Source organism: Jaculus jaculus, chromosome 6 (assembly GCF_020740685.1).
Source record: "Jaculus jaculus isolate mJacJac1 chromosome 6, mJacJac1.mat.Y.cur, whole genome shotgun sequence".
Taxonomy (NCBI): domain Eukaryota; kingdom Metazoa; phylum Chordata; class Mammalia; order Rodentia; family Dipodidae; genus Jaculus; species Jaculus jaculus.
The window spans coordinates 78,313,396-78,372,541 of record NC_059107.1 but is presented as its reverse complement, the minus strand read 5'-3'; the positions used below and the strand labels follow the sequence as shown (position 1 = coordinate 78,372,541).

At 41.5% G+C, this 59,146-nt stretch overlaps 1 protein-coding gene and 1 pseudogene across 2 annotated transcripts; one reads left to right on the top strand and one right to left on the bottom strand.

Annotated features, from left to right (window-relative positions):
* Positions 1-3,677: 3,677 nt before the first annotated feature.
* Nfu1 (NFU1 iron-sulfur cluster scaffold) lies at positions 3,678-47,942 on the top strand. 2 transcript variants are annotated; one of them, XM_045152640.1, is made up of 8 exons: positions 3,678-3,766; positions 17,131-17,231; positions 22,310-22,445; positions 25,701-25,767; positions 28,427-28,541; positions 34,851-34,911; positions 40,152-40,326; positions 47,774-47,942. In XM_045152640.1, the coding sequence occupies exons 1-8, from the start codon at positions 3,693-3,695 to the stop codon at positions 47,816-47,818; spliced, it is 774 nt and encodes a 257-aa protein (XP_045008575.1). In that variant the 5' UTR covers positions 3,678-3,692; the 3' UTR covers positions 47,819-47,942. The 2 variants fall into 2 exon arrangements, with proteins under 2 accessions (XP_045008575.1, XP_045008574.1); XM_045152639.1 differs by having other exon boundaries at positions 3,690-3,766; positions 28,427-28,556.
* LOC105944298 lies at positions 29,127-29,686 on the bottom strand (annotated as a pseudogene).
* Positions 47,943-59,146: the final 11,204 nt, after the last annotated feature.

Genomic DNA, 59,146 nt, shown 5'->3' with positions numbered 1-59,146 from the left:
CCTCTTTCACTCGTTCTCTTTCTCTCTCTCTCTCTCAAATAACTAAAATATAAATATTTTTAAAGCCTAACTGGGCTGGAGGGATGGCTTAGTGGTTAAGGCATTTGCCTGCAAAGCCAAAGGACCCAGCTTCGATTCCTCAGGACCCATGTTAGCCAGATGCACAAAGGGACACATGTGTCTGGAGTTCATTTGCAGTGGCTAGAGGCCCTGGCATGCCCATTCTCACTCTCTCATTCTCTCTTCTTTCTCTGTCAAATAAATAAATAAATAGATAAATAAGTAAATAAATAAAAAATAATAAAATAAAAAGCCTAACTGAGACTCAGTAGCAGAGGCCAGTAAGCTAGAAAGGGGTTGTAAGGGAGGTAGGAGATAGAACTTAAGGGGATGGTGTTGTATATATGTAAGTAGAAGAACAGATCACTGAGGGTGTAAAGGCCTAAATGAGGTCAGGGGAAGGGTGGGGGAGGGTTAATCAAAATCTGAGAGGGTATGAATAAGTCATAGGGAAACCTACTTTTTTGGACAATGGTGTACCCAGAAGCCATAGACTGTTACTAGAAAATTCTCAGTGCCAGGAATGGGATACCTTCCAGTGAGTTGTTGGCCAGCAAGGTCCCCGATGCCCCCAAAACATTACAGGCCAAGGTTATTAGTTTCCCACCAGGAATAGATGGTATTGCTGAAGACTTCACATGCTTGGGCTGCAGGATCACTGAGAAATCTTATTGGAGCTGAGCTGGAAACCTCCTTCCTGTAGCCCAGCTGACAGAAAGCTGGAAAAAGCTATGCTGCATACAGCTTCATGAGAGAGAGAGAGAAATCACCAGTAGAGATAAGCAACAGTGAACACTGCAAGCCTTAAATTTGGTCAGCCAGGCCAAATAAGCCAATGAGTGCAATAGTGGCATGTCTGTTATGGGGGAAACAAACCTCTCCAATTTGATTGCAGGCCCGCTCCACAGAAGGGAATACATGCCTGATACTAAAAACCTATGATGGGGAAGTCATGAACCCTATGGTTGTAATGTCTGCTGGTGTCTGGCTGACTATGTTATGCTCACCAAACTGCCCAGTAAGCACTTCTCTTTATGTTCATAACCACATATTAATCACACTTTTGGTTAGAGAAGCTTCTTTTTGCAGATGGGAGTGACCTTGGGATGACTCAAAAGGCACCATAGTGCTTAGAAATGACAGGAGTGCTCAGCATTGAAATATCTCTGTCACACCTTCCAAGGCTCAGAGTCCATTGCAGAAGAGGTAGTGGAAAGAATGTAAGAGTAAAAGGAAGAACTCCTTACAAGGCACTCTTCCAGTGCTGGAGGGGTGGCTTAGCGGTTAAGGCGTTTGCCTGCAAAGCCAAAGGACCTAGGTTTGATTTCCCAGGACCCACATAAGCTAGATGTACAAGAGGGGGCTTACGCATCTACGTCTAGAGTTTGTTTACAGTGGCTGAAGGCCCTGGTGTGCCCAATCTCATTATCTGCTTCTCTCTCTCTTGCTCAAATAAATACATTAAAAAATAAAAATAATACAATGCACTGTTCCAGGCACAAAATGGCCTGGATATCCATGACCTCGCAGTGCCTGACACTACTTACACAAGACCACCATAATAGGAGGAAAAGATGATGGCATCAAAATACAAGAGACTGATTGAGAGGGGGAGGGGATATGATGGAGAGTGGGGTTGCAAAAAGTGAGGTGATCCAGGCATGGTGGCACACACCTTTAATCCCAGCACTTGGGAGGTGGAGGTAGGAGGGTTGCTGTGAGTTTGAGGCCACCCTGAGACTACATAGTTAATTCCAGGTCAGCCTGGGCCAAGTGAGACCCCACCTCAAAAAAAAAAATGAGGGGGGAAGGAATTACCATGGTTTATTGTCTGTAATTATGAAAAATTATGGACAAAACATAAAATTTTAAAAAAGCCTGAAAGGGGCTGGAGAGATGGTTTAGCCATTAAGCGCTTGCCTGTGAAGCCTAAGGACCTCGGTTTGAGGCTCAGTTCCCCAGGACCCACGTTAGCCAGATGCACAAGGAGGCGCACACGTCTGGAGCTCGTTTGCAGTGGCTGAAAGCCCTGGCGCACCCATTCTCTCTCTCTATCTGCCTCTTTCTCTCTGTCTGTCACTCTCAAATAAATAAATAAATGAAAAAAAATTAAAAAAAAAGAGAGCCTGACAAGTGGAAAGCTAGACTCTGAAATACCAAAGCTAGTCCACCAAATCATAACCTCCAACAAGGCTCTACCTCCCAAATGACAACCAGCTAGAGACTAAGCACTCACAACACAAGAGTTTATGGGAGACATCTGATTCAAACCAGCACATGTATGAAAATATCATAAATCAGTCTGGAGAGATTTCTCAGTGGTGTTAAAGGCTCTTGCTTGCAAAGCCTGACAGCCTGGGTTTGATTCCCCAGTACCCACATAAAGCCAGATGCACAAAGTGGCACATGTGTCTCGAGGTCCTGTGCAGAAGCAGGAGGCCTTGGCAAGCACTTTCTTTCTCCCTCAGCCTCTCTCTCTCTCTCTCTCTCTGTTTCTGTCTCTTTCTCTCCAATAAATAAACACCAATAAATATTTAAAAATAAAATATAAGTCCATTATTATATGTATGTACAATTAACAAATGCTAATAAAAATACTGAATAGGGACGAAAGGACAAATTTCACACAGGGTTTGTTGGTTTGTTTGGGCTTTTCGAGGTAGGGCCTCATTCTGGTCCAGGCTGACCTGGAATTCATTATGTTCTCCCAGGGTGGCCTCGAGCTCATGGCAAATTTCTTACCTCTGCCTATCGAGTGCTGGGATTAAAGGCATGCACCACCACATCTGGCTGCTCTTTTTTTTTTTTTTTTCTACCACTAAACTATGACCCCAGAACTCTTTAAAAATGTTAAACTAAGATAGGGTCTCCCTTAGTTGCTCAGGCTGACCTTGAACTCATAATTATGGCCTCGAACTCATGGTGATCCTCCTACCTGTGCCTCCTGAGTGCTGGAATTAAAGTTGTGCACCACCACACAGGTTTTCAACTAGTTTATTTATATAGAGTTACACACGTTGAATTGGGCTGTGCTTCCTAAGAGTTGTAAATGGAAGAGGATATGGAGTAACTTCACAGTGGCATATACAGCTGCAGCTATGATCAAGAGCAACATTAGCAGTGACAGAGCATGAAATGCTGTAATAAAGGCACTTCACCTCTGTAGACTTCCCCAACCTTCTATCTCATTCCTTAACCAAGAGAATAATATAAATCCCTACTAAGAGACTGTCATCAAAACCTCCACAACATAGTGAGTTGAGTCTAGCCTAGACTATGAAACCCTGGATCAATCCTGACTGTTCCCCCGCCCCCCCCCCCAACAAAAAATGAAAGTCTAGGAATTGTCACAGGTCAGCAGAGATTGGGGGCAGTCACTGTGCCAGTCTTCGAGAGCGAGCAGCGTCCCACAAAGGGAATGGGGCAGGTTTTGCGGAGGGAATGGCTTTCTAATAGCAGGACCCAAAGCAGCCAAATGTTCAGATTTCTCCAGGCAGGGTGCGGGGTGGGGGGTGAGGGGGCAGGCTCACCGCAATACCGACTTCTGCCTGTAGGCTGCGCCCTTCTGTTGTTTGCCTCCCTCCCAGAGGTCTGCGCTTGCGCGGGGCCTGCGCACTGTGACTTAAAAAACGATGGCTGTGGCGGCGGCGGCGGCGGCGGCGGCGGCCGGGCGGGGTTGGGGAGCTGCGGTCGGGCTGTGCAGGCGGTAGGTGACGGCGCTGCAGCTGCGGGCAGGGTGCCGCGGGCGTTGACTGCGGAGCGGGCGCCGCCCTCGGAGGGAGGGGGCTGCGTGCGTGTCGGGGCTGGAGCAGACTCCGTCCGGAGCGGGACGGCGGCGGGGCTCAAAAGCCAGCGCTTGGCCCCTCTCCACGTGCGGCCCCAAAGTCAATTCGTAATGTCACTTCTTCACTTTCCCCATGAGGATCGTGGTGAAGACCTGGCAAGTCCAAGGTCATACCGCTCCCAAGAGAAGGGACGCCTAGGGAAAACCACCCCTAGGCCCAGGCAGTCCCCCTTCTTGTCTCTCCCAGAGCCCTGCCCCCGAGTTCCGCTTCCCAGTGACGTCGGCCGGCCCTGCTGACAAGACTTTAGTGTCAGATCCTCGTTTCACTTCTGGAGTAAAAGGCCTAATAGGATGCGACCTTTTGAGTGTTAAAGAGTTAACGATGCTTTTGAAGGTCTAAATGAATTTGCAGAACTGGGCGTAGTGGCAGACTCCTGTAATCCCAGCACTTGGGAGGTCGCAAGCAGGAGGTGTCAGGAGTTCAAGGCCAGTCTGGGTTACAGAGTAGTTAGTAAGTTAGAAGCCAGCTCACCCAATATGAGGCCTTGTTCCAAAACAAACAGGCCAAATGCATTTCCTGAAAATAGCAACTTTATAGAATTGTATTGGTTGAGTCCCTATTTGCATCTGGCTTTATTGGAGTACTGAGGAATCGAATCTGGGCAGTCTCCCGTATTTTTTAGATGTCTTCCTTGAATAATTTACCCCAGGCTTTCTTTATATTTTTTACTTTAAACCTGCTAACCAGGCTTGGTGGTGCATGCCTTTTAATCCCAGCACTTGAGAGGCAGAAGTAGAAGGATTGCTGTGACTTTGAGTCCGCCTGGGCCTACAGAATGAGACCCTACCTCAGAAAAAATGAAAAAAAAAAAAAAAAACAACTGTCAAGCTATGCTTTTGATTTATCAACTCTGCTGTCATTTCCCTGGGAACAGCAATACTAGTACTCCAATGTTTGCAAGTTCTACAGTATTTCCTCCATTCATTCAGTCAGTAGCTATTGGTCACTACTTAAAGATAATGATAGTAGCTGCAAATTAAGTTGCGCCTCCTGGGTTGCTTGGCACTTCTCATGGATTGTGTGTCAGTACCTTCCTAGACTTTATGCAATAACTATAACTATTGACTTCAATTAAGAAATAAGGATCTGAGAGCTGGAGAGAGGGCTTAGCAGTTAAGGCACTTGAAAGCAAAGCCTAACAATCCAGGTTTGACTCCCTAGAACCCACGTAAAAGCCAGATGCACAAAGTGGCACACCTATCTAGAGTTTGTTTGCAGTGCATGGAAGCCCTTGTGTGCCTGTTCTCATTCTCTCTCTCCCACCTTGGAAATAAATAAAATATTTAAAAAAGAAAAAGAAGAAGAAATGAGGATCTGAGCCCATAGTACTAAGCATTTGGGGACAGAAATGGCAGTCTCTCCCCTTAGGTTTTCAGTCTAATGGAAAGAATGTATTAGTAAATAATAAAGTCTTTATTGCTACCATAGAGTAATTATCTTAATCTGTGCACATGCGCCATATATATATATGTTTATGTTTGTGAGGCACAGTGTGCCATGGTGTGTTGAGGACAGAAGACAACACTAGATGCTTGCTGGAAGCGGGGTCTTGTTTGCCATTGCATAGGTCAGGATAGCTGGCTAACCCATGAGCTTCTGGGAATTCTTCCTCTCCACATCCATCGTGCTGTAGTGGCAGTGGTAGAGTGCTACTGCATTTAATTTTTTTTTTTTTTTTTTTTTTTGGTTTTTTTGAGGTAGGGTCTCACTCTGGCTCAGGCTGACCTGGAATTCACTATGTAGTCTCAGGGTGGCCTCGAACTCTCAGCGATCCTCCTACCTCTGCCTCCCGAGTGCTGGGATTAAAGGCGTGCGCCACCATGCCCGGCTTGCATTTAATTTTATGTAGGTTCTGAATTCTGGTCCTCATGTTTGCACTGCAAGCATTTGATTCACTGAACCATCTCCTTAGCCCATACTTTAAAGTGCTAATGCTTTTTTTAAAAAATTTATTTATTTGAGAGAGAGAGGGGCAGATAGAGAAAGAGAGAATGGGTATGCAAGGGCCTTCAGCCACTACAAATGAACTCCAGAAGCATGCAGCACCTTGTGCATCTGGCTTACGTGGGTCCTGGGTAATCGAACCTGGGTCCTTTGACTTTGCAGACAAGTGCCTTAACTGCTAAGCCATCCCTCCAGTCCAGTAGCTTTTTTTGTAAACAACATTTACAGACTCCTGAGGATAGAAAAGGACTGAGTAATGTGTATTTCATTTACTTGATATTCACTCTTTCTTTTATTAACTTTGACAACTTCCATAAATATAGACAACATACCATGATCATATTCCTCTTCCAATGCTTTTGTGCCTTCCAAACCCCCTCTCCATTGAATCTCTTATTTCCAACTAGTATTTTCTATATTTTTAATAATTTATTCTTTTTGATTCTTTAATGTATAATTTTATTATTGACAACTTATGCTTACAGACAATAAGCCATAATAATTCCCTTCCCTACTATCCCCTTCAAAACTGCACACTCCATCATATCCCCTCCCTCTCTCCATTAGTCTTTTGTTTAACTTTTTTTTTTTTTTTTTTTTTTTTTTTTGGTTTTTTGAGGTAGGGTCTCACTCTAGCCCAGGCTGACCTGGACCTCACTATGTAGTCTCAGGGTAGCCTCAAACTCATGGTGATCCTCCTACCTCTGCCTCCGGAGTGCTGGGATTAAAGGTGTGCGCCACCACGCACAGCTTTTTTTAAGCTTTTTTATTGCAACTATTTATATTTATAAACAAAAAAAAAATATGTCTCTCCCCTCCTCCACTTTCCCCTTCACAACTCTATTCTCCACCATATCCCCTCCCATTCTCTGTTAGTTACTCTTTTATTTTGATGTCATAGTCTTTTCCTCCTATTATGAGGGCTTTGTGAAGGTATTGCTAAGCACTGCAGGGTCATGGATATGGAGGCCAATTTCTGTCCGGACAGTTGCATTATAGAGTGGTACCCTTCCTTTGGCTCTTACATTCTTTCCACCACCTCTTCTGCAATGGACCCTGCACCTTGGGGGTTGTGATGGAGATGTTTCAGTGCTAAAGAATCCTCCCTCACATCCGCACTATGTTGCCTTTTGGGTCATCCCGGTGGTCATTGCCAACTGAAAAGAGAAGCTTCTCTAACCAAAAGTGAAAGTAGCAGTAATATATTAATATGAACACTAACTGTAGTGTTACTGGGCAGTTTGGTGAGCATAATATATGCATTTAACCAGACAAGAGCAGGCTTTACACCCCTGACTCATGACCTGCCATAGACTTTTGATTAGGTTTTCAGTACCAGGCGTGAATTCCCTCCCATACAGCGGGCCTCTCGTCCAGTTAGAAGCAGTTGGTTTCCCCCAGAGCAGACATGCCACTGTTGTACCTGTTCAATCATTTGGCTTGGCTGGCCAAAATTGAGGCTTCCAGTGTCCATTGTTTTCACCACTGATGACTTCGGTCTTCCATAGGGCTGTATGCAGTGCTGTTTTTTCTAGCTTTCAGTAAGCTGGTCTACAGGAAGGAGCTTTGTGGCTCAGCCCTAGCTTGTTTTCTCAGTGACCTTGCCGACCAGGCACAAGAAGTCTTCAACAGTAGGGTGTTACCATGTTTCTCATGGGAAACCAAGGGCCTTAGCAATGTCCTGTAATGTATTGGAGGCAACAGGAACCTCTCTGGCCAACAACTCACTGGCAGGTATCCCATCCCTTGCACTGAAAATTTTCTAGTAACAATCTATGGCTTCTGGATGTACCATTATCCAAAGTAGTATGTTTTCATATGTCTTACTCAGAATATCTTGAATTTTAATTGTCCCCTCCCCCCCACCCTTCTTTTACTGAATTTCTTACCCCAGCCTCTCTTAGGCAATTCCACTCCCTCTCATCTACTTACATATATATAATATCATCCCCTAAAGTCCTTCCTTCTCCTCCCTCCCTTATAACCTTTTTCTAGCTTATGGGCCTCTGCTACTGATTTTTGGTTCCAGCTCACACACAAGCTTACACATTTGTAGCTAGGATCCACATATAGAGAGAACATAATGATGTTTGGCTTTCTGGGCCTGGGTTACCTCATTTAGTATAATCCTTTCCAGATCCATCCATTTCTGTGCAAATTTCATCTCATTTTTCTTTATCGCTGAATAGAACTCCATTGTGTAGATATTCCACATCTTTATTATCCATTTATCTGTTGAGGGGCATCTAGGCTGGTTCCATTTCCTAGCTATTGTGAGTAGAGCAGCAAGAAACATGGTTGTGTAAGTATATCTAAGGTAGTGAGAAGAGTCACTAGGATATATGCCTAGGAGTGCTATAGCAGGGTCATATAGTAAATCTATTTTTAGCTATCTCAAGAGCTTCCACAGTGATTTATACAATGGCTGTACCAAAGTACATTCCCACCAACAATGTAGAAGGCTTCCCCGTTTTCTGCATTCTTGCCAACATTTATTGTCATTTGTTTTCTTGATAGTAGCCATTCTGACAGGAGTGAGATGAAATCTCAAAGTAGTTTTAATTTACATTTCCCTGATGGCTAAGGATGTAGAACACTTTTTTAGATGCTTATGAGCCATCTGTATTTCTTCTTTGAGAACTCTAGTTCCATAGCCTACTTGTTACTTTGGTTGTTTGATTTCTTATTGTTTTGTTTTTTGAGTTCTTTGTATATTCTGGATATTAGTCTTTTTTTTTATTAAGCTTATGTCAGATGTATAACTGGCAAAGATTTTCTCCCATTCTGTAGGTTGTCTCTTTGTTCTATTCAGTGTTCTTTGCTGTAAAAAGCTTTGTAATTTCATGAAATCCCAGTGTTTGAATTGTGGTTCAATTTCCTGAGCAATTGGGTTTATATTCAGGAAGTCATTTCCTATGCCAGTATGTTGACGGATTTCCCCTACCCTTTCCTCTAGCAGTTTGAGAGTTTCAGGTCTGATACTAAGGTCCCTGGTCCATTTGGACTTGATTCTTGTGCATGGAGAAAGGCAGGGTCTATTTTCATCCTTCTGCATATAGATATCTAGTTTTCCCCAGCACCACTTACTGAAGAGGCTGTCATTTCTCCAGTGAATATTTTTTGCATTTTTCTCAAAAATCAGATGGCTGGAGCTGCCTGGATTAACATCTGGCTCTTCTATTCTGTTCCCTTCTTCTGCATGTCAGTCTTTGTGCCAATACCATGCTGTTTTTGTTAATGTATATAATGTTTATATAGCTTAAAATCTGGTATGATGATACTACCAGCCTTACTTTTGTTGCTCAAAATTGTTTTGGCTACTTGAGGTGTTTTTTTTGTGCTTCCAAATGAATTTTAGGATTGTTTTTTCTATTTCTGTGAAGAATGTCATTGGAATTTTAATGAGAATTATATTAAATGTGTAGATTGCTTTTGGTAAGATTGACATTATCACAATATTAATTCTTCCAATCCAAGAACATGGGATGTCTCCATTTCCTAGTGTTGTCTGCAATTTCTTGCTTGGGTGTTTTAAAGTTCTCATTGTAGAGATCCTTCACTTCCTTGGTTAGGTTTATTCCAAGGTACTTATTTATTTATTTATCTTTTTTTTTTTCTGAGGCAACTGTGAATGGGAGAGATTTCCTGATTTCATCCTCCACATGTTTGATGTTAGTATGTAGGAAAGCTAATGTTTTCTGTGTGCTTATTTTGTATCCTGCTATGTTGCTAAAAGTGTTTATCAGCTCTAACAGTTTATTGGTAGAGTCCTTAGGGTCTTTTATGAATAGCATCATACATCTGCAAATAATGATAATGTGATTTCTTCCTTTCCAATTTGTATCCCTTTTATAAGTGTCTCTTGCCTTATTGCTATCACTAAGCCTTCCAGTACTATATTAAATAAAAGTGGGGACAGTGGACACCCTTGTCTTGTTCCTGAATTTAGTGGAAAAGCTTCAAGTTTTTTTTCCAATCTAGTACTATGTTGGCTGTAAGTTTGTCAAAAGTAACTTTTATTATGTTGAGATATGTTCCTTCTATTCCCAGTTTCTGTAGGACTTTTACCATGAAGGAATGTTGGATTTTGTCAAATGCCTTTTTTGCATCTATTGGGATGATTATGTGATTTTTATTTTTATTTATTTATTTTGGTTTTTCAAAGTAGGGTCATTTTTTTTTTTTTTTCAAAGTAGGGTCTTGATGTAGCTCAGGCTGATCTGGAATTCATTATGTAGCAGTCTCAGAGTGACCTCGAACTCAAGGTGATCATCCTACCTCTGCTTCCCAAGTGCTGGGATTAAAGGTGTGTGCCACCATGCCTGGCTCATCATGTGATTTTGTCCTTCAGTCCATTTAAATAATGTCTTACAAATATCAGTTTGCATATGTTGAACCATCCCTGCATCTCTGGGATAAAGCCTACTTGGTTGCAGTGAATAATCTTTCTGATATATTCTTGTATTCTGTTTGCTAATATTTTGTTCAGAATCTTTACATCTATGTTCATGAGGGAGACTGGTGTATAATTTTCTTTTTTTGTTCTGTCTTTGTCTGGTTTTGGTATCAGGGTGATGCTGGCTTCATAGAAGGAGTTCAATAGAATTTCTTCTTTTTCTATTTTATGGAAAAGTGTGAGAAGGAGTGTTGTTAGTTCTTCCATGATGGTCTGGTAAAATTCACCAGTGAATCCATCCAAGCCTGGACTTTTTTTGGTTGGGAGCCTTCTTGTTTTGTTTTGTTTTTCGAGGTAGTGTCTCACTCTAGTCCTGGCTGACCTGGAATTCACTATGTCTCAGGATGGGCTTGAACTCATGGGGATTCTCCTACCTCTGCCTCCCCATGTGCTGGGACTAAAGGTGTGCGCCACCATGCCTGGTTTGTAAGACTTTTTATAACTGGTTGGATCTCTGTACTTGTTTCCGTACTTATGATTTATCTCATCTTGATTTAATTTTGGTAGGTCATATGAATCAAGGCAATCATCCATTTCTTTCAAATTTTCAACTTAGAGGCATATATATGCTTTAACTATGTCCTTATGATTTTCTGAATTTCTTTGGTATCTGTTGTAATGGTGCCTTTTTCATTTCTAATTTTATTAATTTTTATCTCTTCTCTCTTATTTCTGGTCAGATTTTCTAAGGGTTTATCAATCTTGTTTATTCTTTCAAAGAACCAACTCTTTGTTTCATTGATTCTTTGGAATGCTTTTTGTTGTTTCTATTTCATTAATTTCTGCCCTAATCTTTATTATCTCTTATCATCTACTGATCTTTGGTTTGCCTTCTTCTTTTTCCAAGGCTTTAAGTTGAAGTATTAAATTATTTACTGTCTGATTTCTTTATATAGGCACTTAGAGCTATAAATTTCCCTCTTAGGACCGCCTTCATTGTGTCCCAAAGGTTTTGGTGTTGTAGTCTCATCATCATTTGATTCTATGAATTTGTTGATTTCATTTTTGATTTCTTCAACAAGCCATTCATCATTCAATAGTGTACTGTTTAGTCTCCATGAATTTCTTTTTTTTAATATTTTTTATTCATTTTTATTTATTTATTTGAGAGTGACAGAGAGAGAGGGAGAGAGAGAGAGAGACAGATAGAGAGAGAATGGGTGCACCAGGGCTTCCAGCCACTGCAAACGAACTCCTCCATACGCATGCACCCCCTTGTGCATCTGGCTAAGTTGGGTCCTGGGGAATCAAGCCTCGAACCGGGCGGGGTCCTTAGGCTTCACAGGCAAGCGCTTAACCACTAAGCCATCTCTCCAGCCCTCCATGAATTTCTTTATGCTTTGTAGTGTTTCCTGTTGCTGATTTGTAGTTTAATCCCATTGTGGTCAGATAGAGTACAAGGGATTATTTCAATCATCTTGTGTTTGATAATGTTTGCTTTGTGTCCTAATATATGGTCATTTTAGAGGATATTCCATGTGCTGCTGAGAAAAATGTATATTCTGCAGCATTTGGATGGAAAGTTCTGGAAATATCTTTTAGGTCCATTTGTTCTATGACATCATTTAATCCAGATGTCTCTGTTTATTTTTTGCTGGGATGACATGTCAGTTGACGAGAAGCTTCTCTAACCAAAGTGAGAGGCAGTTGGTGGGTATAATATATCTTTGTTGTTGTTGTTGTTTGTTTGCTTTTCAAGGTAGGGTCACACTCTATCCCAGGCTGACCTGGAATTCACTATGTAGTCCCAGGGTGGCCTTGAACTCATGGCGATCCTCCTACTTCTGCCTCCAGAGTGCTGGGATTAAAGATGTGCGCCGCCACGCCCAGCTCTATAAGGTTTTTTTAAGAAAAAAATATTTTATTTATTTATTTGAGCGAGAGAATGGGTGTGCCAGGGCCTCTAGCCATTGCAAAGGAACTCCAGATACATGTGTCATCTTGTGCATCTGGCTTATGTAGGTACTGGGGAATTAAACCTGGGTACTTGGGCTTCATAGGCAAGTGCCTTAACAGCTAAGCCATCTCTCTAGCCCTAGCCATAGGCTTTTGAGTAGGTTTTCTGAACTAGCCAGACATGAATTACCTCCCATGGAGTGACCTTATATCCAATCAGAGAGCAGTTGGTTTCCCCCAAAACAGACATGTGACCATTGCACCATGCTGCATATCTCTTTCCAGAGTCCTGACAGCGAGTTAATGGGAAGGAGGCTTCCAACTCAGCTCCAACTTGATTTCTCAGTGACTTTGATGTCCCTTGATTGTTACTTCATGCTTATTATAGGTGAAAAATAACAGAAAGATTAGAAAGAAGATGATGTGTGTGATTACAAAAGTGATTTTTGTGCTTGAAATTTCCCATTGACTCTTAATACAATGACAGTTGAATGTCTAGCAGTAATTTTAGTCTTTTTTTTTTTTTTTTTTTTTGAGGTAGGGTCTCACTCTAGCCCAGACTGACCTGAAACTCACTGTGTAGCTCCAGGCTGGTCTTAAACTAATGGTGATCCTCCTACCTCTGCCCAGCTTCTAGGATTAAATTTCATTTTATTTAAGAGAGACAAAAAGAGGCAGAGAGAGATATAGGTGTTCCAGAGCCTTCAGCTACTGCTAACAATCTCCAGATGTATGTACCACTTGTGCATCTGGCTTATATGTGTCCTGGGGAATTGAACCTGGATACTTTGGCTTTGCAGGCAAATGCCCTAGCCCATAGTAATAAATTTTTTATCACCACTGCCAGTTAGTACTGTAAAGATTTTCTTAATTACTAAAGTTGTTTCCTTTTTTAGTGATAGTTATTTTTGCTTTCTCTCTTCATTTTTATTTTGTATTTTTAATTTTAAGTTAAAAAAAAAAAAAAACAACTCATGGCTCTCCTACGTCAGCCTCCCTAGTCCTGAGATTAAAGGCCTGTGCCAAAAATAGCCCATTAAGGGCTGGAGAGATGGCTTAGCGGTTTTAACCGCTTGCCTGTGAAGCCTAAGGACCCCAGTTCGAGGCTCAGTTCCCCAGGTCCCACATTAGCCAGATGCACAAGGGGGCGCACGCGTCTGGAGTTCGTTTGCACAGGCTGGAAGCCCTGGCGCGCCCATTCTCTCTCTCTCCCTCTGTCTTTCTCTCTGTGTCTGTCACTCTCAAATAAAGAAATAAAAAATTTAAAAAATAATAGCCCATTAATACTTCCGTACCACAGTGGAATAATTAACCACACTGGGTTATGTGTTTCCAGGCAAGAAGTATATAGATTGTTGATTGCTTTAGCACTTTGCAGGGTGATAGTTCACATTCTGTTAGACTTTTTGACACATTGAAATGCAAGTTGATAATCCCTTTTTCCAAACAGTAGAGGCAGCAAGGGTTTTCGATTTTAGATTGTGGAACATAATGAGATCTTGTGGTTAGGACTCAAGTCTAAACAAAATTCATGTTTTGTTTCCTATGTACCTTATCTATAACCTAAAGGAAACTGGATGTAATATTTTAATTTTTAAAATATTTTTATTTAATTGCAAGTAGAGAGACAGAGAAAAAAATGGGCACACCAGGGCCTCTTACCACTGCAAATGAACCCCAAATGCATGTGCTACTTTGTGCATCTGGCTTTACATGGGTACTGGGAAATCAAACCCTGGCTAGTAGGCCTTGCAAGCAAGTGCCTTTAACTGCTAGACCATCTCCCCAGCCCTGATACAGTATTTTTCGTGTGCCTCATTTTGACTTGGGCCTATCAGGTCAATATGGCATTTCCCACTTGTGGCATTAGGTTGATGATCAGGAAGCTTTCTGCTTAGGAATGCTTCTCCTGCATTTCTTGTTTCTTTCAGGAGCTAGGAATCAAACCAAGGGCTTTCTAGTGCTGGGCAGGCACTGTCCCACTAAGCTACACACCCAGCCTGCTGTACTTTTTATTTTATTGTTTTAATTTTGGTTTTTTGAGGTAAAGTTTCACTGTAGCCCAGACTGACCTAGAATTCACTATGTAGTCTCAGGGTGGCCTCAAACTCACGGAGATCCTCCCACGTCTGCCTCCTGACAGTTGGGATTAAAGGTATGTGCCACCACACCTGGGTTTGTTTTTTTTTTGGTTTTTCGAGGTAGGGTCTCACCCTGGTCCAGGCTGACCTGGAATTAACTATGTAGTCTCAGGGTGGCCTCGAACTCATGGTGATCCTCCTACCTCTGCCTCCCGAGTGCTGGGATTAAAGACGTGCGCCACCACGCCCAGCCTGGGTTTGTTTTAATTTTCAAACTTGCGTACAAAGTGGTAGGTTTCGGGCTGGAGAGATGGATTAGTGGTTAAGCCCTCGCCTGTGAAGCCTAAGGACTCCGGTTCAAGGCTCGATTCCCCAGGACCCACGTTAGCCAGATGCACAAGGGGGCGCACGTGTCTGGAGTTCGTTTGCAGTGGCTGGAAGCCTTGGTGCACCCATTCTCTCTCTCTCACACTCTTTCTCTCTCTGTCACTCTCAAATAAATAAAAATAAAAAAAAAATAAAAAAAAAAACAAAGTGGTAGGTTTCATTATGGCACTTCAATACAATTTTGCTTTTGTTGATTTGTCTCCACATTCACCTGCCTCCCCCATGTTCTTCTCTATCTCCCCAGCCTCCTTTCCATTTTCATGTTGCATGTGTCCAGTTGTCCTCCCCCTCCTTAACACCCATTCCCCCATAATCACAACCACTTATATAAATACATAAAACTTTAGAAGCTAGGAACTATGTATGCAAACATGTGGTTTTTGTCTTTCTGAGTGAGGGTCACCTTGCTCAATATAAATGCTTTCAGACTCACCATACTGTTTACAAATTTCATTTTTTTTACATCTGAATAAGATTTCAATGAGTGAAAAAAAAAGATTTCAGTGAGTGTATATACTACATTTTCATTGTCCATCTGTTGATGGACATCTATCTAGGTTGGTTCCATTTCCTTGCTATTGTGAAAAAAGCAGCAGTAAACATGTTTTTTGAATTGCTTAAATCATTAGCCTAACTAAAAATAGTGCTGTCGATTTTTTTAAATGAAGTTATCTTTATAATGTTATTGCTGGTTATGTCTAAATTTTACACTTTTTTTTTCTTTTGAGGCAGGATCTCACTATATTCCAGGCTGACCTTGAACTCACTGTGATTTTCCTACCTCAGTCTCTCACCTCAGCTTCCCAAGTCCTGTAGTCAAAGGCATGAGCTACCACACTTAGCAAACAAGTCTTTTTCTTTTTCTTTGTTTTCTTTTGTTGTTTTTCAACGTAAGGTCTCTCTAGCCCTAGGCTGACCTGGAATTCACTATGTAATCTTAGGGTGGCCTTCAACTCACAGAGATCCTCCTACCTCTGCTTCATGAGTGCTGGGATTAAAGGCGTGCGCCACCACGCCCAGTGACATATCCTTTTTTATACAATAGTAGAACCTAACTTTAAAAGATTAGTACTGTAAACCGGGCGTGGTGGTGCACGCCTTTAATCCCAGCATTCGGGAGGCAGAGGTAGGAGGATTGCCATGAGTTCGAGGCCACCCTGAGACTCTGTAGTGAATTCCAGGTCAGCCTGAGCTAGAGTGAGACCCTACCTTGAAAAAAAAAAAAAAATTAGGGCTGGACGGTGGCTTAGCGGTTAAGCGCTTGCCTGTGAAGCCTAAGGACCCCGGTTCGAGGCTCGGTTCCCCAGGTCCCACGTTAGCCAGATGCACAAGGGGGCACACGCGTCTGGAGTTCGTTTGCAGAGGCTGGAAGCCCTGGCGCGCCCATTCTCTCTCTCTCCCTCTATCTGTCTTTCTCTCTGTGTCTGTTGCTCTCAAATAAATAAATAAAAATTTAAAAAAAAAATTAGTACTGTAAACCCACTACTAAGGAGGTAGAGACAGGAAGATCACTGCAGGTTTGAAGCCAATGTAGGCTATATGCTGAATTCCAAGCTAACCTGGCCTATGTTATAAGACTCTGTCTCCAAAAAAAGCAAACAAAAAATAGGGACTGTAGAGATGGTTTAGCAGTTAAGGCACTTGCCTGCAAAGCCTAAGGACCCAATTTCAATTCCCTAGTTCCCACATAAGCCAGATGCACAAGGTGGTATATGTGTCTGGAGTTCATTTGCAGTGGCTAGGGGCCCTGATGCACCCACGCTCTCCCTCCTCCCCCAAATAAATGAATAAAATACTTTTTGTTAAAAAAAAAAAAAAAAAAAAGCAAAACAGTCCTCTCTTGTGCAGGGCATTTCTTTTTATTTTCTTTTTTCTTTTTGGTTTTTTTCCGAGGTAGGATCTCGCTCTAAGACAGGTTGACCTGGAATTCACTCTGTAGTCTAAGGGTGGCCTCTAACTCACGGTGATCCTCCTACCTCTGCCTCCCGAGAGCTGGGATTAAAGGCGTGCGCCACCACACCAGTGAGACATTTCTTTTCAGTATCTATCTTCAGCTGAGAATTCAGTATGTACTGTTATCTCCAGTCCCACAGAATGTAGCTCACTTTTTCTATGTAACCAAATCCCATTCTAATAAAACAAATGATTCAGAAAAAAAAAAAAGCAAAACAAAAACCAGATTTTATCTATTAAGATGTCATTGTTGGCCTGAAGAGTTGGCTTAGTAGTTAAGGTGCTTGCCTGCTAAGCTTGAGGACCCAGGTTTGGTTCCCCAGTACCCACGTAAGCCAGATGCATAAGGTGGCACATATATCTGGAGTTCATTTGCAATGGCTAGATACCCTGACATGCCTATTCTCTCTTTCTCTTTCTCTCTCTCTGCCTCTTTCTCCTCTTTCAAATAAATTAATTAATTAAATATTTTGAAAGATATATTAAAAATAAATTTTTTTTTATGTAGATTCTGTCATGTGATGAATCCATACAACAGTAAGAAACCACCTCTACACCTATTTATAGGAAGGCCACTTTCCCCACCACATGCAGCCCTGGGTAACACAGGTAAGATTTTAACTCTTCTAGAGCAAATTATGTTTCAGAAACTCCTGCTAAATTTTATGAGTCATAAAAGATAAGAATTTAAAGCCAGGCATGGTGGTACACACCTTTAATCCCAGCACTCCGGAGGCAGAGGTAGAAGGATCACCATGAGTTCAAGGACACCCTGAGACTCCATAGTGAATTCCAGGTCAGCCTGGACTAAAGTGAGACCCTACTTCAAAAAAAAAAAAGGAAGAACTGAGACTCCATAGTGAATTCCAGGTCAGCCTGGACTAAAGTGAGACCCTACTTCAAAAAAAAAAGGAAGAAGAAGAAGAATTTATAAATTCTCCATCCAGCAGCTTATAAAAAGAATGTAGTGGGGTTTTTCCCTTGTAACACCATACTTCATAGTTTACTATAATTATTTGTAGAACATTATTCAGTAGACCTGTGAAATCTCAGGACCTTGTGAACATATCCCCTGGATTATGAGTTACTCAATAAATGCTGTCTAGCCAGGTGTGGTAGTGCACATCTTTTATCCCAGCACTTGGGAAGCAGAGGAGGATCGCCATGAATTCAAAAGGCCACCCTGAGAATACAGAGTGAATTCCAGGTCAGCCTGGGCTAGAATGAGACCCTACCTCGAAAAAAGAAAAAAAAAAAAGAAGGTTTCTGAAAGGAAAATACTTTAAAAAATTATAAACAGATTTGTGTTTCAAAAGAATCATCTTGAGCTGGAGAGATGACTTAGCTGTTATGACTCTCTTGCCTACAAAGCCAAAGGACCAGGTTTGATTCCCCAATACCCACATAAACTCCATGCTCAAGGTGGCACATGCATTTAGAGTTCCTTTGTAGTGGCTGGAGGTCCTGGCATGCTCATTCTCTTCCTTCTCTTTATCTATCTATCTGTCTGCCTTTCTCTCTTTCCTTCTTTCTTTCTCTTAAACAAGTAAGGAAAAATAAAGTATTAAAAAAAAAGAATCATCTTTATTATTTTCTTGATTTTGATAGGAATGCCTCTGCAATCAGCACAGTTATAGTGGTGGGTTTTTTTTTGGGGGGGGTTGGCTTTGTTTGTTGGATTGTTTCAAAGCAGAGTCTCACTATAGCCCACAATGACCTGGAACTCACTCTGCAGTCCCAGGCTGGCTTCAAACTCAGCATCCAGTGCTAGGATTAAAGGCATGCATCATCACACCTGGTACCCTCTTCTATTTTGGTGGGGGTTTTTGTTGTTCTTTTCCTTCCTCCATCATCCTTGACAACATGTCTGTGGGCCCAATATTATACAAGTCTTGTACAGTTAGGATAGCTACTATGATGTCAGGATTTCAACAACCACTTTGTATCCAGAAGATAGTGTTCCAAATCATTTCTTTCCTTCTTTTAGCTCTTATATTCTTTTTGCTACTTCTTTTACAATGGTACCTAAGCCTTGCTGGGTGTGATAGAGATCTCATTTAGTGCTGAACAGTAAACTGTCACTTCTCAGCACATGGACAGGTCTTGAGTCTCCCCAGCCACTACCATTTAAAAAGAGAAGCTTCTCTAATCAAAAGTGGGAACAGGGGGCTGGAGAGATGGCTTAGCAGTTAAGGCGTTTGCCTGCAAAGCCAAAGGATCCCAGTTCAATTCTCCAGGACCCACGTAAGCCAGACGCACAAGGGGGTGCATGCATCTGGAGTTTGTTTGCAGTGGCTGGATGCCCTGGCATGCCCATTCTTTCTGTCTCTCATGCGTGCTCTTTCTCTCTCTCTCTCAAAAAAAAAAAAAATATATATATATATATATGAAATATATATATATATATGAAAAAATATATATAATATATTATATATATATATATGAGAACAGGGCTGAAGAGATGGCTTAGTGTTTAAGGCACTTTCCTGCAAAGCCAAAGGAACCAGATTCAGTTCCCCAGGATCCATATATGCCAGATGGACAAGGTGATGCATGCGTCTGGACTTTGTTTGTAATGGCTAGAGTCCCTAATGCACCCATTCTCTCTTTCTATCTTCTCTCTTTCTCTCTATATATACCTCTCTCAAGCAAATAAATATTTTTGTAAAGTGAGAGCTGCACTAATACATGGGCATAAACATTACTATTGGAGGCTGTTGCAGTCAGGTTCACATTGCTGGTAGAAATCACCCAACCAAGAGCAGCTTGTGGAAAAAAAAAAAAAAAAGAGGTTTATTTTGGCTAGTAGGCTCAAGGGGATGCTCCATGATGGCAGGGAAAGTGATGGGATGAGCAGAGGGTGGACATCACCTCCTGGCAAACATAAGGTGGACCATAGCAACAGGAGAGTGTGCCAAACACTGGCTAACTGGCTATAACATTCATAAGCCTGCCACCAACAGTACACTCCCTCCAGGAGGCATTAATTCCCAAATCTCCATTAGCTGGGAACCTAGCATTCAGAATACCTAAGTTTATAGGGGACACCTGAAACAAACCACCACATTCCACCCCTGACCCCCATAAACTGATATTCATACATGATATATAATGCATTTAGTCCAACTTTAAAAGTCCCCATAGTTTTTATCAGTTCCAATGATGTTCATACATCCCCATAGTCCAAGGTCTTTTAACTAAGCCATAATTCCAAAACATCCCCCAAAACCCATAATGGCACAGAATAAACATTCACACTGCAAAAGATGGCATTGGGCATAGCAAAGAAATACTTAAGCAATACATGATTTAAACAGGGCAAATACCAAACTCAGTAGCTCCAACTCCAACAACTCTACTTAGTGACAGATCTCCCAGTCTGATAACTCTAACCAGCAACAAGTCTGTGGACTTCTAATTCTGCCCCTCCAGCTAGGCTACTTACAGTCCTGAAAAACTTCATCGGGTCCGGCAGTTTTCCTTAGCAGCCATCTCGTGGTCCTGGCATTTCCACTGGATCTCCACTGCAATCCATGGTTCATCTTCATGACTCCATGGGGTCTCCATGCAGGCAACCAACAAACCTGCTTCACACTGCCCATGGCCATTTCCAAAACATAAGACCATGTTGCAAACTCAATGACTTTCTCTATCCTGCATTTCTCATACTCCACAATACCAGGTAGGGTGCCAATTTGTTAACCCAGGGGAGAATAAAGCAGACTTTGAAGAACAGGACACTTCTTGAGCACTCAGGCCCCTTCAAAAAAGTCTACATTTTTCCTGTTGCACCAGTACCCATCAGCTAGCCCAGTCTCAAAGGTTAAAAGTCTCAATTGCAGCTCAACAGGCAACAGTTTACCCAAAGATTTTTCTTTCTCTACCATATCCCTCTGCTCACATCAGTTTATTTCTACATAAAGCAACCCTGCACAACTTCTCAGGACATGGGCATAAGAACAAGCTTCTCACACAAACTGCAAGCCCAGTCCAAGCAAAGCTCTTTCTTACCCTCATAAGCCAAATCTCACAGTCCATAGTTCTTACTGCATTCAGGTCTTGCAGCTCTGACCAGGATAGACCATCAAGCTGTACTTACAGCACTGCAAGGCATCTCTTAGGCCAAGGTTTCAAATCCTTCTACATTCCTCTTGAAAATCAGCCCCAAAAGGCCAAAGCCACACAGTCAGGTGTTTAGCAGCAATCCCACTTCTCGGTACCACTTTTCTGTTGCAGTCAGGTTCACACTGCTGGTAGAAATCACCCAACCAAGAGCAACTTGTGGGGAAAAGAGGTTTATTTTGGCTTATAGGCTCAAGGGGAAGCTCCACGATGGCAGGAGCAAAGGGTGGACATCACCCCCTGGCCAACATCAGGTGGACCATAGCAACAGGAGAGTATGCCAAACACTGGTTTGGGGAAACAGGCTATAATACCCATAATCCCACCCCCAACAATACACTCCCTCCAGGACGTGTTAATTCCCAAATCTCCATCAGCTGGGAACCTAGCATGTAGAACACCTAAATTTATGGGGGACACCTGAAGCAAACCACCACAGAAGTCATTTTTTTAATTTTAAAAATATTATACTTTTACTTATTTATTTGGGAGACAGAGAGAAAGAAAATGGGCCCGCCAGGTTCTCCAGCCACTGCAATTGAACTCCAGATACATGCACCACTTTGTGCCTCCTTACATGGGTCCTGAGGAATTGAACCTAGGTCCTTTGGCTTTGCAGGCAAGTGCCTTAATCACTAAGCCATTTCTCTAGCTCTTGGAGGTCATTTTGGTGGAAATAATACATCCATTTAGTCAAAGAACAGTAGTAACTTATGACCTTCCCAGCCATAGGCTTTAACTAGGTTTTCAGTATTAGAGAAAAACTTTGAATCCTCTGTTTCTACCTCCCAAGTGCTGAGATTAGGATAGGCAAGTGCCACTGTGACAGTTTTACATGGTGCTTGGGATCAAATCAAGGGCTTTATGAATATTAAGTAAGGATTCTACCAAATGAGCTATAGCCCCAGGCAATATTGCTATATTTCTTTCTCGTCTATATAAATTCTTATTTTGTCATCTTATGAATTAAAAGCTGTGTGGTATCTTTTATTTTTCTTCAGTTTCACTAAAACTGAGCACTTAATAGACCAAAAGCTTATTTAAATTCTTTTTTTTATCAATTAATTTTTTTTTGTTTTTTTGTTTTGTTTTGTTTTTTCGAGGTAGGGTCTCATTTTTGTCTAGCCCAGGCTGACCTGGAATTCACTGTGTAGTCTCAGGGTGGCCGCAACTCTCAGCAGTCCTCCTACCTCTGCAGTACTGGGATTAAAGGTGTGTGCCACCACACCCAACTACTTTCCAAAAACTTACTTTATTTGTGTGTGTGTGTATGTCAGTGTCACAGTGCATGCATAAAGACCAGAAGATAACTTCAAGGTATCTATATGCTACCTTCTTCATGGCAGGTTCTCTTGCCACTGTACATGAAATGCCAGACTGCAAACAAACATGCTAGCTGGCCACAACTTTTCGATTCATCTGGCTTTTCGTGGGTGCTGGGGAGTTGAACCTGGAGTGGCAGGGTTGGCAAGCAAGCACTTTTAACTGCTGAGCCATTTCCCCAGTCCTCATAAAGTTATTAGCTATTTTTTCTAGTATAATCTTCCTTTTTTTTCCTTTTTTAGTGCGATTCATGTTTATTCAAACACAAGACACCCCAAATCCCAACAGCTTAAAGTTTATCCCAGGAAAGCCAGTTCTTGAGACAAAGACTATGGATTTTCCTACTCCTGCTGCAGCATTTCGCTCCCCACTGGCGAGGTAAGTTCCTGTTTCTGATGGTTTTTGCCAAAAAGGTAGATAACCCACTTTGGTATTAAGGCAGCCATATTACCTACTACTTTTTTTTTTTTTTTTTTTTGGTTTTTCAAGGTAGGGTCTCACTGTGGCCCAGGCTGACCTGGAATTCATTATGTAGTCTCAGGGTGGCCTCGAATTCATGGTGATCCTCCTACCTCCGCCTCCTGAGTGCTGGGATTAAAGGCGTGTGCTACCACACCCAACACCTATTACATTTTTTAAATTGATAATTAGGAGTAAAGTACTGCACATACCTTACAATCCCAATTGTCTACAGCAATGGGAGGCAAAGTTATGAGAATCTGGAAGCCTTCAGGCCAACTAGACTGATGATAAGATGAATTAGATAAGAGCTAACTGTCTCAAGCAGTGTGGAAGGAGAGAACAAGTATCCAGAGGTTATCCTCAGACACACACACACACACTTAAAAATGAATTAATACTAGTCTCTTAAAAACTATATTTAGAGGGGCTGGAGAGATGGCTTAGTGGTTAAGCGCTTGCCTGTGAAGAATAAGGAACCGCCCCCCCCCCCCCCCGTTCGATGCTCGATTCCCCAGGACCCACATAAGCTAGATGCACAAGGTGGCACATGCATCTGGAGTTTGTTTACAGTGACTGGAGGTCCTGGCATGCCCAATTCTCTATCTATCTGCCTCTTTCTCTCCCTGTCTATTGCTCTCAAATAAATAAATAAAAATAAACAAAAAATTAAAAAAGTGTATTTGAGGGAAGGACATGGTATTATACACATTTAATCCCAGCACTCAGGAGGCAAAGGTAGGAGGGTCCCTGTGAGTTCAAGGCCAGCCTGGGACTACAGAGTGAGTTCCAGGTGAGCCTGACCTAGAGTGAGAACCTGCCCGGGAAAACAAAACAATAGCAACACTGTATTTGAGAAGTCTAAAAGCATAATACATAAAAATTTATATGTTTTTATTAAATTATTGATTTATTTATTTGAGAGAGAGAATGGACACACCAGGGCCTTTGACACTTGTAAACTCCAAATGCATGTACCACATTGTGCCTGTGGCCTTACATGGTCTGGTGCTTTGAATCCTATGTCCCCCATAAACTCATATGTTCTGAATGGTTGGTCCCCAGGTGGTGTAGCTTTGCTGGAGATGTATTGTTAGGGTCAGGATTAGGGGTGTTACAACCAACACCCCCTTGCCAGAACTGAGCTCACCCTCTTGCTGCTGTTTTCCACATGCTGTGGCAGAGGTGATGTCCAGTCTCTGTTCATGCTGTCGTAAAGCTTCCCCTTGAGACTGTAAGCCAAATAAAAATTTTCTTCCCATCAGCTGCTTTTTAGTCTAGTGCTGTGTGGCCTGTCATAATTGTGGCTTGCCAGTGAAACAGATCATCCCCAACTGGACCTGCACAACTTTGTGCTGGAGGGCCATGGGCCAAATCCCTAACTTCCTTATTAACTTGTTTTAGCACAATAGCCTCTACTTTTTGCCTGGGTCCTCACTACTCAATGTGTGCTCCAAGGTCCGGCCAAAACTTGAAATTATTGGGACAGCAGGGAAGGATTGTCTTTGTTTGTCTCACACAAGCTATGGCAGACACAGGCATAGAGGGCCAGGGTCTCCCTGGAGCTGCAGCCTCAGCCCCTATCTCTGCATCAACTGATGCCTCCCCTGCCCCACAGGGCTCACCCTTGCCCCCCCTTCAAGACACCTGAATAATTCATTGGTTTTATTTCCTTCCTTCTTTCCATCCTTCCCTCTCTCTTTTTTTTTTTTTTTTTTTGGCCAGGGATTGACTCAAGGGCTTGCCCATACTCAACCACTGAGTTAAACCCTCAACTTCAAATTAACTTTTTGGTAACCTTACCCTAGTATTGATTGCTGAGCACATTTGACAAAGTTTAGATAACTGTTTCTGTATATGCTGCTACTTTACCTGCCCACTCAGGGCAGGTAGAGGTTTCCAGTTACTGAATATCTTCATTTCTCTGACTTATAAATACACAACTTCTCAGAAGACACTGTGTAGCATTTGTTTTTCACACTTTCTCAATACAAACTACAGTAAGAAATGCATACAATTTAATTCAGGACTCATGTGTGAGAAAATAGAAAGAATATAAAGCTTTCAAAAAGAAAATTTAAAAATAAAAAAAAGTGAGTTTACTTAGTTAGGTGTGGTTGAATACTCTTGGAATTGCAGCCCTTAGGTGACAGAAACTGAAGGATCAAGAATTCAAGGTGGTGGCACTCACCTTTAATCCCAGCACTCAGGAGACAGAGGTAGGAGAATCACCATGAGTTCGAGGCCATCCTGAGACTACATAATGAATTCCAGGTCAGCCTAGACCCTACCTCAAAAAAAAAAAAAAAAAAAAAAAGAGAGAGAGAATTCAAGGTCAGCTTGGGTTATATAATAAGACCTAACTCCCCCCCCCAAAATACCCTACATATTTTGTATTTAAAAAATGTAAATGAGTGAGGATATAGCATAATGTCAGTTCCCTTACCTAGAATGGATAAGGTTTAGGTTTAAATTACCACTACCACAAAAATAGAAAAGAAAAAGATAGCTTGTTTCTTTCACAGAATTTATTATTTTCTGTCAAGCAAAATCTAATTTCCTTCCTTTCTTGTTATTGTAGCTGAATTGTTTTAGGGAATTATTTGCTGTAATCTACATGTGAAGACAGCCCAGCCAGTTCCTTTTTCTTGTTCTCTCTCTTTTTTTTTTTTTTTTTTTTTTTGGTTTTTCAACGTAGGGTCTCTCTGTAGCCTATGCTGACTTGGAATTCACTGTGTAGTCTCAAGAGTGGCCTTGAATTCACAGTGATCCTCCTACCTCTGTCTGCCTCCTAAGTGCTGGGATTAAAGGCATGTTCCACCATGCCTGGTGCCAGTTCCTTTTTTTATTGGCAAGTTGCAGTACATTTTTTGTAGTACATTTTATACATGCACCACAGTCTTTGCTCTTTCACCAGTTGGCAGCCATGTTCATTTGGGGGACTGAAAAATAAGGCTGCTCAAAGAATCATGTATAGGACTTTGTGGAGTATATATGTCATTTCTCCTGGGTGAATTTCCAATGCAAGGCAAGAAGGTGAAACAGTGTTGATCTTGAGGTGATACTTGTAGCTGGGGAAGGGTTCATAGAATGTTTTTAACTTTTTTCTATACTTTTATATATGTTTAAATTTTCTCATAACACATTTTATGTCTCATTTTTCTGTATGCACAGGCAGCTATTCAGGATCGAAGGAGTAAAAAGCGTATTCTTTGGACCAGATTTTATTACTGTCACAAAGGTAAAAATTAGATGGCTCAAAATAAGACTGCAGCCAGGTGTGGTGGTGCACACCTTTAATCCCAGCACTGAGAGGCAAAGGTAGGAGGATCACTACGGGTTCGAGACCAGCCTAAGAATACATAGTGATTTCCAGATAGCCTGGGCTAGAGTGAGACCCTACCTCAAAAAAACAAAAAATAAGTAAATAAATAAGGTAAAATAATAATAAGACTGGAAATTCTTTGTATTTCTGATTTCACTGCCTCTGCAGAATCTCTTACTTCTTACTATTCCTTCTCTTCCTCCTCCTTTTTTCCTTTCCTTTTTTTTTTTTTTCCTTCTTTTGGGGGAAGAGGAGAATTGAGTTTTGTTATTTAGCACAAGCTAGGCTGGAATTTGTGATCTTTCTGCTTCAGCCTCCCTACTGCTAGGATTATAAATATGTGCCACCATATCTCCCTAAAATTATAATTCTTAATGTGTTTTATACATACTGTTATTAAAATCTCAAATTATGTGTATTTCTTCCATTGCTCAAGTTAATTATGTAAGAGAATTGTCAAGTTGAAATTAATTATAATCTAGACCTAACTATAGTCTAAGATGCCTCATTTTTCAGAAGAAAACAGTTTGAGCCTCAGCAGGTTTAGTGTAGTATCCAAGACTAGCTAGACCACAGAAAGACTCAACCTTGTAGCCAGGTATGGTAGCACACGCCTTTAATACCAGTACTTGGGAGGCAGAGGTAGAAGGATCACCATGAGTCCAAGGCCACCCTGAGACTACATAGTGAATTCCAGGTCAGCCTGGGTGAGAGGAAGACCCTACCTCGAAACTCCCCCCCCAAAAAAAAGACTCAACCTTGTGACAATTAGAATTTTAGCTTTACTCTTTTTTTTTTTTTTTTTTTTTTTTTTGGTTTTTCGAGGTAGGGTCTCACTCTAGCCTAGACTGACCTGGAATTCACTATGGAGTCTCAGGGTAGCCTCGAACTCACTGTGATCCTCCTACCTCTGCCTCCCAAGTGCTGGGATTAAAGGCGTGTGCCACCACGCCCAGCTACTAATTCTTTTTGTAAAACGTATTTATTTATTTATTTAATTTGAAAGCAGAGAGCTGCACAGAGAGGCAGAGAGAGAGAGGGTGCACAAGGGCCTCTAACCACTGCAAACAAGCTCCAGATGCATGTGTCACTTTGTGCATCTGGCTGATATGGATGGGTACTGGGAATTGAACCCAGGTCATTAGACTTTGCAGGCAAGTGCCTTAGCCAGTGAGACATCTCTCCAGCCCAGCCTTACTTATTCTTATTGTAAGTTGATAGAGTAAAAAGGGAAGCAAATAAGTATTATGAACACATTTTACATAAACAGAACATACATATACATGTAAGATGTAAGGGCCCACTTTGAAAAGGGATTACATATCCAATCATCTTTTGATTATATATATGTATATACATACATATATGTGTGTGTGTGTGTGTGTGTGTGTATGTAATTAAGTAATTAGACATGTATTTTATATACACAGAGTATACATACTTGTGTCACATGCCATGATATTCATCTGGCAACCAAGAGAATCTTAAACTGTGGGAAGGCCTATTCCATGTAATAAGGGGGCCAGGTGAGAGACAGACTTAGAATGAAATCCCTACAACACACCTTTAATCCCAGCACTTGGGAGGCAGAGATTGGAGGATCAATGTGAGTTTTGGGACAGCCTGGGACTATACATTAAATTCCAGGTCTGCCTGGGCTAGAGTGAGACCCTACTTCAAAAAAAAAAGAAAATCCTACAACAAGCCCAACACCTACCTGCCCATTCCTGATTGCTTGGTCCTCTGATCTCCCCACACCTCTAACACAGCCTTGGCTTCCTCCAGAGTGCTGGGATTAGAATCTTGCACCAATACACCCAGTTTATGTGATGCTGGGGATCAAACCCAAGGCTTTGTGTGGACTAGGCAAGCAAGCTATTACTGAATTACAGCCCCAGCTCCTCTTTCCAGTGTTTCAAGATTCCTTAAGAAATACATGTAAATTGAATTTTTGAATAGTCATGGAATGTCCTTTGTATTCAATCATGCAGTTATACTCTATTCTCCTCAAAAGAATGAGAACTTCTTGATTATCCTTTTTTAATTTGTTCAGTATTTTAGCTCTTTACATGAAAAATATCTTAAGCATTTTAATAGTTCCTCTATATACAGCATGATACATCAAACACTAAGATTTGATGAAGGAATCAATGAATAGCAAGACTTTCCATTGTGTATCTCTGAATTCATCCAAGTGAGATGTTGAAGAACAGGAACTGACATGCTTTCTGTAGAAATGGGTGCTTTTCATAAGAGAGGCCATAATTAGGGAAGAATCTTTTTTAAAAGAAAATTTATTTTATGTATCTTTTTGAGACAGAGAAAGATAGAGAATATGGACATGCCAGGGCCTCCTGCCTCTGCAGACTAACTCCAGATGCATGCACCATTTTATGCACTTTATATGGGTGCTAGGGAAGCAACCTCTCCAGCCCTCAGAAAAGATTCTTGAAAGATATGAGGTAGTATTCTGGAGCTGAGGATGTAGCTAAGTTGGTAAAGCACTGTCTAATGAGGTAGTATTCTTAATGTTTTTCACTTAGCTAGAATTGACATTTTTATTACATATTTGTAGGAAAATGAAGAGTTAGACTGGAATTTACTGAAACCAGATATTTATGCAACAATTATGGACTTCTTTGCATCTGGCTTACCTCTAGTGACTGAGGAAACACCTTCAGGAGAAGCAGGTGACATTGTGTTAAGTAATTAATGTTTATCTTTTTTTTATTTAGATTTTTCTACTTTATTCATATTTGCCTTGATTTCAGAAGTAATAGGGATACAGATTTTTACCATTCCAAATGGGTTGAATCTTCATATGTAACTTTATATATGCTTATTTTTATCATTTTTTAAGTGTAAGTAAATTAAAACTATTATAAAAACCAAAATTTTGGTAGGGGTACTAATTAAACAAATCTTTTTTTTTTCCAAATTTTTATTAACAACTTCCATGATTATAAAATATACCCTATGGTAATGCCCTTCCTCCCCCCACTTTCCCCATTGAAACTCCATTCTCCATCATACCCCCTCCCCATCTCAAATCAGTCTCTCTTTAATTTTGATGTCATTATCTTTTCCTCTTCTTATGATGGTCTTGTGTAGGTAGTGTTGGGCACTGTGAGGCCATGGATATCCAGGCCAACAAATACTAATTTTTGTCATTGTTGCTTTAGATCTATTTCCTTTTATTTAGACTTTTATTTTTCTTTTTTGGTTTTTTTATTTCTTCTTCTATAGATCTGATAAAGCTTTATTAAGCAGTAAACACTTGTGTAACAGTGCAGAAGTACAAGTTTTAAAAGCAAATACATTCAGAAGATTTGCTGCTCAAATAGTATTTTCTCAAATCCGGGTGGAGGAGTATGATAAAATTCACAGAACTGGCAATCCAAAATTGCACTGTCATCTACATATACAACTGGATACACTGCCCCACGTATACCTGATGCTGGGCAATGCATGTTTTTTCCATTCAAATACACATTTAATTCTACATGGTCGTATGTAATACCCACCACATCTCCCTCCTGAAAAGGCTGTTTGCTGGCAGCCTATTTTTCTCTTCATTGTTGTGGTACAGGGCTCCGTCATTTCTCATCACCAGGCTGTGCATGTCTCGGCCAAGAGGAATCTGGTTCAGGCTAACCTTCTGAGTTGCAACACGTATGCCCCAGAGTCCTGTGGACTGGATTTTGAATTCAAAGTAGCTTTTGTTTTGATGTAAAGGTGCACTGGCTAAACAACCACCGGGTCCACATATTCTTCCATTTTTCACAATGACAAAGTCTGTTCCCATGTGCTGCGTGTCCAGCTGCACGGCCGGCATTTCCACAGGCAGCACCACAGGGACGCGGCCGTGGCGCGCAGCGACCTCCTACATGCCCATAAGCCCCCCGCTCCGACCGCCCGCCCGCCCGCCCCAAGCTTGGGGGTGGCGGCGGCGGCAGTGACGCCCGGGGCCCAGGGAGCCTCAGCCCAATGCAGGGCCCAGGCGTGGGCCTCCTCGCGGGGCGGGTCTGGTTTTTGGTTTTTTGAGGTAAGGCCTTGCTCTAGCACAGCCTAACCTGGAATTCGCTATGTAATCTCAGGGTGGCCTAGAACTCATGCTGATCCTCCTACCTCTGCCTCCCATAGTTTTTTGTTTTTCTGAAGGTAGGGTCTTAACTCTAGCCAGGCTGACTTGGAATGTATTCTGTAGCACAGGCTGGCCTCAAACTCACAGTGATCCTCCTTAGCCTCCCGAGTGCTGGGATTAAAGATGCACACCACCTTGCCTGCTTCCATTCATTTATTAATATTTTATTAAGAAAGAGAGAGAGAGGCAGAAAAAAGAGTTAGAATGGGCACACCAGGGCCCCTAGCTACTACAAACAAACTCCAGACGCATGTACCACTTTGTGCGTCTGGCTTATATGGATCCTGGGGAACCAAACCTGGATCCTTAGATGTTGCAGGCAAGTGCTTTAACTTCCAAGTCACCTCTCCAGCTCTAGACTCATTTTTTTTTTAATTTTTTAAAATTATTTATTTATTTATTTGAGAGAGACAGACACAGAGAGAAAGACAGATAGAGGGAGAGAGAGAGAATGGGCGTGCCAGAGCTTCCAGCCTCTGCAAATGAACTCCAGACGCGTGCGCCCCCTTGTGCATCTGGCTAACATGGGACCTGCGGAACTGAGCCTCGAACTGGGGTCCTTAGGCTTCACAGGCAAGTGCTTAACCGCTAAGCCATCTCTCCAGCCCATAGACTCATTTTTAAAAAAAGATATTTGGGGGGCTAGGGGCTGGAGAGATGGCTTAGCAGTTAAGGCTTGTCTGCAAAGCCTAATGACCTGAGTTTGATTCCCCAGTGTCCATGTAAAAGCCAGATGTGCAAGGTGGTGCATGCATTTGGACTTTGTTTACAGCAACTGGAGGTGCTGGCGTGCCCATTCTTTTTTGTTGTTGTTTGTTTTGTTTTCAAGGAAGGGTCTCACTCTAGCCCAGGCTGACCTGGAATTCACTCAGTAGTCTCAGGGTGGCCTTGAACTCATGGCAATCCATCTACTACCTCTGCCTCCTAAGTGCTGGGATTAAAGGCGTGTGCCACCATGCCCAGCTTGGTACGCCCATTCTGTCTCTCACTCTTCCCTCTATCTCTCTTTGCTTGCAAATAAAAATAAGTATTTTAACTACTTAAGGGCTAAGCTGGTGGCTCCAGGTTAAAATATATATATATATATATATATTTAGCCGGGTGTGGTGGCACACGCCTTTAATCCCAGAACTTGGGAGGCAGAGGTAAGAAGATCAGGGTGAGTTCGATGCCACCCTGAGACTACATAGTGAATTCCAGGTCAGCCTGGGCTAGAATGAGACCCTACCTCGAAAAAAAAAATTTTTTTTTATTTATTAGCAAGCAGAGAGAGAGAGAGTGGGCATGCCAGGGCCTCTTACTAATGCAGACAAACTCCCAATGAATGCACCACTTTTGTTGTTAAGTTTTTTAAGGTAGGATCTCACTCTCGTTGAGGCTGTCCTAGAATTCACTATGTCCTCTCAGGGTGGCCTCAAATTCATGACAATTCCTCTACTTCTGCCTCCCGAGTACTGGGATTAAAGGTGTGTGCCACCATGCCCAACTTAAATGCATTACTTTGTACATTTGACTTTTTTACATGGCTATTAGGGAATCAAACCCAGGCTATCAAGCTTTGCAAGCAAGCACCTTCAACTGCTAAGCCATCTCTCCATCCCCCATTTGTTATTTTACCTATTTTTTTTCTAGCCTACCTTACCTTCCTGAGTGCTGTGATTAAAGGTATATGCCACCATATAGCTCCTCATTTTTAAATGAAATAATAAAGACATAAAACTGGGGTAGAGTTGGGTGTGGTGGCACACGCCTTTAATCCCAGCACTTGGGAGGCAGAGGTAGGAGAATTGCTGAGTTCGAAGCCAGTCTGAGACTATGCAATGAATTTAAGGTCATTTTGGGGTGGAGTGAGACCCTTCACCCCGGAAAAAAAAAAAAAAAAGGTACAACACAAGATAGAGCACCAACCCCTGAGTGAACCTCACTATCACACAGCAAAGCAAAGCCAGAGATGAAAAAACAAGTTGTTGTTGGTTTTTTTTAAATTTATTGACAACTTTCATAAATATAAACAATATACCATGGTTATAATCACCTTCTCCCTCCCTCTCTTCCATCTTTCCAATCTCCCCTCCTTTGAATCCCTTCTTCATTCCAACTAGTCTCCTATTTTGATGTGACCTTTTTTTCCCTCCTGTTTCGCAGATCTTGTGTAGGTAGCCCTCTGTGAGGTCATGAATAGGAAGGCCACTTTGTGTCTGAAAGACAGTTTTGTAAGCACTCTTCCCCTTCTTTGGGCTCTTAACATTCTTTCCACCACACTGCCTCTTCAGTAATGGTCCTGAGCCTTGGAGGGTATAATAGAGATGTTTCATTTAGGGTGAACACTCCACTGTCATGATGAGTTTTGAGTCACTCCAGTAGTCACTGTCATCTGAAAAGAGAAGCTGTAACAAAAAGAGTAGCATTAATATATGAGTATAAACATAAGTATTTCAAAGGCAATTTCATTGCCATAATATATCCATTTAGCCAGACAACAGTAGTGACCCTTTCTAGGACTTAAGACCTCCCCAGCCATAGGGTTTTGATTAGGCTTTCATTACCAGCAAGAATTACCACCTGTGGAATGGGCTTCAAGACCAATCCGAGAGTAGTTGGTTTCCCCCATAACAGACATACTACCTTTGCACCAGTTGGTACACATTTCGTCTGGCTGGCCAGCCATACAGCTTACAGGATCCACTTCTGGTTAAGACTATTGATGACTTTTCTCCCCCCACAGACTGCATCCTGAAAATTATACAGACATAGGCTAATAGGGAGAAGGCTTCTAGCTAAGCTCCAGTTTAAAGAAAATTTTGCTCAGTTTTGTAGGATATTTCAGAAATTTCTAGAAGGCTTATATGTATATTTGATATGGTTATCTTCTTGAAAAATCACTAAGTTGAGAAACTAAGGAAACAATTTTATAAAGTAGGTTTACCTATTTGTCTCATATTTCCATCAAAACTTAAATGATAATATTTTCCTGTGCTATTTTTCAATTCTTGAGAATGGTAAAAGTTATAAACTTTTATAAGATTTACTAGCTGGAAATTTCAAGCCCAAATATAATTAAAATTTCAACATACTTAGTTTTATTGCTAAATATTGAATTGACTACTGTGCCTTAGGTTTTCTTTAGAGTATAGTTTCCCAAAATCATCTGTGTTACATTACCAAGTTCTGTGTTTGATACTTTCATGTTTTCTTTTATTTTTAATTGGGGGGGGGGTCTCAGGTAGCCCAGGCTAGCCTAAAAATTGCTATATAGCCAAGGTTGATCCTGCTACCACCTCCTGAGTGTTGAGCTTATAAACATTCATCACCATGCCCTGTTGTATGTGTGTGTTTTTAATTTTATTTATTTACTTAATTTTGGTGTTTTGAGGTAAGGACTTACTCTAGTTCAGGCTAACCTGCATTTCACTATGTCATCTCAGGGTGGCCTTGAACTCATGGCGATCCTCCTACCTCTGCCTCCCAAATGCTGGGATTAAAGGTGTGTGCTACCATGTCCAGCTATTTTTATTTTTATTTATTTATTTTTTGAGGTTTTTCAAGGTAGGCTTCACTTTAGCCCAGGCTGACCTGGAGTTCACTATGTAGTCTCAGGGTGGCCACAAACTCACAGTAATCCTCCTACCTCTGTCTCCCAAGTGCTGGGATTAAAGGCAGGCACCACCACATCTGGCATTTTGTTTTGTTTTGATTTTTTATTTTACTTTTTCTGGTTTTTCCAGGTAGATTCTCATTCTAGCTCAGGCTGACCTGGAATTCACTATGTGGTCTCAGGGTGGCCTTGAACTCACTGCGATCCTCCTACCTTTGCTACCCAAGTGCTGGAATTAAAGGCATGTGCCACCACGCCTGGCTTTTTTTTTTTTTTTTTTTTTTTGAGGTAGGGTCTCACTCTGGCTCAGGCTGATCTGGAACGCACTATGTATTCTCTGTACCCTAGAAATCACAGCAGTCCTCTTACCTTTGCCTCCCAAGTACTGGGATTAAAGGCATGTGTCTGGCTGTTTTGTGTTTGTTTGTTTATTTATTTTATTTTATTTGGATTTTCAAGGTAGGGTCTCACTCTAGCCCAGGCTGACCTGGAATTCACTATGTTGTCTCTGGGTGGTCTTGAACTCACAGTGATCCTCCTATGTCTGCCTCCTGAATGCTGGGATTAAAGGCATGTGCCACCATGCTTGACTTTTTGTTTTGTGTTTTTTGAAACAAGGACTGACTAACTAGGTACAATTGGCCCAGAACTTGCTATATATAGACCAGGCTATCCTCCAATTGTCAAGTGATCATCTTTTTTCTACTTTGTACCATCACACCTACCTTTGTTTTTATATTTCTTTAAGTATTTTTATTCATTTATTTGAAAGACAAAGAAAGTGGCAGACTCAGAGAGAGTATGGACGTTCCTGCCACTACAAACAAACTCCAGATGAATATGCCACTTTGTGCATACTTGATACTAGGAATCAAACCCATGCCATCAGTCTTTGCAAACAAGTGCCTTTAACTTCTGAGCCATTTCTCAAGCCCTGTGTTTATATTTGTTTGAAGGGTTTGGTTTTTTTTTTGTTGTTGTTCATTTGTTTATTTTGTTTTGGAGGGTTGTTGAGATAGGATCTCACTCCAGCCCAGGCTGACCTGGAATTCAAGATGTAGTATCAGTGTGGCCTCACACTCACAGGGATGATCCTGTCTCTGCCTTCCAGGTACTGGGATTAAAGGCATGTGCCACCACGCCTGGCAGTTTTGTTTATGTTTTTAATGAGCCATGAAATTCAAATCGTCCTGTCTTAATACTTGTACTTGAATGGATACTAAATTGATATTGATGTTTTTTATTTATAATTTTTCTTAGGGTCTGAAGAAGATGATGAAGTTGTGGCAATGATTAAGGAATTATTGGACACTCGAATACGGTATGTGCCCCTCCCCCTCCCTTAGCTTCAGAGCTGCAGAGGCAGTTTTCATCATAGCAGTATACATTCAACATGAGGTTAGCGCGGGGTTCCCAAGTAAGTATGCACTGATACAAACCACAGTGGGGAATCCTAACAAGTTTAAAGCCTGTACCTTTATTTACTCAAAATTTTATAACATATAATCTATTTAAACATAGACAAGAAAGTCCCTTCACAGTCACCATTTAGGAAAGAAAGAGAACTTAGTGTTTGCCAACATTTTAACGAGAGAAACTGCGCCCACTTGCCTGGCAGTTACCCATATAGAATAAATTGAAATGACTGGAGAACAGCAGGCTTCCACAGCTCACAAAAGACCAGGGACATGAGCAAACTTGCATAAAAAAACAAAATAAAATAAAAAACCTTTTTATTAACTTCATAAATATAGGCAATATTCCATAATCATAATCTTCTCCCACCACTCTCCCTCCTCCCCAAGACCCCTCCATCACATTCTTTCTTTTTTTATTATTTTATATATATCTTTTTATTGATAACTTCCATAATTGTAAACAATATCTCATGGTAATTCACTCCCTCCCCCCCCACTTTCCCCTTTGAAACTCCATTCTCCATCATATCCGCTCCCTCTCTCAATCAGTGTCTCTTTTATTTTGATGTCATGATCTTTTCTTCCTATTATGATGGTCTTGTGTAGGTAGTGTCAAGCACTGTGAGGTCATGGATATACAGGCCATTTTGTGTCTGGAGAAGCACATTGTAAGGAGTCCTACCCTTCCTCTGGCTCTTAACATTCTTTCTGCCACCTCTTTCACAATGGACCCTGGGCCATGCAAGGTGTGATTGAGATATTTCAGTGCTAAGCACTCTGTCATTTTTCTCAGCACCATGATGCCTTCTGAGTCATCCCAAGGTCACTGCCATCTGAAAAGAGAAGGTTCTCTAACCAAAAGTGAGAATAGCATTAATATATGGGTATGGTTATTAAGAGAAGTGCTTACTGGGCAGTTTGGTTAGAATAGTATATGCTTTTAGCCAGATAACAGCCAACATTACACTCCTAGGGCTCATGACTACCCCAGTTGTAGGTTTTCAATATATTCCCTCCCATGGAGTGGGCAAATTAGTCAAATTAGAGGGTGGTTGGTGGATTCCCCCATAACAGATGTGCCACTATTGCACCAGTTGGTTCATTTGACCTAGCTGGCCAAGTATAAGGCTTACAGTGTCCACTGTTGGGTATCTTCACTGGTTATTTCTCTCTTTCCCATTGAGCTGCATGCAGCACATCACATTCTTGCTTTCCAACTAGTCTCTCCTTTTTCTTCTTTTTTTAAAAAATATTTTAATACTTTATTTGAGAGAGAAACAGAAAGAGTAAGCATGGGCACGCCAGGGTCTCCTGCCACTGCTAACAAACTCCACGTGCATGTGCCACACTGTGTATCTGGCTTTACATTGGTACTAGGGAATCAAACTCAGGCTGCCATGCTTTGCAAGCAAGTGCCTTAAGCCACTGACCATCTCTCCAGTTTCTCTTTTCCTTTTACATTATCATTTTCCCCTTCCTATTCTGAAAGTCTTGTGTAGACAGCCAATGGGAGGTCATGAATATCAATATTTGTGTCTGGAAGGCAGCATTGTAAGTACTCTTCCCCTTCCTTTTGCTCTTAGATTCTTTCCATTACCTCTTCCGTAATGGTCCTGAGCCTTGGAGGGTGTGGTAGAGATACCTTCTTTAGTACTGAACACTCCACTGTCACTTCTTAGGACTATGGTGAATTTTGAATCTCCCTAGTGGTCACCACCATCTGAAATGAGAAGCTTCTCTAACCAAAAGTGAGAGTAGCATTAATAAATGATCATAAACATAAGTATTTAGAGCACAGTTTGTTAGAGTATAACATATGCATTTAACCAGACAACAGTGATAATTTCCCCTCTAGGGCTTATGACCTCCCCAGCCTTGGGCTTTTGATTAGGTTTTCAATATCAGGCAGGAATTCCCTACTGTGCAGTGGGCCTCAGGTCCAATCAGAGAGCAGTTGGTTTCCCCTATAACAGACATACCACCGTTGTACCAGCTCAGCTCCAAGCTGATTTCTTAGTGATAAGAAGTTCAAGCATGTGGAGTCTTCAGAAATAGAGTATTACCTTATAGTTCTGGTGGGTAACCAAGACCCTTGACAATAGTCTGTAATATTTTGGGGGCTTCAGGGGCCGCCTTGGCCAACAACTTGCTAGAAGGTTTCCTACCCCTGGCACTGAATTTTTCTAACAATCTATGGCTTCTGGACACAGTATTACCCACTTCACAGGACACTTATACCCAAATTGTTTTTAAACATACAGATCATTAGCTAGCAAAAAAGGTTGCCATATGACTTATTCACAACATCTTAAATTTTGATTAACCCTTCTCCCACCTCCTTCTGTCCTCCATCCCCTCCTCTGACTTTACTGAGGCCGTTTCACCCCAGTATTCTTCCCCTCTACTTATATATCTCCTATACCCTCCTCTTAAGCCTGCCCATCTCCTTTCTCTCTCATAGCTCTTCTCTACCTTCCCAGCCTCTACTACTGACTTTTAAAAATTTGTTTTTGTTGTTTATTTTTATTTATTTATTTGAGAGCAAGAGACAGAGAGAGAAAGAGGCAGACAGATAGATAGAGAATGGGCACACCAGGGCCTCTAGCCACTACAAATGAACTCAAGATGTGTGTGCCCCCTGTGCATCTGGCTAACGTGGTTCCTGAGGAATTGAGCCTCAAACGTTGGTCCTTAGGCTTGACAGGTAAGCACTTAGCTACTAAGCCATCTCTCCAGCCCTTTCAACTATATTCTTTGATGTTTAGATCAGAAGTTATATCTTCAGGGTAGGAGCTCAAGCTACCAGATGTGACCTCTCTATTACTCCCAGCTTAATAGTCGGAGTGACCCATGCTGGTGGATATGCCTGTTATGCAAATGTCTTAGTATTGAGTTATCAACAAAGGTGGGTAAATAAGCAAGGCTGGTATGAAGTATGCTAAGGTTTTGGTTTCTTAGAAGTGTGAGAGGGCTGTAGATTAGAATAGAGTGAGGACCAGCATTAACTTTGAAAAGGATGGAGGTGGAACAAGTATATGAGAGAAGGAAGTTGGGGTACTATTAGCTTCCACAAAATTTAGAGGTTGTTGAGACTATGGAAGGTTGTAGTTATGGGTAAGGAGGACAGAATGTGTAAAAAAAAAAAAAAGGTTGGAAAAACAAGTAATGTATCTGAATTAAGGAATTATGTGTAGGAAGAGTAGTAGAGAGATCCCAATAGTAGGCTAGGTAGAGAAAAATCCAAAACAAACCTAAAATCCACCTGGGCAACATACAAATGTAAACAAAATCAGCATGGAATATATATGCATGAATAACAGTTAAAAAGAAGGGCGTTGGGGCTGGAGAGATGGCTTAGTGGTTAAGCACTTGCCTGTGAAGCCTAAGGACCCCAGTTCAAGGCTCAACTCTCCAGGACCCACATTATCCAGATGTACAAGGGGGCGCACACATCTGGAGTTCGTTTGCAGTGGCCAGAGGCTCTGGCATGCCCATTCTGTCTCTCTCTCTCTCTGCCTCTTTCTCTCTCTGTCCATCTCTTTCAAATAAATAAAAATAAACAAAAAAAATTTTTTTAAAAAAGGTGTGCATCATTGCACTTGGCTTTAAAAAAAAAAACGAAGGACATTGGAGAGATGACTCAGCTGGTAAAGCACTTGCTTACAAAGCCTGACAGTCTGGGTTTGATTCCCCAGTACCTATGTAAAGCCAGATGCACAAATTGGCACATGTGTCTGGAGTTGTTTTGCTGTGGCAGAAGGCCCTGGTGTGCCCATACTCACCTGTCACTCTCTTTCTCTGTCTCAAATTTATTTATTTGAGAGAGACAGAAAGAGGGAGAAAGAGGCAGAGAGAGACAGAGAGAATGGACGTGTCAGGGCCTCCAGCCCCTGCAAAAAAACCTCCAGGTGCGTGTGCCCCCTTGTGCATCTATCTGGCTAACTTGGGTCCTGGGGAATCGAGCCTCAAACCAGGGTACTTAGGCTTCACAGGCAAGTGTTTAATTGCTAAGCCATCTCTCCAGTCCAAAAATATGTTTTTTAAGAAGGCCCTGAACCAGGTGTGATGGTTTAGACCTTTAATCCTATCATGAGAGACTCTGAGGTAGTGGCTTGTTTGGAGCTCAAGCCCAGCCTTGGCTGCAGTGAGTTCCAGGTCTGCCTGAGCCAGAGTGAAACACTGCTGCAACAAGAAGAACAGAAGACACTAAAAAGTAAGAGATGGCAAAAGTTAACCCTAACACACAGATTATTTAAAATGGCAAAGAAGGACTGGAGAGATGACTTAGCAGTTAAGGCGCTTGCCTGCAAAGCCAGAGGACCCAGGTTCTATTCACCAGGGTCCACATAAGCCAAATGCACAAGGTAGCGCATGCATCTGGAGTTCGTTTGCAGTGCACTCGTTTTCTCTCCTTCACCGTCATCTCTATCTACCTTTCTCTCTCAGAAAATAAATAAAAATACACCAGGTGTGGTGGTGCATGCCTTTAATCCCAGCACTCAGGAGGCAGAGGTAGGAGGATTGCCATGAGTTCAAGGCCACCCTTAGACTACAGAATGAATTCCAGGTCAGCCTAAGCTAAAGTGAGACCCTATCTTGAAAAGCCAAAATAAATAAATATAAAGTACAAAAAAATTGAAAAAGGCAAAGTATATTAAATGTACATTAATTCAGTATTTCTGTCTAGTGGACTGGGTTTTGAATTCTTTCCCTCTGTGGTTTATTTTTTTAAGCAGCCTGCCCTGATATGGAAGGTACAATTAGCACTTATAGTTCAAACCTATATACCCAGCTTCAGGGTATGTGTTTCCTCAATGTAAACCTACCCAGTTGGGGTGACTTTCTATGGCACCAACATTGAGCTGTGAAGCTGCTTCCCTCTTTGATGCACTGTGGGCTCGTCTCACCTGGCTAGGTCAGTTAGCCCTTAGCATCTGTTGTGCTGGATGCTGTGTCAGGGAGTGGTGGCTGTGATGCCTTGTCATCCTGCACTCTCCAGCAGTGTTCCTAGTGATGACTTATTGGATAAGGGAGGTTGTGAGATGCCCTCTGGAGCTGCTCAGCGGGTCCCCATTGTCTTCTCCTTCAGGTTCTTTTTCCCATCTCTTGTTTTAAATGTATCATGAATATTCTGTGGCCACAGGCCAACTGTGCAGGAAGATGGCGGCGATGTGATCTACAAAGGCTTTGAAGATGGCATCGTGAAGCTGAAGCTCCAGGGCTCCTGCACCAGCTGCCCTAGCTCCATCATCACCCTAAGAAATGGCATTCAGAATATGCTACAATTTTATATTCCAGAGGTAGAAGGCGTAGAACAGGTATGCCACTGTTAGATGTTTGCACTTAATAGTAAGATAAGTGTGAAAGACCTTATGACTTGACATTTTCAACAAGGGCAAGATCTTTTATGTTTGAAAAAAAATAATATTTTTATTTACTTGACAGAGAAAGAGGGGGAGAGAGAGAATGGGTGCACTAGGGTCTCTAGCCACTGCAGATGAACTCCAGATGCATGCGCCCCTTGTCCATCAGGCTAACGTGGGTCCTTTCGCTTTGCAAGCAAATGCCTTAACCGCTAAGCCATCCCTCCAGCTCTGAAAAAAAAAATTAATAATATTTATTATTTTGGTTGGGGAGCACACCAGGGTCCCCTGCCTATAAATGAATACCAGACATATGTGCCACTTTTGCATCTGGCTTTACACAGTTGTTAGGAAATTGAACCCCAACTGGCAGGCTTTGCAAGCAAGCACCTTTAACCACTGAGCTATCTCAGCCTCTTAGTTCAAAGCCAGCTTGGGCTACATGACTTTTTTTAAAATTATTTATTTATTTATTTGCAAGAAAAGAGAATAAAGAGAGAGAAAGTATGCCAGGGTATTGAGCTGCTGCAAATGAACTCCAGATGCATGCACCACTTTTTGTATCTGGCTTTACATGGGTACTGGGAATTAAACCTGGGTCATTAGGCTTTACAGGGAAGTACCTTAACTGCTAAGCCATCCCTCTAGCCCATAGATGACATTTTGTCTTAAAATTAAAATTTGAAAAACTGAGAAAACTTCTTAGGTAATTCTGTTCTGATTGCAGAGAAATGACATCATACAACTACAGATGAATTTAAAAGTAGAAGAACTCGAGCTGAGGAGATAGCTAAGTTGAGGAGATAGCTAAGATGAGTGTATGAGGGCCTGAGTTTGATCCCCAGGACCCCAGTAAAATGCCAGTCATGACAGCAAGCAAGCACCTGTGATCCCAGCATTAGAGAGGTAGAGTTGTAGGAGTTATGTTGTTGTTGGGACAAAACACCCAACCAGAAGCAACATATGGGGGGAAAAAAGGGTTTATTTTCAGCTTGTAGTTAAGCAGAGAAGTTTCATCATGTTGGGGAAAAGGTGGCTAAAACAGATAACCAGGCATCACGTCCTACAGCAACAGGGAGGAGAGAATCAGATCTAGCACTGGCTAGTGGCACTGGGCAGAACCTCTCAAGCCCTCCCACCTCCAGTGAGACACCTCCTCCAGGAAGGCTCCACCAGCTGGGACTTAAGTAAGAGACAAGCACATGAAGCAGTGGGGACATTTTACATTCAAACTACCAAATGGAGACAGGATCCCTGGAGCTTGCTGGGCATCCTGTCTGGCCTAATGCATAGGCTCTCGGGCAACAAGAAACCCTGTCATAAAGGAGAAGGTTGGCAGTCCTGAAGTTGGCACCCAGTGTTATTTACTGGTCTCCACATACATGTACACACATGTAAATGTGAAGCTGCCATACATATGGGAACACATATGCACATTACATATATACCAAAAAAAGATTAAAAGTGATAGAGCACATAATTTATCCACTTGCTAATTCCCCCTGTCTTGGTCACCCTCTTTTATGTAAAAATATTTTTATTTATTTGAGAGAGGGCCTCTTGCCACTGCAAACAAACTCCAAATGTATGCACTACTTTGTGTATCTGGCTTCATGTGGTCACTAGGGAATTGAATTTAGGCCAGTAGGCTTTGCAAGCACATGCCTTTGACCACTGAACTGTCTCCATCTCTCCATCCCTGACCCTCTTTATAAAACGAATATTTTTAAACAATGTTTTAAATTTAAAAATTTTTTGTTTGTTTATTTGAGAGAGAAAGAGAGTGGAAAATGCAAATGGAAAGAGAGAATGGATGCTCCAGGGCCTCCAGCCACTGCAAACAAAATTCCAAATGCATGTGCCACCTTGTGCATCTGGCTTATGTGGGTACTGCAAAGTCAAACCTGGATCCTTAGTCTTTGCAGGCAGATGTCTTAAGTGCTACCTCTGTCTCCTGAGTGCTGGGATTAAAGGCATGCACCACCACATGTTTGTTTTGAGATGGAGTCTTGCTGTGTTGCACAGGCTGGTCTTGAGCTCCCAGGTTGACATGATACTTCTGACTCAAGGTGCTACTAAGCTGGGATATCTAAGCCACCATGTAGATTTCTTTTTAATTTATATTTGTTCCATTATCTTCCTTGTGCCTATTTAAAAAATTGCATTAGTTGACACTTAAGTGGGTTAACAAGAAAGAACATTTTTATTCATGGGTCAGGGTGGAGAATGGATTGATGGATCATAAACTTAAATTCCCACTTAATTGTCTGGGTGTGATGAAGGGAAATAAGGGCTTATGCAAATCTTTCCAAAGGTGTTGGCTTTTATTATCTGAGTAATACATTAGGTCATAGAAAGATACTAACTTGTCCATTGTTTCTCTTAAAAATTATTAATTATTATCGTTTCTCTTCTCTAAAAAAATCTTCACACTTCTTTTTTCTTTTTTAATTTTTATTAACATTTTCCATGATTATAAAATATATCCCATGGTAATGCCCTCCCTCCCCACCCCCACACTTTCCCATTTGAAATTCCATTCTCCATCATATTACCTCCCCATTACAATCATTGTAATTACATATATACAATATCAACCTATTAAGTATCCTCCCCTCTTCCTTTCTCTACCCTTTATGTCTCCTTTTTAACTTACTGGCCTCTGCTACTAAGTATTTTCCTTCTCATGCAGAAGCCCAGTCAGTCATCTGTAGCTAGGATCCACTATGAGAGAGAATATGTGGCGCTTGGCTTTCTGGGTCTGGGTTACCTCACTTAGTATAATCCTTTCCAGGTCCATCCATGTTTCTGCAAATTTCATAACTTCATATTTCTTTACCGCTGAGGAGAACTCCATTGTATAAATGTGCCACATCTTCATTATCCACTCATCAGTTGAGGGACATCTAGGCTGGTTCCATTTCCCAGCTATTATAAATTGAGCAGCAATAAACATGGTTGAGCATGTACTTCTAAGGAAATGAGATGAGTCCTTTGGATATATGCCTAGGAGTGCTATAGCTGGGTCATATGGTAGATCAATCTCTAGCTGTTTTAGGAACCTCCACACTGTTTTCCACAATGGCTGGACCAGATTGCATTCCCACCAGCAGTGCAGAAGGGTTCCTTTTTTTCCACATCCCCGCCAACATTTATGATCATTTGTTTTCATGATGGTGGCCAATCTGACAGGAGTGAGATGGAATCTCAATGTAGTTTTAATCTGCATTTCCCTGATGACTAGTGACGTAGAACATTTTTTTAGATGCTTATATGCCATTCGTATTTCTTCCTTTGAGAACTCTCTATTTAGCTCCATAGCCCATTTTTTGATTGGCTTGTTTGATTCCTTATTATTTAACTTTTTGAGTTCTTTGTATATCCTAGATATTAATCCTTTATCAGATATATAGCTGGCCAAGATTTTTTCCCACTCTGTAGGTTGCCTCTTTGCTTTTTTCACAGTGTCCTTTGCAGTGCAAAATCTTTGTAATTTCATTAGGTCCCAGTGGTTAATCTGTGGTTTTATTGCCTGAGCAATTGGGGTTGTATTCAGAAAGTCTTTGCCAAGACCAATATGTTGAAGGGTTTCCCCTACTTTTTCCTCTAGCAGCTTCAGAGTTTCCGGTCTGATGTTAAGGTCTTTAATCCATTTGGACTTAATTCTTGTGCATGGCGAGAGAGAAGAATCTATTTTCATCCTTCTGCAGATATATATCCAGTTTTCAAAACACCATTTGCTGAAGAGGCTGTCTCTTCTCCAATTAGTATTTTTGGCATTTTTTATCAAATATCAGGTGGCTATAGCTACTTGGGCTTACATCCTCTATTCTGTTCCACTGATCTACATGTCTGTTTTTGTGCCAGTACCATGCTGTTTTTGTTACTATGGCTCTGTAGTATAGGTTAAAATCAGGTATGGTGATACCCCCAGCCTCTTTTTTGTTGCTCAGTATTATTTTAGATATTCGAGGTTTTTTGTGATTCCAAATGAATTTTTGGATTGTTTTTTCTATTTCCATGAAGAAAGCCTTTGGAATTTTGATAGGGATTGCATTAAATGTGTAGATTGCTTTAGGTAAGATTGCCATTTTCACAATATTGATTCTTCCAATCCAGGAACAAGGGATGTTTCTCCACTTTCTAGTGTCTTCTGCAATTTCTCGCTTGAGTGTTTTAAAGTTCTCATTGTAGAGATTCTTTATTTCCTTGGTTAGGTTTATTCCAAGGTACTTTATTTTTTTTGATGCAATTGTGAATGGGAGTGATTTTCTGATTTCATCCTCTGTGTGTTTGTTGTTAGCATATATGAAGGCTACTGATTTCTGTGTATTTATTTTGTATCCTGCTACATTGCTGTAGGTTTTGATCAGCTCTAACAGCTTGCTAGTAGAATCTTTAGGGTCCTTTATGTATAGAATCATGTCATCTGCAAATAGTGATAACTTGATTTCTTCCTTTCCAATTTGTATCCCTTTTATGTGTGTCTCTTGCCTTATTGCTATGGCTAAGACTTCCAAAACTATATTAAATAGAAGTGGAGACAGTGGACACCCTTGTCTTGTTCCTGATTCACACTTCTTTAAGGTTTAAATTTTTTTGTTTGTTTGGTTTTTTGTTTTTTGTTTTTCGAGGTAGAGTCCCACTCTAGCCCAGGCTGACCTGGAATTCACTATGGAGTCTCAGGGTGGCCTCAAACTCACAGCAGTCCTCCTACCTCTGCCTCCCGAGTGCTGGGATTAAAGGTGTGTGCAATCACGCCCGGCTTTTAGGTCTAAATAATTTTTATTTGAATAGCACAGAAGTCGAAATGATTAATAGCATTGTATTTTCTTTTTTTGTTTTAACTTTACTGTTTTTTAATATGTTTTTAATTTTTTTATTTATGAGAGAGAGAGAATGGGTATGACAGGGCCTCCGGCCACTGCAAACAAATTCCAGATGCATTCGCCCCCATGTGCATCTGGCTTAAGTGGGTCCTAGAGAATCGAACCGGGATTCTTTGGCTTTGCAGGCAAAATGCCTTAACCACTAAGCCATCTCTCCAGCCCAAAAGTTTTATTTTTGAGATAGGATTTCATGTACCCAAGGCTGACCTTCAACTCACTATGTACAGCAGAGGCAGGCCTTGACCACTTTTTCAGGAGAAAGGGGACAGGTTTTGGTTTAGTATCTCACTTCAAGGCTGGCCTTGAACTCATGGATCTTCCTACCTCAGCCTCTGGAGTACTAGGATTAAAAATGTGAGCACCAGGCTGGAGAGATGGCTTAGTGGTTAAGCGCTTGCCTGTGACGCCTAAGGACTCCAGTTCGAGGCTTGGTTCCTCAGGACCCACGTTAGCCAGATGCACAAGGGGGCGCATGCGTCTGGAGTTCGTTTGCAGTGGCTGGAGGCCCTGGCACACCCATTCTCTCTATATATATATCTGCCTCTTTCTCTCTGTGTCTGTCACCTTCAAATACAAATAAATGAACAAAAAATTTTTTAAGAAAGTGAGCACCACTCCTTTCTAGACTTAAGCACTTACCTTCTGGCTTCCGCCTCCTAAGTACTGAGGTTATGGTGAACACCTCCATGCTTGGAAGGATTCATGTTTCTAATAAGTTTTTTTTCTGGGGGGTCGCTGAAGTAGGGTCTCACTCTAGCCCAGGCTGATGTGGAATTTACTATGGAGTCTCAGGGTAGCCTTGAACTTATGGCGATCCTCCTACCTCTGCCTCCCGAGTGATGGTATTAAAGGCATGTGCCACCATATATTTTTGCAGTGATAGTTTGATTTTCTTCCTGTGGTAGTTTGAAACATGTCCTCCATGAGCACATGTGTTTTATTTTTTGTTATTGTTATTTTTTAAAATATTTTTATTTATTTGAGAAAGGGGAGAGAGAGAGAAAGAAAGAAAGAATGGGCATGCCAGGGCCTCCAGCCATTGCAAATAAACTCCAGATGCATGTGCCACCTTGTGCATCTGGCTTATGTGGGTTCTGGAGAATTGAACTGGGATCCTTTGGCTTTGCAGGCAAATGCCTTAACCACTAAGCCATCTCTCTAGCCCCCTTTATTTATTTTTAAATTTATTTATTTATTTATTTGAGAAAGGGGAGGAGCGAGAACAAAGAAACTATTGTTATTTTTAATATTTTTATTTCTTTATTTGCCAGTAGAGTGAGGGGAGAAAGAAAAATAGTGTGTGCATGATCACACCAGGGCCCCTTGCCTCTTCAAACAAACTGCAGATACACACAACTTTGTGCATTGCCTTTACATGGGTACTGGGGAATCAAACCCAGACCAGTAGGCTTTGCAAGCAAGTGCATTTAACCACTGAGCCATCTCCCCAGCTCAACACATTCTTTTTCTTTTTTCTTTTTATTTACTTTTTTTGCACAATAGAGAAATAGGGAGGGGGGAGAGAGAGAGAAAGAATGGGCACACCAGGGTGTTTAGTTGCTGCAAACAAATTCCAAACGCATATGCCACCTTGTACATCTGGTTTATGTGGTTCCTGGGGAATTGAACTGAGGTCCTTTCGCTTTGCAGGCAAGCACCTTAACTGCTAAGCCATCTCTCCAGCCCCCAACACATTCTAAATGTTTGGTCCCCAGCTGGTGGCAGTTTGGGAGGTGGAGCCTTGATGGAGGAGATGTGTTGTTGGGAGTGGGCTTAGGGGTTTTATAGGATTGCTGTCCCTTGCCAGAACTTTGCTTGCCTTCTTGCTACAATTTTCCACCTGCTATGGCAGGGATGTCCACCATCTACTTTATCATCTTTGCCCTGCCATTATGAAGCTTACCGTCAAGACGATAAGCCAAAATAAACTCTTTCCTCCCATTTGCTGCTTTTGGTTGGGTGTTTTATCCAGCAACATGAAGATAACTGCAACAGCTCTATATAACATATTTAAATGAATAAGTTGCTTTTGAAAAAATAAAACAATAGTTAAGAATATGAGTTTTACCAGTAAAAATATTAGCCAAGCTGGGGGTGGTGATACATCCCTTTAATCCCAGCACTGGAGAAGCTGAGATAGGAGGATTACCATGAGTTTGAGGTCAGAAGTCTGGGCTGTAGAGTGAGTTCTGGGTCAGCCTGGGCTAGAGTGATACCCTGCCTCAAAGAAAGAAAAAAAGAAAAGAATGCTAACCAATCAGTTATAGTTATTGCCTAACTAGACTTTACTGCTGGAAACATCTTCTGAGACAAGAAAGAGACAAGTCCTCCAGCTCTTTTGTACATACTTCATTTGCTAAGATTCCAGGTTATGGTTGAAACTTGTACTTTGGTTATTGATGACTTTATTCCTATTGGAGTAACAGGCTTTTCAGGCAGGAAAGTAATGCTTAAATCAAGAAAAGAACAATTTCTAACTCTTAATTCTTAAATTCTCTGTTTGATGGTTTTAGGTAATGGATGATGAATCAGATGAAAAAGAAGCAAACTCACCTTAAAACCCTCTGGATTTTCTTTGTGCACAGCTGTGGACTTACTGATAATATAACAAGCTTCTATTCTTAATCTGTTTTGGAACTTGATGATTAATAAAGTATGCCCTTTCCTCAAGTATAAATACTACATGTTTGGTTTACCTCACTTGATTTGTTTATGACATCCTGAATCATCACCTGTACACTTAGATTTTATTCAGAGATAGTTTTATTTTTGTTCTTCATTTCTCATGAGGCCTTCTCTGCCTAGTATTTTGAAGCAGTTCAAAATACAATCCTCTATTTGTTTTATTTGTTTTTTTATGTAGAAATAAATAGGAAAAATACCAATATTCTAACATGGCTTAGTTTTTTGTGAGATATCTCAAAATTATTTTTAGTGAAGTCAGTTTTTTTAGCTATACAGTTTTTATAAATAATAATAAACAGGAGATAGCTCAGTATCTGAAATGGTTACCTTACAAGCACCAGGACCCACATAAAATGCTAGGTGTGTTGGCATGCATCTCAAAAAACCAAATAATAATAAAATAAATAAAAATTTAAAAATAGCAAACTTTCACTGACCATTAACTATGTGACAGTGTACTTTACATTTATGAAGTTTTGGAGGTTTTTGTTGTTTTTGTTTGCTTGTTGTTTTTTGTTTGTTTGTTTGTTTGTTTTTGGTTTTTTGAGGTAGGGTCTCATTCTGGCCCAGGCTGACCTGGAATTAACTTTGTAGTCTCGGGGTAGCCCTGAACTCATGGCAGTCCTCCTACCTCTGCCTCCTAAGTGCTGGGATTAAAGGCGTGCATCACCACACCCTGCTAAATGTCCTTATGTTAATCAATGTGACACTGGAGGCCCAAGATAGGGGTTTCTATTATATGTCTTAAGTGGAAAGCAGAGTTGTGCACACCACCTCCATGCTATTCAACCTTCTGTGTGCTGAGCCCACGTCACAGAAAGAAGGCACTCTCTCTGCCATCCTAGCTGTGTCCTAATGTGCAGTCTTTTCTGTCTTCTGCAGAGCCACAGTGACCAAGATAATACTGTATGTATGTATATTCATGATTCATGCAGGCATATGAATTTCTTACTTTCTAGTGTTATCAGTCTTATCTCCCTTTTATAGTCCATTTCCCCACATCATGGTTACCTGTGTCATCTTCACAGGGGCTGACAAACTGTCCTGAAGCAACTTTTGCATCTGCTGAGACTCTAGGAAATAGTATATCTGTTTCCTTACACTTCTAGTCGTCTCTCAGCAACTCTCTGAACATTCTACCCCTTATTCTGGCTCTAATCCATCTTACAGGACAAAACTAGTAGAGATAGGACTCATTATTCTCATTGTGTTCAATGTATTAACTTTCTTGGCAGTAGAATGAGTTTTGCTTTGTTTTGTTTTTTCTCTAGCAGAACTAAAATACTAAAATAACAGTTCTAGCTTCTACCTACTGGGAAAGTTTGGCATCTCCTGGAGTGGAGTATTAAGTATTGGATACTACTGACAGTTAGAGTCAGCACCCTTTGCCCTCAGAGGATGAGGGGACAGTCAGGCTGTGTTCACTTGATGTTGACATCTTTTGCATCTTCTTGACCTTTTTAAATCCATTTAGTGACATTTTCCCCTTTCCTTTGGACAACTGATCTGTTCAATCACAGTCCTGCCTTCTTTGCCATAGGAGTGAGATACATGATTTCACACTGGACTAGAATCTTCCCCTAGGAGGTCTGAAGTGAAGTAGAGGAGGAGCTGCTCATCCTCTTTAAACCTTAGGCTGCAGGTGATTTCAGAGCTGTTTCATTGTACACAAGGTCCATAAAATAAGGCATTCTGAAGACATTGATTGCATTTCTGCATAGATGTGACCAAAGGTGTTTGCATCCCTGCTCTTCCCAAGAACATTAACTAATGAATCTCCTTTTTCCTCTACTTTGAGTGGGTTTCTATTATTTGCCACTGAAAGCTCTATACTTTATAAATTTAAAAGACAAATAGATACATTCAACATTGGGAAAATAAAAATAACACTGGTTTTCTAGAGAACCAGAACTGGCAGGGTGTATAAATAAGATCGAGAAAGATCATGCGCACAAATTAGATTTTATGGAACTGTCTCAAATAACTATGGAGGCTAGCAAATCCAAAATCTGTAGAGTGGGCTATCAGGTTAGAGGTCCAGGGGAGAGTGATATGATTCAAATCTGAAGCCTGTACGCCAGCAGGGTCTTGCTTGGACATATTGGTCTTTGTTCTATTAGGGCTTTCAACTGACTAAAATCTACCCCCATTCATTTGTGTTAGGTCTTCTGATTTAAATATCACATCCAAAAACACCTTCATGGAATCACCTAGAATAATACTTCATTAAATATCTGGGTACAGTGGGCAGCTAGGTTGACACAACCGTTACAATCCTACCCCTCATAAACTCAGAACCTATATACATCTTCCCAAGCCATAATCTCCAGAGATAATAACAAGGTCATACTTTCACCCAACATGATACACCTGTCCCATGTGCAGCTGAACCCCGCCCCAAGAAAGGGTGAAAAGATCTTGGGTGATGTTTGCCCCTTTCCTTGATATCCTGTAACCTAAATACTATTTAAAAAATTTATTTATTTGTTTATTCTGTGTGAGTGTAAAAGGCAGAGAGAGAGAGAGAGAGAGAGAGAATGTGCATGCCAGGGCCTCTAGCCACTGCAAATAAACTCCAGATGCATGTGCCACCTTGTGCATTGGCTTACGTGGGGACTGGAGAGTTGAACCTGGGTCCTTAGGCTTTTCAGGCAAAGGTCTTATCCACTAAGCCATCTCTTCAGCCCCTAAATACTATTTTCACAAACGTTAGTAATTACTAGTGTCATTCCCTGATTGTAGCCACCATCAGGACCTGTTGATCTTGGCTATGGTAGAAAGCCCTGCATATTGGGCACAAACATCCTTCAAGGAATCTTGCTTTGGCTCTATGAATCAGTATTCGCTTCCTAAGTGATATGTATTGCCTTCCTGTTGCAGTCCGGTTCACATTGCTGGTAGAAATCACCCAACCAAGAGCAGCTTCTGGGAAAAAGAGGTTTATTTTGGCTTAAAGGCTTGAGGGGAAGCTCCACGGTGGCAGGGGAAAACAATGGCATGAGCAGAGGGTTGACATCACCCCCTGGCCAACATAAGGTGGGACACAGCAACAGGAGGGTGTGCCAAACATTGGCATGGGGAAACTGGCTTTAATACCCATAAGCCGGCTCCCAACAATACACTCCCTCCAGGAGGCATTAATTTCCAAATTTCCATCAGCTGAGAACCTAACATTCAGAACACCTAAGTTTATGGGGGACACTGAATCAAACCACCACATTCCGCCCCTGGCCCCCATAAACTGATATCCATACATGATATAAAATACAATGCATTCAGTCTGACTTTAAAAGTCCCCATACTTTTTATCAATTCCAATGATGTTCATACATCCCCATAGTCCAAGATCTTTTAACTGAGCCATAATACCAAAAAATAACCTCAAAAAACCCATAATGGCACAGAATAAATATTCACACTGCAAAAGATGGCATTGGGCATAGCAAAGAAACGTTCAACCAATACAAGATTTAAACAACCAGGGCAAACATCAAACTCTGTAGTTTCAAGTCCAGCAACTCTAGCCAGTGACAAATCTTCAAGTCTGATAATTCTAACCAGCAACAAGTCTCTGGCATTCCAATTCCGCCCCTCCAGCTAGGCGACTCACAGTCCTGGAAAACTTCACCGGGGCCGGCAGCTCCTCGGCAGCCATCTCATGGTCGCGGCATCTCCACTGGGTCTCCACTGCAAGCCACTGTTCATCTTCATGGCCCCATGGGGTCTCTATGCAGGCAACCAGCAAACCCGCTTCACACTGCCCATGGCCATTTCCAAAACACAAGACTGTGTTGCAAACTCAATGACCCTCTTTCCAGCATTTCTTATACTCCACGATACCAGGTGGGGTGCCATTTTGTTAATCCAGGGGGGGAATAAAGCAGACTTTGAAGAACAAGACACTCCTTGAGCACTCAGGCGCTTTCAAAAGACTCTACATTCTTCTTGTTGCCCCAGCACAGGTCAGCTAGCCCAGTCTCAAAGGTTGTAATCTCTCAGTTGCAGCTGAATGGGCAACAGTTCACCCAAAGATTTTTCTTTCTGTGCCATATCCCTCTGCACACACCAGTTCATTTCTACGCAAAGCAACCCTGCACAACTTCTCAGGACATGGGCACAAGAGCAAGCTTTTCACACAAACTGCTAGCCCAGTCCAAGCACAGCTTTCTCACCCTCATAAGCCAAACCTCACAGTCCATAGTTCTTACTGCATTCAGGTCTTGCAGCTCAGACCAGAACAGTCCATCAAGCTGTATTTGTAGCACTGCAAGGCATCTCTTAGGCCAAGGTTTCAACTCCTTCCACATTCGTCTTGAAAATCAGCTCCAAAAGGCTGAAACCACATAGTCAGGTGTCTAGCAGCAATGCCACTCCTCGGTACCACTTTACTGTTGCAGTCCAGTTCACATTGCTGTTAGAAATCACCCAACCAAGAGCAGCTTCTGGGAAAAAGAGGTTTATTTTGGCTAAAGGCTCGAGGGGAAGCTCCACGGTGGCAGGGGAAAACAATGGCATGAGCAGAGGGTGGACATCACCCCCTGGCCAACATAAGGTGGGACACAGCAACAGGAGGGTGTGCCAAACATTGGCATGGGGAAACTGGCTTTAATACCCATAAGCTGGCTCCCAACAATACACTCCCTCCAGGAGGCATTAATTTCCAAATTTCCATCAGCTGGGAACCTAACATTCAGAACACCTAAGTTTATGGGGGACACCTGAATCAAACCACCACACTTCCTAATGATAAAACTATGTCCTTTTAAAAAAAAAAAGTATTTATCTATTTGAGAGAAATAGGCAGAGAGAGAGAGAGAGAGAGAATGAATGGGTGCAGGAACCACTGCAAACAAACTCCAGATGCATGAGCCACTGTGTGCATCTGGCTTATATGGGTACTAGGGAATCACACCTGGGTCCTTATGCTTCTCAATCATACACCTCAACTGCTAAGTCATCTCTCCAGCCCTGAAATTAAGTCTTCAAACAGCAGTTCCACCATTCTGTCAAAGCAGCTACATTAGGGCGGTGGGAAACCCAGTTCAGTGAATTCAGTGTGCTTGTTCCCATTGCTCACTTCATTCATTATGAAATTCAAAGTCATGGTTTGGCTGGATGGTTTTGGGTATAGAAGAAACATGGAATATCATGATTGTATAAATGTGTAGGTGATGGTTTGTGGAGAAGCATGGTGTGCAGGGAAGGGAAACCCATATCCAAAAGAAGCATTGATTTCAGCGATAAAACACTGCTATTTCCATGATGAAGGCAGTCTGATGCAGTTAACTTGCCACTACTGGTAAACACCTGGAGAATGGTGTCATACTTAAAGGTTCATAGGGCACCTACCAGTGTGTACATCCAGTTCAGCCTTAGTGAGTGGAAGTCTATGTTATTGAGCCCAGCCTAACCTCTGTCCTTATCACCATGGTCACTTTGAGCATTAGGACCATTAGGCACAGTATGTGGGAAAAGAGGCTACCTGCTATTCACAGACCAGATCATCCTGTCTACTTGATTGTTAAAATCCTCATGTGATATGATGACTCCAGTGAGCAGTCATGTAGAATAGAAATATCTTCACATTTTTGACCATTTAAAAAGGTTTATCCACCTGCTTCTTCCTCAGACGTCCTTGTCACTAACTGTCCAGTCATGCTTCTTCCATATCTAGCCATCCAGCCAAACCATCGCCGTGGATTTCTTGAAGTTTTGCTCACTGGAGAGTGCTCTCCACCATTGTCCTTTAGGCACTTCTCAGGAAGAGTCTGTCTTGCTGCAATTGTCCACTTTGGAGTGGAGCATGTATATAATGCAGAACTATGTGTAACCATGAAGTCTTCTCTTCCTCACATCTTCATAGCATACTCCCTTCTTGGGAGGTGCAGTCTGGGAGAGAAGGTAGTACAGTAGGCTTTTGAATTATTTCCTAAATTGACTTATGTGTGCCCTCAGGACTTGCTTGGGCCTGATTTCGCATACAGCACTTTTTCATTTGCTAATGGATTACTCCTGTATGGGTCAAACTTTATGCCTTAGTGAGTTGAGAAGATAACCAGTCGTTCATGTTGTCATGCTGGGAAACAGCTATGTGCTAACTCAGTGCTGGCCCTCGAGTATGTGAAAAGATGTTTTTTCAAAATGAGACTTGTTAGTGCCCAGCTTTACTGTAAACTTCCAAGGTCTGTATGGGCCTGCCATTCCTGATTGCTGCTGAATTTTTGTTGTTGGTGGTGAGTTTTTGTTTGTTTGGTTGGTTTTTTGAAATAGGGTCTCACACTAGATCAGGCTGACCTGGAATTCACTATGTAGTCTCAGGGTGGCCTCAAACTCTTGGGGATCCTCCTACCTCTGCCTCCTGAGTGCTGGGATTAAAGGTGTGTGCCACTGCACCCAGCTTTGTGGGTTGTTTGGTTTTTTCAAGGTGGGGTCTCACACTAGCTCAGGCTAAGCTGGAATTCTCTACATAGTCTCAGGCTAACCTCAAACTCATGCGATCCACCTACTTCTGCCTCCCAAGTGCTGGGATTAAAGGCGTACACCACCATGCCTGGCTGCTAATTCTTAAAGCACCATTAAATCTACTGAGTCATATGGCCCATGTGAAGGAGCGGTTCATGCAGCCTGGACCCCCTGGACCTACTGCAGAGCCTTCTTTCTTTTTCTTTTTGAATTTGAATTTTATTTTTTTTCTTTTCACAATTTTTATTAACATTTTCCATGATTATAAAAAATATCTGATGGTAATACCCTCCCCCTCCCTCACTGCCCCCGCACTTTCCCCTTTGAAATTCCATTCTCCATCATATTACCTCCCCATCTCAATCATTCTACTTACATATATACAATACCAACCTATTAAGTACCCTCCTCCCTTCCTTTCTCTTCCCTTTATATCTCCTTTTTAACTTACTGGCCTCTGCTACTAAGTATTTTCCTTCTCATGCAGAAGCCCAGTCATCTGTAACTAGGATCCACATATGAGGGAGAACATGTGGCGCTTGGCTTTCTGGGCTTGGGTTACCTCACTTAGTATAATCCTTTCCAGATCCAGCCATTTTTCTGCAAATTTCATAACTTCATTTTTCTTTACCGCTGAGTAGAACTCCATTGTATAAATGTGCCACATCTTCATTATCCACTCATCAGTTGAGGGACATCTAGGCTGGTTCCATTTCCCAGCTATTATAAACTGAGCAGCAATAAACATGGTTGACCATGTACTTCTAAGGAAATGAGATGATTCCTTCGGATATATGCCTAGGAGTGCTATAGCTGGGTCATATGGTAGATCAATCTTTAGTTGTTTTAGGAACCTCCACACTGATTTCCACAATGGCTGGACCAGATTGCATTCCCACCAGCAGTGTAGAAGGGTTCCTCTTTTTCCACATCCCCGCCAACATTTATGATCATTTGTTTTCATGATGGTAGCTAATCTGACAGGAGTGAGATGGAATCTCAATGTAGTTTTAATCTGCATTTCCCTGATAACTAGTGACATAGAAAAGTTTTTTAGATGCTTATATGCCATTTGTATTTCTTCCTTTGAGAATGCTCTATTTAGCTCCAGAGCCTTTTTTTTTTTTTTTTTTTTTTTTTGGTTTTTCGAGGTAGGGTCTCACTCTGGTCCAGGCTGACCTGGAATTAACTCTGTCATCTCAGGGTGGCCTTGAACTCATGGCAATCCTCCTACCTCTGCCTCCCGAATGCTGGGATTAAAGGCATGCGCCACCACGCCTGGCTCCCATTTTTTGATTGGCTTGTTTGATTTCTTATTATTTAACTTTTTGAGTTCTTTGTATATCCTAGATATTAATCCTCTATCAGATATATAGCTGGTGAAGATTTTTTCCCATTCTGTACGTTGCCTCTTTGCTTTATTCACAGTGTCCTTTACAGTGCAAAATCTTTGTAATTTCATGATGTCCCAGTGGTTAATCTGTGGTTTTATTGCCTGAGCAATTGGGGTTGTATTCAGAAAGTCTTTGCCAAGACCAATATGTTGAAGGGTTTCCCCTACTTTTTCCTCTGGCAGTTTCAGAGTTTCAGGTCTGATGTTAAGGTCTTTAATCCATTTGGACTTCATTCTTGTGCATGGAGAGAGAGAAGGATCTATTTTCATCCTTCTACAGACACATATCCAGTTTTCCCAACACCATTTGCTGAAGAGGCTGTCTTTTCTCCAATGAGTATTTTTGGCATTTTTATTGAATATCAGGTGGCTATAGCTACCTATACTTACATCTGGGTCCTCTTTTCTGTTCCACTGATCTACATGTCTGCTTTTGTGCCAGCACCACACTGTTTTTGTTACTAGGGCTCTGTAGTATAGGTTAAAATCAGGTATGGTGATACCACTGGCCTTATTTTTGTTGCTCAGTATTATTTTAGATATTCGAGGTTTTTTGTGATTCCAAATGAATTTTTAGATTGTTTTTTCTATTTCCATGAAAAATTCCTTTGGAATTTTGATAGGGATTGCATTAAATGTGTAGATTGCTTTAGGTAAGATTGCCATTTTCACAATATTGATTCTTCCAATCCAGGAACAAGGGATGTTTCTCCACTTTCTAGTGTCTTCTTCAATTTCTCGCTTGAGTGTTTTAAAGTTCTCATTGTAGAGATTCTTGACTTCCTTGGTTAGGTTTATTTCAAGGTACTTTATTTTCTTTGATGCAATTGTGAATGGGAGTGATTCTTTGATTTCATCCTCTGTGTGTTGGTTGTTAGCATATGTGAAGGCTATTGATTTCTGTGTGTTTATTTTGTATCCTGCTACATGGCTGTAGGCTTTTATCAGCTCTCACAGTTTGCTAGTAGAGTCTTTAGGGTCCTTTATACATAGAATCATGTCATCTGCACATAATGATAACTTGATCTCTTCCTTTCCAATTTGTATCCCTTTTATGTGTGTCTCCTGCCTTAAATAAGTAATTTTTTAAAAGATTGCCTAAAATAATAAAATGTCACCCATCACCTGACCTCTGTGTCCCTACTTTAGTGTTATATGCTGAGGTGCCATTTTGGTTCTCTTACAATTCATGTCAGTTCAGAGCCAGTGAGTGAGTGTTTTCCCCCAGCGCACAATTCTGGTAAAAGGCCACAGGTTCTTTAGGCAAGGCTAAGAGAAAGACTTTTGTTAATATAAGGGGTTCTCCTTGAAGGGGCCCCCTTTTCCCTTCATTTAAAGGGTTTTCAGTTTGTAAACGTTTTTTCTTTTTCTTCTTTTCTTTGTGTTTTTTTCAAGATAGGATCTTGCTCTAGCCATGGCTGATCTGGAATTCACTTTGCAGTGTCAGGGTGGCCTTGAACTGAAGGTGGTCCTCCTACCTCTTCTTCTGGAGTGTTTTTTTTTTTTTTTTTGTTTGTTTTTGTTTTTTTTTTTTTAGCAGGATCTTACTTTATTCTAGACTGGCCTGGAACTCACTCTTAAGCACAGGCTAGCCTCAAACTCCCATCAATTCTCTTACCTCAGCCTTCTGACTGGTGTGAGCCACCACACTCAGTTAAGGGTTATAACATTTTATGTCTCACATTAAACTTTGTCCATTTGACCTAGTATTTTTCTGCTTATGCATTTCAGTTACAAAGGTAGGAGGCTTTCTGTCTATTTCACTTCTAGGAACACTAAATGTTTCCAAATCAGACTATACTGATATTGCCCATTACAGTAACCTTGCTATTGGAAGTTGAGAGCTGCCACTTGGCCCTGCCACCCTGAAGTCCAACTCCTTCCTTTTCTTTAGGCGGCAGCAATCCCCATATAAACCTGAGAGAGGAGAGTGATCACAGAGATGGGCTCTTCTCTCAAATCTGGTTCTCACAGAGGTCCCACCTGGGCCCCCAGACCTTTAGTAACAGTCACTCCAATATCCCAGTATATCCCCTGAGTGTTTGAGTCCTTTCCTCTGCAGTCAACCAAAGCAGGTTTATAACTTCGAGTTCACTTACTGTGGGCCACCATTTTTTGTTGTTATTGTTTGGTTTTGTTGTTTTTGGAGGTAGGGTCCCACTCTAGCTCAGGCTGACTTGGAATTCACTCTGTAGGCTCAGAGTGGTCTTGAACTCATGGTGATTCTCCTACCCCTGCTTCCCCAGTACTGATGCGTGTCCCCATTCTGATTCTCAGGATTCTGTCCCTTCCTAGTCAATGCTCTTTACTTTTATTCTTTTTGTTTTGTTTTGTTTTGTTTTGCAAGGTAGAGTTTCACTCTAGCTCAAGCTGACCCGGAATTCACTATATAGTCTTAGGGTGGCCTGGAACTCACAAAGATCCTCCTCTGTGCCTCCCAAGTGCTGGGATTCCCCGGCAACAATGCTCTTTATATCAGACATCTGCAGGACTCAATTTTCCATTTGTAGTATAGTCAGTGTTGGTATACAGACAATGAAGAATGAGATTTGGAGTTAGGTTGTCACCAATCTCAGCTCTGTGACTGTAAAGATATGAGTCTTCAGGAAAACAAAAAAACTTTCAGGTCATTGATGTGACATTTGGACTGGGAATTCAGAACCAGTAAATTAATTCTTTTCCACTTTGCCCAGAGATGTCAACAGTGAACTGTAGTCACAGGTTTGACAGCAATCTTTTCTTTTTTTAATAGAGCAAGTATAAAAGAGAGAGAGAGAGAGAGAGAGAGAGAGAGAGAGAGAGAGAGAGAGAGAATTGCCATGCCAGGGCCTCAGCCACTGTAATCGAACTCCAGATGCTTGCACCATCTAGTGGGCATGTGTGACCTTGCACTTGCTTCACCTTTGTGTGTCTGATTTCCGTGAGATCTGGAGATTGAGTCCTTAGACTACAAAGGCAAGTGCTTTAACCACTAAGCAATCTCTCCAGCCTGAAAGCAATCTTTTTTAAAAATATTTTATTTATTTATGTGAAAGCAAAGAAAGATAGAGAGAGAAAAAAATAGATATACCAGGGCCTCTTGCCACTGCAAATGAACTCCAGATGCATGTGTCACTCTGCATCTGGCTTCATATGGATATTGGGGAATTGAACCCAGACAGGCAGGCTTTGCAAAAAAGCACCTGTTGTTTGGGGGCAACAGGGGCCTCGCTGACAATCAACTTGCTGGGAGGTATCCCACCCTTGGTACTGAAATTTTTCTAATAACAACCTGTGGTTTCTGGGTGCAACATCGTACACCTCCATAGAATACTTCTGCTCAAACTTTCTTCTCTCTTTAAAAAAA

Coding starts and splice junctions, on each gene's coding strand:
- Nfu1 (XM_045152639.1), top strand. CDS start 3,693: ATGGCTGTGGCGGCGGCGGCGGCGGCGGCGGCGGCCGGGCGGGGTTGG. Junction 28,557..34,850: donor AGCAGGTGACATTGTGTTAA/GTAATTAATGTT, acceptor AATTTTTCTTAG/GGTCTGAAGAAGATGATGAA. Junction 34,912..40,151: donor TTATTGGACACTCGAATACG/GTATGTGCCCCT, acceptor CTGTGGCCACAG/GCCAACTGTGCAGGAAGATG.